Source organism: Cajanus cajan, chromosome 3, assembly GCF_000230855.2.
Source record: "Cajanus cajan strain Asha chromosome 3, NIPB_CcT2T_4, whole genome shotgun sequence".
Taxonomy (NCBI): Eukaryota; Viridiplantae; Streptophyta; class Magnoliopsida; order Fabales; family Fabaceae; genus Cajanus; species Cajanus cajan.
In genome coordinates, this window is record NC_138519.1 from 75,733,018 (window position 1) to 75,805,106 (window position 72,089).

A 72,089-nucleotide genomic window follows, 5' to 3' on the forward strand; every position below is an offset into this window, starting at 1 on the left:
TGTGATTGTGATGTCTCACATCGATGGCTAGTATGGCACGGCTCTGTATAAGTGGTGTTACAGGGAAGGCGTGACCCTAGCATGGTGTGAGATGAGAAAAACAGTTAACACCACCACTTATGTCAGTTATGGCAGCCCTGACATAGGGTTAATTGCAAGAGATTGTATTGATTGTAATGTGATTGTTGTTACTCACACTAAAGGATTAAGGATGATACGAACCCTGTGTGGTGGATACTTCAGGGACGAGCGTACTCCTCGTAAATCAGGGATGATACGAACCTTGGGTAGGTGATGCTTCAGGGACGAGCGTACCCCTGGTATGGTGTGAGTAAGGGAGGCAATTAACCTGTATCACTTGTGTCAGATGTGGCGAGGTCTTGGCATAGTGTTAATTGTGATATTGATGGACATGAAAAATGATTTTATGATTGTGAAAGTGACATGTATAATGGTTTGTGAAATGGTTGAATATTTGATAATTAAATCTATATACGTTTATATGAAATAAACAAGTTGTTATAATAAATTATACTGTGATGTGTTTGTATGTGTTTTGCATATAGATAATTTTTCTTTTCTCACCGTATAAATTGTGGATATTTTTAGGTGGAGAGGATCCAGCTGCAATTTGTATATAGTATGTCAGCAGTTTTATTTGGGAAAATGCTCTGATAGTGTGACATCGGGGCAGAAGATTTCTAGTTTAAGATATTTATGAAAATTCTGTAATATTATTTTGAAAACAATTTTAGAAACTCTTGTATTTTAGGTTTGATATTTCTATTAATGTGGTGTATTGAATTTTTGTTATGTGAACCCTTTTACCAATTTCAAAAGTTTATTTTCTTTAATTTTGTTACATTATTTCGATATATGTTTTGGGGTAGTAAGGGTGTCACAATTTCTCTCGAATAACCACCTTCATCATCTCTAAACACCGGCCAGAAACCACCGTTAACCGGACAAAATATCATCGTCTCCACCATTTCATAACTGAGAGTGACTACAGAAATTTTATTTCTTTCCTTCCTTCCATCACCATTTCATTACTCTCTTTTGAGTAACTAAGCTTGAAAATAGTAAAATGGGAGCAAAAAGACGTCAAAAGAGATATAGGAGTGGTGGTGATGAGTCTCAGTTAAGCATTGCGCCATCAACAAGTCTCGTAGCCCTAAAAAAGAGTATAAGTGAGGGAGATGAAGTTGAAACTCCTATCTTTCCAAAACCGCCTTTACCGCCTTCAAAAAGACATGCTAGCACCAAAATAGTACATGTCGGAGGTAGTGAACACATTATTCGGTGCAATGAAGTCGCGGATAAAATTTGTTTGTCAATCGAGAACATTTTTGATCGTGTAGCTCCTATGAAGTTGACAAAAGAGGTGTTTATAAGAAGAATATTATTAAGTTTCTTCGTATCTATGATACTCATATTTGTCATCATCAATATTAGCATAACCACAAGAACTGTCCACCCCATCAACACTTATGTGGGAATAGTAACATTTCTATTCATGGACATATAGATGAAAGTGTTAAGTAGAATGAGTTTAAGTAAAATAGCTTTTACTCGGGAGGAGCATACACTTATTAACACATGTGTTGTGACAGCTAGTACGGTTGCCTTCCTTCATATTTCATAGCGCTGAGTTTATAATTTATAATTTATAATCTTTTTTTATTTTTCATTTTACATATATACATATTGTACACAAATTAAAAAAATGTTATTTTTAAAACTTAATAAATTGACGTAGTCAGTCTATGCTCCTTTTCTTCCTCTCCTCCTTCATTTCTCTCGAATCACCACCTCCATCATCTCTAAACACCGGCCAGAAACCACCATTAACCGGACAAAATATCACCGTCTCCACCATTTCGTAACTGAGAGTGACTACAAAAATTTTATTTCTTTCCTTCCTTCCATCACCATTTCATTACTCTCTTTTGAGTAATTAAGTTTGAAAATAGTAAAATGGGAGCCAAAAGACGTCAAAAGAGATATAGGAGTGGTGGTGATGAGTCTCAGTTAAGCATTGAACAGATTCCGTCAACAAGTTTGAGAGCCCTAAAAAAGAGTAGAAGTGAGGGAGATAAAGGTGAAACTACTATCTTTCCAAAACCATCGTTATTGCCTTTACCGCCTTCGAAAAAACATGCTAGCACCGAAATAGTACAAGTACAAGTCAGAGGTAGTCAACACATTATTCAGTGCAATGAAGTCGCAGTAGATAAAAGTTCGTTGACAATGGAGAACATTTTTGATCGTTTAGCTGCTATGAAGTTGACAAAAAGGGTGATTATAAAAGGAATATTAAGAAGTTTCTTCGTGTCTATGATACTCATATTTGTCGTGTCTATGATACTCATATTTGTCATCATCAATATTAGCATAACCACAGGAACTGTCTACCCCATCAACACTTATGTGGGAATAGTAACATTTCTATTCATGGACATATGGTTGAACGAGTTAACTAGAAGGCACTCATTACTATTTAGAAGCAGAATAGTAATGAGTGCCTTCTAGATAAAGCATCTGCCACCACATTATTCTTTCCCTTCTTATGTTTGATAATATATAGAAGTTGTTTGAGGATGATCAATATTTCCAATCCATCTTCAACAAATGCCTCCAAAAGCCTTTTGATGAGTTTTATCTTCTTGAGGGGTACCTTTTTAAAATGGAAAAACTTTGTATACCCCGCTTTTGGTCAAGAAAAATCATGAGGGAGGATTTATGATACATACATAATATAAAGTATAATATGCAAAAAAATGATGATTTTATTATATATTTTAACCATAATACATATTTATATTCAAATATTAATTTCTCATAAATTCAAGTATAATCACAACCTAAAATAATAGTTAAAAATAAATAAGTATATTTATAATTTAATGGGTATTATTTATGTACCGATCGGATTTAGGGTTTAGGATTTTTTTTTTCAATACATTTATTTTTTCACTTTTTCCTCATACTAATCATCTTATGACACACCAAAACCATCATTCCTTGTGACCAATCATCTCAAGCCTAGTTGAGGTATATAAAATGGACTGATTTTAGCGTGGAAAAGTTGGTAATATCTCCCACGGTGGGAAAATAATTTCGACCGCACGATTTTCATTTATAAAATTAGATGAACCGAATACACAGTTTATTATTGAAAAATGATATATCCTCCAAAAAGTTCATGATAGTAAAAAGAAAATATATTTTTAAATGTTTTAATTGGATCTAACAAAAGAAAATAATTAAAAATAAATATTAAATGGCACAAATTGTTTTTCACGTAAATGAAGTGTGAATGATTAAAGTGGATATCTCACTAAATAAAATGACAAATATTTAATAAAGTAAAAAAAAATCTAGTTTAAGTATGTAGTATATTAGATAGGAATACCGAGATATTGTCGGTCTCAAGAGTAGTGTTTTAATAAGTCAAAAAGTGTTTTTTTATGATAACATTTATGTAGTTATAAATACATGTGCAACTCGTTTTCATAAGGAAAGTAACTTTTAGTAAAATATAAAAATAATTTGAATACTTACTATTTTTGACATCAGAATCACTTTGACAGATATAATTCATATCTAAAACTTTGAGGCCAAAAACCAAATAATCAAAGATGAAAGGCTTTCAACAAGAGATTTTATACATTTACTTTTCAGCATGTACATATAGCACTTCACATATAGAATCCGTCATTATTGATTTAATTTTATATTTTCTTTGTCAATTAAAATTATAATAACAACGTTAAAATTTAAATAGAAAAATTTTATTTATAATATGCTAACTATCTCCTACAACTATGTGCGTGTTTGTTTTCCTATATTTCTGAATTTCTAAGCATTCAACGTAATTTTTCTCTCCCGTTCAACTGATTATTTGTGTATATTCATATGTATTATTTTAATTTCATTTAAATAAAAAGCATAACTTTATTTTAGACAAATATATTAAATTTGCTACAAAAGTAACAAATTAAATATATTTAAGTATTAACAATAAATGATAAAATTATGATAAAAATTGTACAGAATCTTGTATGTGAAGCATGCAACATGAGCATGAGATTTTATCGTCTAACCATGGGCAAATCATCTTTGGGCCATGAATATGCCTTCAATTGCCTTTGGGCCATGAATATGCCTTGAAACCGTAAGTAATTGCCCTTCAAATCATGATAATTAGCTTTTGGACCAGTGTTTTAAAACCCGGACCGAACCGGCCAGTCGAACCGGTTGGACCGGGAACCGGTGGTCCAGCCGGTCCGAATCTGAAGTTGGATCGGTTAGGCAGTCGACCCGTTTCAAACCGGATTGAACCGATCAATTTTCCGGTTCAACCGGTGAACCGGTGGGTCAAACCGGTTCAACCACTTTTTTTTTATATTTTTTTAAATTTTTTTTAAGGGACCATAAATCATAAAAATAATAATGAAAATTGAATCTCTTAATGAAAAAGCAAGGAGTCTTATTAAATATAACAATGACTACTTGTTCTAATATATTTGTTTGCAATATATACAACTTAAATAACTTTTATAGTATATTATTAATTTTAAATTATATATTTAATAATGCAATATCTATATAAATACTACATATATTATTTTGTGATATTAATTGCAAGCATATTATATATGTACATATTGTTTATATTTTTAATTTGTATTAATATACCGTTTAACATGTAATTTTTTTATGTATTTTTTTAAAAAAAAAAAATTAAATAAGATAGAAAAATTAAAATTTAAAATAAGATATGAATTTATTAAAATTTATAAGTATAAAATATATTTAATATGAATATTTTTTAATAAAAATAAATAAAAATCGAGTCATGCGGTTCAATTAGTGACCTACCGGTTCAACCTTTGACCCACTGACCCAGTACCTTAACCGGTTCGATGACCGGTCCAGTTTTTAAAACTATGTTTTGGACTATGAATATTAGTCTTTGGGTTTTGAGACTATGTTAATGTTCATTGTATTGATTCTAAGTTATAATTGTGATGAATATTAAAGTGTTACATGTACATGTTATATAATTTGTGTGTAATTAGCTTACTCTATCTCACATCATGATAAGATATGACATCGAAAGTTCTTAAATTAAGATTGAGCTATCTAATTTCAGATTAACCATAATATTATTTTGTTAAATTATGTATTTCTTTTGTTAAAGTCCTTGTCTAAAAGTTTGAACAAACACATCTTTACATTTCTTTACATTTAGAGATGATTTGTAAACGATTTTCATTTCATGTTAAGTCTCTTCATATTCATCAAAGATTTATTATTACTTATTTACAATTGGTCCATGGAATAGAAGATGTCGCATTTTTAGTTTTCAACTAATAAAAAATATTATTTCAGTCTCCCAAATTTAAAATCTATATTTTAATATTTGTAACTTCAAAAAATATATTATCTAACATAACTGTTAGTTATTCAGAGAGACTAAAATAATCAATTTTGATATTTTGAGAGATTAAAAACACAAATCTTATATTTAAAAAACTAAAATATTTTTTAAATTATAAAATTTAAAAATACAAATTTTAAATTTAAAAGGCAAAAATCACATATCCCAAATTTAAGAGACCACAAACATAAAAAGCCGATATATGTCCCTTACTGTCATGCACTTTACACCTTGTTTTTAAGTCACATTTTTTTTAGATAAATAAGGTTGAATAATATATTTTATAAATAATTAAAGATTATACTGTGAATGAAATGAGAAACTGCAACTTTTGTACACAGCGCTGCCGTTATGTGATGACTGACGCAAAGAAAATTACAACATTCATATATATATATATATATATATATCACTGTTTTTATAAATTCTGTAAAAATACAAACGACACAATTACACAGCAAACATTGAAAAGAAAGAAACGATTCATGTAACAGAAGAGCCAAACTTGCAATCCACATGTGAAGCAGCACAAGCATTAAACTCCTGTTCTTTGTTATCTGGAGAATTCTAAAAAGCAATATAGAATATCTGAATGTCATTTAAATGTCAGATACCCCTTTGCTCATCTCTCCAACTTTACTACGAAAAAATGTGACTATGTTATCGATTCTAGTAGTTGCCAGATCTTCATTTAGAGTTTCCAATGACATAAATGTGATTAAAATTTGTAACGACTAATGTCTAGGATAATCCTAGAAGTTCATGCATTTAGAAGATTATTCCCACGAACCTTAATAAAATCATATAATATCCAACAAAAATATTAAATAATTGACTAGATAACTGACAACTACTACCCTTCCAAAAATACTGCTATATACCCTAAACTACTTGGACAAACTTAAATGTGCATAGATGGACCAGACTTATTTGGCTTGATTTCTCTAAAGAAACAAAATCGCACATTATGTTCAGCGTCGATCATCTGGGGAAATAATCATCACAATCTAGGAATACAACCCATTATGCATTGTTTGGAATTTCCAATGACACTAAAACGTGATTAAAACAACCAACAACTTGCATTAACAATTGTATTCCCTTACATTGCATCAAAATTCAGCAATAATCCTCAATTTAAATAAAATAATTGGCTATAAAACAGAGAAATGCTACTATTTCAAAAGCATATACCAACCCTACAAGGTGATAAATTAAACGTGCAAAGATGGATCAGATTTATTTGGCTTGATTTCTCTTAAGAGAAAAAAATCGCACATTATGTTCAGCGTCGATCATCTGGGGAAATAATCATCACATCCATCTAGCAATACAATTTTTAACTAGAAATAGAACAGCCTATTATACCACGACGAGATTAAAACATCAAATAATTCACCATTCAAAGAATAAACATTCATAATTCTACTCCCATACAATGCAATGAAATTCCACAATAATCCACCACTCAAATAAAATAATCGGGCTTAAAAAGAGAGTAATGCTACAATTACAAAAGCATGAAACCTACAAGGTGCAAAATAAAAAGTACAAAGATGGATCAGATTTATTGGCTTGATTTCTCTAGAGAGAAAAAAATCGCACATTATGTTCAGCGTCGATCATCTGGGGAAATAATCATCACATCCATCTAGCAATACAATTTTTAACTAGAAATAGAACAGCCTATTATACCACGACGAGATTAAAACATCAAATAATTCACCATTCAAAGAATAAACATTCATAATTCTACTCCCATACAATGCAATGAAATTCCACAATAATCCACCACTCAAATAAAATAATCGGGCTTAAAAAGAGAGTAATGCTACAATTACAAAAGCATGAAACCTACAAGGTGCAAAATAAAAAGTACAAAGATGGATCAGATTTATTGGCTTGATTTCTCTAGAGAGAAAAAAATCGCACATTATGTTCAGCGTCGATCATCTGGGGAAATTATCATCACATCCATCTTGATTCTCTCAATACACCACATTACTAGACACTAATGTCATATCTAAACACCATAAAATCAAAGTTCACATGCTCCTATTAATCCTATTAACAATTAAAACCACTAAAATTATAATCTCAAACATTAAATTGAGATGGTAGGAAGATCAGAATTTTTGCATGGAAATCCAATATTCCAAAAAGGAGACTGAATTATGTGAATAGCAAAGATAGAATCAACTTCTATCATTGGGGAAAGTGTCATCACATCTTTCTCAGCTCTACCAATATCTACATCTAAATTAAAATTTCAACCAAACGAACAAAATATGCATCATAAGCCTATTTCTTAGCACAATACACAAAAATAATAAGATAGTAGAAACAAAAAAGTAAACTTGAGGAGTTTTTGAAACAAACAAGAGGATTTTCCTACTCTGCAATGGTAACTGAATTTAAAACAGCACAAAAGAGATTGCAGAAAGGAATTGTTGTAGCGTCATCTCATACACAGTACCCACTTGAATAAGAGCACCGGTAATCAGTAATCGACGCATGATTCGACACAAATGAGGTATACCCAAAACGCATAAACAAACCCTAAAGCGAAAACCTTATGAAATATTGAGACTTGCAGAAAAAAGAATGGCGAATGTATGGAGAAACGGTGAAGGGTGTTTATAAAGGGATGAGAGAAGAGAAGAGTGCGCCGTAGAAACCCTAATTTAGGGTTTCTTAGATTTTGAAAGAGGTTAACTGAGGCGACCCAGTGGGCCTTTTTTCAGTGTGTAATGAATCAACCCACATGTCATACCGGCCCGAATAAATAATTAAAATTAAAGAAAATGAATATTATTATAAAATAAAGGGTTTATATATACTTTTATATCAAAGATATTCCGTCTCTTCATGAATTATTTTTAAAAAATAATAAATTATAAAAAAAATTATATAATAATATATGATTATTAAAAATACCGTGAGTTATGGAATGAAATATACATAAAAGAATTAAAAAATTATAATTTATAAAATAATAATTATAAAAATAAAATTGTCCAAAAATATATATTAAATAAGAGAATTTATTTTAGTAATAACATATATATATATATATATATATATAATAAGGGTATGTTTGTTTTGATTATTATATTGCATTCTTGGAAATCGTATACCCAAAAATATTTAATTAAAATGTTATCATCAAGTATGTTTAAAAAAAAGTGTTTGATTATATTTTCATGTTCTCAAAATATTTTTAAATTTTTGAAATAATTTAAATAAAAAATAAATGAAAAAAAATTACAAGTGAGTTCAAATATAACTTTTAATATTTTTATGTAAGATTGTTTGTGGATTAAGTTTTTGAAAAATTCAAATCCAACTGATCTACTTTATAAAAGTATATTAATTAATTTGTTTATAAAGTGAATTGATTCATTTTTTTAAAATATGAATTAAATTTTTAAAAATTATATTAGTTTAATATGGTGTAATTTCTATTTTATAAGTATATATGAATCATTTTTATAAAGGTCTCCACGCCTAGCACACCTATCCTGCGCTCGACGCCAAATTAGACAGAGACCTCCAAGGATTTCCATGCCCAACGCACTCACCCTGTGCCTGGCGCCATATCAATAACATGACATATAGGCCACTATCTGATATCGCGCCCAGCGTGGTTCTCCTCACGCCCGGCGTGACTCATCCAGAGACTCTCATCTCAATTCGCGCCCGACGTGAATTTGAAATGGTTGTCTATGATGAATGCACGTCTGATGCCAAGAACATGCGCCCGACGCAAATTCAAATAGTAACCTCCAAAACTTCTTAAAAATCAGGAGATCCAACCACATGCAATCCAAGAAACATAATACATAGACTTCATATAATTTGAAAACGATTTCAAATTCAACATGCACCCACCCAATGCATCAAAATCATCAAAATCTCATTTTGCCCAAAAACCCCGAAATAAGCAAATCCTTTAATTCAACCCTTGATTTTTGAAATTCATGCACCAATTGAGTTCCTAAACTCACATGCAACCAAACAACCTACATTCTAGCTCCCTTCACCTAAAAATTGGCTCAGAACAACCAAAACTGAGAAGAAGAAGAAGAAGAAGAAGAAGAAGAAGAAGAAGAAGAAGAAGAAGAATTCCCTCCAGAGCTCAACCTGCTGACTTTAAGCCTCCAAAACCAAGTTTCCTAACCTAAATTCCAAGAAAAGATAGAAGGAACTAGTGATATTGAAAAGAAGAAGAATCAAATAGAGAAATTTGGGAGAGAAAGGAGCTCACGGACCCAGAGTCCTTCTCTCTAAAGCCTCTCTCTAAATTTCTTTGAAAATGAGCTTATGAGACTCCCTTCTCAGAGAAAACCTTAAATACTCTTCTCTCTCTAGCATCTACTAAAATCTGAATCAACTTATTACGTTACACTAATTTATTTATTTTTTAAACGAAAGACTTGTGAAGCATTCAAACCCTAAAATAATGTTTTGGTGATAATAAAACTCGTTCAAATATTAAAATAAAAGTTTTGTGAAATATGCTTATGGGAATAATGATTTGTTTATGAACCGTAAAAAACTTATTTTGTTTTTCAGAAAGCAATTTTTGAAAAAAGGTCGGAAGTATATTTTTTGTTTGAGAAGTTTTCAGAAATATATTTTTTTATTCTTTTGAAAAGTAATTGAAGGTATACTTTTTTTTCTTTTATAAAATATTTTTTGGAAAAGGTTTTTAAGAAAATAAAATAAAAAAGATAAGTCTAACGACCCGCCATGACCGTCACACTACGAACAACCTTACACTACTGAAATATATATATTAAAAGAGTATAATAAAATATTTTTACAACACAAGTTGCTAATTAAGCAACCAATAACAACCAATTATATACAACAAAATATGCTACCATAAAGTAGCCTACAAAAAAAATCTATCTCCAGGCACCTCCTGTGGCCTCTAGCAGTTATCTCCAGTCTATCCCTGCCCTGCTCCCATACGACGTATGATCATCGCAATCCAAACCACATGGAAACATGCAAGGGTAAGCTAGAGATAATAAACAACTCATAATAATTTAATATGTAACATAACAACTATAAAATCATCTTCGCATTTGACACAGGAGATAAACAACATATATACTATATATCTTAACATCATTTCAACTTACAACACAATCATAGCTTAACAACACAACAACGAATATACAACTCATATCAACAACATATCAACTCATCAACAACTTATGCGTCGTCACGCATTTCGATTCAGAGATCTCCTACAACATGATAAGTAGTTTAAGTGGCTAGGTCCTACCAAACCGACAACACAACAAATTTGGATATCAATCCACAATATAATAATGGTTTCTCAGACTTGGCCACTTAAACAAGGAAGTATAGTACTCGGTTAGGAACTAAGTTCCCGATTTTGTACTTTACTCAAATTGGTCACTTGTAATCGATATAGGTCGACCTGACCCTTATACCGTGGTCGCTTTGTAATCGGTATAGCTCGACTTTGCCCCTATACCGTGGTCGCTTTATAATCAGTATAGCTCGACCTTGTCCCTATACCGTGGTCACTTTATACACGTGTGCCTCGACCTTGCCCACACACGGGATCAACTAAGTCCGAGAGGAGAACAACACAACGACCACTCCAAGGGACAACTTCCCAAGGAGGGTTTTATAATAAAATGGGCTCTCAGTGTTAGAAAAATAATTTAATAGAGCACAATAAAAATAAATATTTAGATTTATCAATAAAACCAATATCAACAACACAATGAATATTATAAAATTAGAACAGAGCAATCAGTAACAACTAATTAAACACAAAGAGCAAATTAAATAATAGGTTTAGAGTAGCCTGGGTTGAAGCACGCAGAGCGCTATCCTTAGAGAGAAAATGCTCTCACTGCACTGGTAATTTTGAGTCTTATAATGCGCTCCTCTCCCAAGATACGTCAACCCGTTAGATCGTTCGAATGTAGTGAAAGATCCCCGAACCAAAGAACATCGCTCTAAAATTATAATTTTGTAGTAGAAATAATATTGAGGGAAAGATAAGAATAAACTTGCTGTGTATTTTTTCTCTGCTCCGTTTCACGTACCAGAGTCACTCTATATAAGCACAATATATTTTTAGATAAAGGATGTGCCCACGTTTTGCAAATTTTTCCGGTAACCAAAAAGTGTACGTTGTGTGTGGAAGTGCATTATCTATTAGCTAGCTTTTCAGTAACAGTGAGTGTACGTGGTACACTTTGGCTAACTAATCAAAACTGTTGGTCAAAGTAGAAAAGGCAAAAACAGTTTTTTGGTTTTTTAATTTGCAAATTACAAATATTGAATAAAACAAAGATTAATTATAATCTAAATATTTAAATTAAATTTTAAATTATAAGATAATTTTTCAACACTCAGAGCACCACAACTATCTCAATCCACACAATGGGATGAACAACTTCGAAAACATCTTCCCTAGTCCTAGTGATCAACAACTTATCATCACAGCAGCTTACAACTCAACAACACAGCTTTACAGCAATAGGCATCACAACAACTTTACAATAATAAGTAACTTAACAACTTTACAACAATAGACAACTTAACAACTTTACAACAATAAACAACTTAACAACTTTACAACAATAGACAACTTAACAACTTTACAACAATAAGCAACTTAACAACTTTACAGCAATAGACAACTTAACAACTTCACAACAATAAGCAACTTAACAACTTTACAACAATAGACAACTATAGTCATCAATCTCAACTTTTAACAACTTTAAACAACATAGCAACTTTCAATTCTATACTCAACATGCATCTCTATGTAATTATGCAACTATACAACCTTAATAATTCTAACAACATGCAAACAACTTAATTAAACAACTATAGTCATTAAAATATCAAATTAATGCAATTTAACAACTTTAAACAACTTCAACAATATCATAAATCAACACAACTTGTAAACAACTTCACAACTTAACTACAACATGCATTTTGCAACAACATCATTAATAAATATTTAATCAAATATTAGCAACCAATAATATTTTCATCACATAACACACCTCATACTAATCAACCTAAGTATCCAAAAGAGTTCACAACTCGCATACAACCAACAACTTTACAATATAGCTTCCCTTACCTGAAGATTGGCTCAGAATAGCCAAGAAGCGGAATTCCCTTTTTCCAAAGTTCAACCCGGAACTTCAATCCACCCAAAGCAAGCTTCCTTGTCCAGAGTCATTCTCTCTAAAACCTCTCTCTAAAAACCTTCATTCCTCTTCCACCCTCCAACTCTATTTATAGACATTCAGGAGTGGCCAGAACGGCCTGTACCGAAACCGGAACGGCCCGTTCTGCACTCCCTCAACACGTACAAAAACTACATGCAGAACGGCCCGTCCTGAAATCATAACGGCCCGTTCTGGAACTCATCCAGAACGGCCCGTGCTCCATCCAGAACGGCCCATACTCCCTCCGGAACGGCCCGTTCTCCATCTAGAATGGCCCGTTCTCCCACCAGAACGACCCGTTCTCCCCCCAGAACGGCCCGTTCTAACTACGATTTTTAGTTCAATTTAATAGCTTAGAACGGCCCGTTCCAGATTGGGAACGACCCGTTCTGGTCTACTAAATCAGCTACATTTTTTTTTCTTTCTACGTTACAATAAGAGAGGTGTATTATTAATTAACAATGGTATAATTCATAAAAAGATTAAATTAATTGAACGAAGAATTAAGAAAATCAAAATGCCTAAATCAAATGATGTGAGAGACTCATGCAGTACATTGATTTGAATTAAAAGTATGCAAAGTGATTGAAACGGAATAACTTCTCTATAGTTATCCACATTTGGCATTTATTATAGGTTAAATTGTCTTTTGATTCTTTTATTTTTTAAAAAATTCCTAATTATTATTTTTTTTATTTTAAAAGAGATATATATAATTATTCTAATTTTAAAAATATAGAATTTTAATCCTTCCATTAAATTGATATGTAAGTTTTAACATTTCTCATATTTAAGTGATGTAACATTTAATAACATGATATTTAAAAATATAAAAAAAAATTAAAAAATATGTAAATAAAATTTATTAAAAAGATACAAACAAAAAATTTTGTATGCTATTTTTTAATTTTTATTTATATATATCATATCATTAAATATTACATTACTTAAGTGATGATAAATTATTAAATAATATAAAAAATATCAAATTGATAGTAGGACCAAAATTTCTATTTTTTAAAATAAAAGACTAAATTTTTTATTTTAAAATAAAAATATTAAAAAGATATTGTATATGAATCACTTATATATTATGCTAAATTATTTATGGAATTAATTTGGAAAAGTAGTAAGAAAATATAAGAAAAAACTATTTTTTGTTAAAATCATTCCTCTAATGAATTCTGAAAACATTCAAAAAAATAGAAGTGTTAAAATGTAATTTAACATTTATTTTATATATGAGACTAATTTAGTGTCCAATCTTTGACGAAACTCAACAACTAGGTATCACACGTACATCAAATGTCTTGAAGATGGCAGCTTTTGCATATTCTTTTTCTCACGCTCACACACAAACATATAGCACAACAACGAGACACAAATAAGAAAAGAATAATTCCAGTTAGAATACCATTCCGTTGGCCATTGCAAATGTTATTCCTCCAATTCTTGCAACTCCTATGGTGGGCCCAGTTTCACCCAAAAAGCTGTCTCATGAATCATAATAATAATGCACACGTAAATAGCTAAGCAGCATATAAATTGAGAATGACAAACATCTCCATAGAGAACCAACCGCATACCATCTTCCTTTAGGAGTTTCCAATCCTTAATTTGGCTCCTGCATCATTATCTCTTTCTTGAAATGGCTTCTTCACCTGTTTTGAAAGGCAAAGAATTGGTCACGGATGACATGGCTGATGATGCATTGAGGCCAAGTAGGTACCATGTAAAGAGGTGCTTTGCTAAGTACCTTGAGAAGGGGAGAAGGATTATAAAACTTCATGACTTGATGGAAGAATTGGAGCATGCCATAAATGACAACAATGAGAGGAATCAAGTATTGGAGGGCAATCTTGGTTTCTTGTTGAGTTGTACACAGGTTTTTTCTTTGATTTGCTTAGTTCACCTTGTGTATGTTTTTTTATCCATAGAAATCGAAATCGGTGCCAAAATTTACAACAACTCATGCACAATGCTCAACTAATTGAGATAAACCCTCATACCCTCTGTATGTTACAATGTGGCATTGTTAGCCTTTGGATTTTAATGTTGGTCACTTGATATTTGTAGGAAGCTGCTGTTGATCCACCTTATGTTGCCTTTGCAGTAAGGCCAAATCCTGGAGTTTGGGAATTTATAAGAGTGAGCTCTGAGGATCTTTCAGTTGAACCTATCACCTCCACGGATTACCTCAGATTCAAGGAAAGTATATATGACGAAGAATGGTATGTCATTTCTCTTAATTTTTTCAACTTTCAACCATTGTTGCCTTCTTTTCTCAAACGATCCTTCTAAACAACTTTTCTCAGTATCCCCTTATTTGCATTATTTTCTTAACAATGCTTACTCACCCCTATTCAGATGAAGTCTTGTCTTCAATAAATTAAAATATTTAATGTAAAGATATTCACTTGTTATACAAGTTAATCTAGTTTGTTTTCACTGTAGCACTAACATGCAATAGCCTAATACAACAAATATATCAACTTAAGTGTTCAATCTCTGTACCTAGCCACATGAAATTAGTTTCTAACAGCAAGATATATTTTGGAAACTATGATTTTGATTATTATCTGGGGTCTATGCTGCAGGGCGAACGATGAAAACGCATTTGAAGCAGATTTTGGAGCATTTGATTTCCCTATTCCAAACTTAACCCTGCCTTCTTCAATTGGAAATGGAATCCATTTCGTTTCAAAGTTCTTAACTTCAAGGTTTAGCGGGAAACTGACCAAAGCACAACCTATAGTGGATTACTTATTATCACTAAATCATCAAGGAGAAGTAAGTGGAATAACATAAGGTCAAAGTTCATAAATCATTAACAACAACTTTTTTTTTCTTTAAACATACCTATGAACGTTAATATTCCTTTTTGTCATCTACAATGGCAGAGCCTGATGATAAATGACACCCTCAGCTCTGTTGCAAAGCTTCAGCTGGCACTGGTAGTGGCTGATGGATATCTCTCACCACTTCCCAAGGATGCCCCTTATCAAGATTTTGAGCCAAAGTAAACCCCTATACACTTTTAAAATGGACCATATTTGCAATACTCCAAACCAACTGGTTTACTAACTTAATAATCAATGCCCTTTTCATTCATAGGTTCAAGGAGTGGGGTTTTGAGAGAGGATGGGGAGATACTGCAGGAAGAGTGAAGGAGACAATGGGAATTCTGTCAGAAATACTCCAAGCTCCAGATTCAGTGAATCTGGAGAAGTTTTTTAGCAGGGTTCCTACAATTTTCAATGTTGTGATATTCTCTATCCATGGTTATTTTGGACAAGCAGACGTTCTTGGCTTGCCAGACACTGGTGGACAAGTAACTTATCTAACCGAGAGTTATTAAGTGAAAATGTTGTGAATGCTTTTCATCTTTTACAAATTACTACAACTCTTTCCAACTTCAACATTGTCCAATTTTGAGCAGGTAGTTTACATATTGGATCAAGTTAGAGCTCTTGAAGCAGAGTTGTTGCTTAGAATTAAGCAACAAGGCCTAAATGTAAAGCCTCAGATTCTTGTGGTAAGCTATCATGCAAAAAAGTGAGTCCATTCTATGCATAACCTGTTTTTTAATAGAATAATGCAAGTACATTATTGGCCATGACAGGTCACAAGGCTCATCCCTGATGCTCAAGGAACCAAATGCAATCAGGAGTTAGAGCCAATTATTGATACCAAATACTCCAACATTCTACGTGTTCCTTTTCGCACAGATAAAGGAATCTTGCGTCAATGGGTTTCTCGCTTTGACATTTATCCTTATCTTGAGAGGTTTACTCAGGTATGTATATGTGTTACAAACTATAAAGTAATTGGTAGCTAAGCTTTTACGTGTAATAAACTTTCCATTTGATCAGTATATAGTTCTTGTTAACAGGATGCGACAGCCAAGATTCTCAACCTTATGGAAGGAAAACCAGATCTTATTATTGGAAACTACACTGATGGAAATTTGGTGGCATCTCTTATGGCTAACAAGCTTAAGATGACTCAGGTTACTACCCAATTTTAAAAATATCCTCTATTCACCAACTTTTGTGACCGTAAGGATGTCTGTTTTGCTGTATAAATTAATTGGTCAAATCGCTTGGAAAACCAGGGAACTATCGCACATGCTTTAGAGAAGACCAAGTATGAAGATTCAGATATCAAGTGGAAAGAATTAGATCCCAAGTATCACTTCTCATGTCAATTCATGGCCGATACAATTGCAATGAATGCATCGGATTTCATCATAACTAGTACCTATCAGGAAATTGCTGGAAGGTAGATGTCATATTAAAAGAAAAAAATATTTTTAACTTCCTTTCTCTTATTATTCGGAAATTGGAATTTCGTCCAGCACACTCAAGAAATTCACTTGCATATTATCAAACAGTACCACATCCGAATCGAGAGAAACAAGAAAATTAATATAAATAAAGAAAGATCAATAGAAGTTTTATGGTATTAACTTCAGAAAGTTCTTGTTTGCAGCAAAGATAGACCAGGACAATACGAAAGTCATGCTGCATTTACACTCCCAGGACTGTGTAGAGTTATTTCAGGGATAAATGTATTTGATCCCAAGTTCAACATAGCTGCACCTGGAGCTGATCAGTCAGTCTATTTTCCTTATAAAGACAAAGAAAAAAGACTCACTCAATTTCATCCTGCCATTGAAGACCTATTGTATGGTCAAGTGGATACCAATGAGCATATGTAAGTGAAATAGTTGCTACTTTTTTGAGGTTAATGTTCAGATAAGAATTACTATATTTATCCGAATAGTTAAATTTCTCTCTTGAATATACCATTGAAACAGTGGATATCTAGAAAACAGAAGAAAACCCATCATCTTCTCAATGGCAAGGCTTGATGTTGTGAAGAACTTAACCGGATTAGTTGAGTGGTATGGGAAGAACCAAAGATTGAGAAACATGGTGAACCTTGTCATAGTTGGAGGCTTCTTTGACCCTTTGAAATCCAAGGACAGAGAGGAAATGGCAGAGATAAGGAAGATGCATGATTTGATAGAAAAGTACCAACTCAAGGGACAATTCAGATGGATTGCAGCACAAACTGATAGACATCGCAATGGAGAGCTCTACCGCTTTATTGCTGACACAAAGGGAGCTTTTGTGCAGCCTGCTTTATATGAAGCATTTGGTCTCACTGTCATTGAAGCTATGAACTGTGGCTTGCCTACTTTTGCTACCAATCAAGGAGGACCAGCAGAAATCATTGTTGATGGGATCTCTGGCTTTCACATTGATCCCCACAATGGAGAAGAATCAAGCAATAAAATTGCTGATTTCTTTGAGAAATGCTTAGAAGATTCGACACATTGGAATGGAATTTCAGCAGCTGGATTGCAGCGCATAAATGAATGGTTCAAATGCAACTTCAATTTCATAGCTTCAGACTAGGACCATTGTTTTTTAACATTTAGATCTATTACAGAACTTATAATACATTGCTAGAACACACAATTGATATTCCCTTTTCATGGCTTTGTTTTGTAGCTATACATGGGAGATCTATGCCAATAAGATGTTGAATATGGGGAGCATTTATACCTTTTGGAGGCGGGTGAATAATGAACAAAAAGAGGCAAAGCAAAGATACATTAAAATGTTCTACAATCTTATGTTCAAGAATTTGGTAAGTCAACATATTTAGTCTTTAGAAACATAAACAGAACAATTAATGTCATGCAATGCGAATGACTCCCACCTTTGATATGTCAATATCACAGGTGAAGACTATAACTGTTCCAAGTCATGAACCTCAACAACAACCGGTGTCCAAGAAGCAACAGAGTGTCAAAAGACAAGGCACAAGGTATGCAACATAATAAAGAATATTTGACCAACAAAATTGAAGTTACTAAAATGTTGAACTTACTCTTAACTTCAATTTTATCTTTTTCTCTTTTTTGTTTTTTGTTGCAGCAAACGTTCGCAGTCTGGATTGCAAAGGTAAGATTTAACCATTTATCTTAGATTAACTCACAATTTCCAGATATGTATAAACTTACAAAATTCTTGCTTTCTTTTAGCTTATTTAGACCTTAATGGTCTTATGTCTTAATCGCAAAGCAAGTCCAATTGCCAGGGTATATATTGTCACGCTGCTTGATGGTGGTCTATCCCTCTGATCTCTTTCTATCTGTAAAAAGTTATGTATTGTTGCAAAATGACAACTATTTCTATGTGATCAATAAGATTTGTGAGAAAATCTGAAATATATAGAAAGCTAAAGAACTGTCTTCTTAACCACTGCTATTTCTATTTACAACTTTTTTTTTTCAACCCCTGACTATAACTCTTATGGTAAATTTGTTTGCATCATTTTTTCTTTTACCAGGTGTACATCATTAGTCACAATTAAATGGAAAAGAGAATATTATATTACTTTTAAAATTTAAGAGATGAAATTAAACTTTTTAATAACAAAAGAACAAAATTAAACTAATTAAATAAAAAATACCAGCATATGAATTTAGCGATAATTTAAAGCTAAATATTGTTTTTTATTGATAAAATTATAGGACATATAAAATAAAAGATACTAGTTACAAAATTAAAATCATGTGTATCCAAAGTATTAGATTGTTGTCTCTTCTCATCTAACAAAGGACATGAATCTAAAATGGAGAAGTGACTTCTGGAAAAATAATTGAGGATATGACCTCTTCTCCATGTTAGACCTGCGATATAAGAAGAGAATCGATAGAATGCAGAGTGTGTCTTATTCATACATAATAAGAAACACTGTTGCTAATTCTTGTACGTACTGTAAATTCGACGTTGCTAGCTATCAACTTATCATATCATACATTCAATAAACATAAACAATAATACACATCTTATTATTTTAAAAAAGACAATAAAACAAATGGTTGAAGAAACATAAACAATAATGATCATATTTAAGGCAATTGTCTTAATTGAGACAATACACATCGTCTATTCCATAAACATTTTCTTTATATATAGTTTCTTATGAAAACTTTCATCTTTAAGTATATGATCTTTCATATTTAAAAAATATTTATTTATTATTATTAAAACATAACCTTTGAAAATATAATGCATCTTATGTTCTAATAATACTTATCTCTCATTAACTTTTGATAAAGAAAATTAATTTTATTTAATATGGAATATCACAATTATATGATTGTCAATTATCACAGTTAATTTTGTCAAATTATTACCGTGTATCCTGTTAAAAGCGTATTCATATATTCTTTAATTAATAATTATTAAAAAAAACATCTTTTTTATAAATTAAAATAATTATATTGAACAAAAGGATTTTTAGAGAATATTTTTTAACAAGAGCGCTTTTAGTTAGTTTTCTTTAATTACAATGTTTTTAGAAATTTTCTCAACCTCTCATATTTTAATTTATCTCTTTTATTTTTAATATTAAATTTAATTAATATTAATATTTTTATAAATATCATTAATTCAAAATAACTTTGTATTATTACATAAATTATTTTAATAAATATAAAACATGATGTATTTGTTAAAAAATTATTTATTATAATTTTTAATAATATAATTTAAATATTCAAAAGTATTTACTTTTGAGAACCATATTATAAACATTATCTCATGTATTGTACAAGTTAAAATACTAGTTATATATATTGATGTATAGATTTAGATATTTTGTTCATTTGTTATTTTGTGATATATATATATATATATATATATATATATATATATATATATATATATAATTATTTTTTTTCTCCCTATCAAGAGCATGAATGAAAAATATGAATGTTAATTTTATATTTCTTGTAACTCTAAGATATGTGTGTGTAAAATCAACTAAATATGCATTTAATAGGTAAATTGACATAATCTAAGTCTTTAACATAGAAGTAATGTATTGGTATGTGAATGTGACGTTTGATCCTTCATTGAATTACATTTTCTTTTATTTACCGTAGGTATGTACTAACTCCATAAATACGTGGAAAGATATCCATATTAACATTTATGTAATGTTTTGGTAAAAGAATTTTTCATTTTTAATAAACCATTTTCTCTTAAAATCAAAATTTTCGAAACAAATTATTAAACGTGCATTTGATTATCACTTAATTTTTATAAAAACAAATATATTTACGAAATGAAGGTGGTGGTGACAATTAAAGGTAGATGGAAGTATATATGGTCGTGAGCACAACTCTAGTGTGATATCGTCATGAAATGATTAAGAATTTCAATTCTACAACTTTGAAGCCATCTATTTCTGAATTTCAATTTTAGTTTCTGCTAAACATGTAAAGCCCAGCCTTATGCAAGGTGGTGATTTTTCGTAAGTGATAAGAAACTATAAACTAATGCACGGATAAAGATTTTTTCTGACTCTTTTTAACATAGATTTTTACACAATGGAAACGCACTTCCTTTTCTACAATATTGTTTCATCATTTTAGTGAATATCAAATCTTCAAATATAAACAGACACACCAGAAGAATATTTATTCTATTCAACAACCCTTTTTGAAAGTAAACATTCTTAAAAAGATATATACAAAGTGATGAAACAAAAACAAACACGCAACTCCAAAACCATGAATCCGTGGTCACTTATTTTTCACGTCCAAATAAACATCAAACCAAACACGTGACAATTTTCAATGGAAAAAGGGATTAGGCCAAAAGCCATTTTGGTGATTATTAACATCACCAAAAGGCATTGCCTCGTTCCCACCACCTCCACCACTATTCATCAAATTCATAAACCAGTTTTGCTTGTGCATGAGATCCATGTTGATATCAAACCCTTGTCCATGATGAATACTACTCCCTTGTGCCTTGTCTTCAATCTTGGCAACAACATCAGTCACCACTGGTGGTGCAACTTGTGTTTGACTTTGACCATTATTCTTGGTCAACACTTCAATCCTTCTGTTGATGTCCTTCAAGTTCTGGTCAATCAACCATGCAAGATCATTCAAGTCAACCATGCTTATGTTGTGCATGATTTTACCTGCACTAAGGTACTGAAACATGAGCTGAGTCATCTCCTTTTCCCTATTGTCCTTCCTTTGTTTCTTCAACTGGTCTTTGGCCTTTAGGATCCTCTGCCTCAGAAAACTCTCTTGGTTCACCATCTTCTTGCTTTGCTCCAATTCAGGCATTCTCCTGAACTTGGAAAGCACCCTTTGAACTCCCATTGGGGATGGCCAAACCTCGGGTTGAGGGTCATAGGGACTATAAACTATAGCACATGCATCAATGCCACAAAGGGTGCTAAGTTCACTCACCTTCTTCATTAGACCCTTCTTCCTTTTCTTGAATGTTGCCTTCCTAGCTGAGTCGTTGGCTATGAATGCCAACTTCACCTTCTTTCTTGTCATGCTGCTAAAGAAAACACTATGCCAAATATGAAAAATTGGAAATGTTGTTTGTTGTGCTTTTCTTGTTCAAGCAATGAACTCTTTTATATATATATAGAAAAGTTATTGAGACCACCAAAGTTATTTTACATTAAGTCACTCTTCTCAACATTGACACGAGCCATTCAATATCAAATATATGTTTAATGACAATGATATGTTAAGTTTAAGTGCTCTTCCATCAATGGAAGATACAAAATATATTTCTTACTAAGATATTCAAACGGTATAATAAGTAATATAAGTGTGAATTATGAATAGAATTGGAGTGCATTGTGAAAACGTATTCTCATTTATAAAATGGTAGGTTATAATTTTATGGCTAAATTACATTTTTATCTCTCTATTTTTATTAATTTATAATTTTTTTTCTTATTTTAAAATATAAATATTTAATCTCTCTAATTTTATAAATACAAAATTTTAATTTTTGTCAAATTGACAATTACTAATTATTAATTCATACTTAGGTGATGTTTCATTTATTAAAATGACATTTAGGAATAAAAAATGCAAATAATTTTTTTATTAATGAAATAAATATTAATTACTCATAAAAATAAATATAAATATAAATCTTTTATATGTTATTTTTTGATTTTTATATCACTAAATTTTATATTTTTTTAATAGTAATAAATCAGTAGATAACGTTAAAAATTAATGATTATCGAATATTAAATTGATAATAAAATCATAATTTTGTATTTATAAAAATAATCTTTATTTTAAAATAAAGGAATTAAAATTATAAATTAAAAAAATAAAGAACAAAAATAGAAGTTAACCTAATTCTATTATTATTTGATGTTACTATATGGTAATAAACGACACATTTTACTTCCTTTTATGATAATATGATATGATTATATAAAGGTACAAGATTCTTGATAAGATGTATTAAATGCATTGTATGTTCCTCAAATATGACGAATCCTCCAACTTATAAAATGGAATATAATTAGTAAATGGGAAGGAAAAAAAAAAGTAATGTAAACCTGACTTTAAAGAGAATCAAGATTAATATTCTTATAAAGGATTCTTCTGATATGAAAAAAAATGCACTTATTATTAAATTGCAATAATAATTATCAAATAAAAAATTAATAATTAATATTATAATAAAATTTAAATTTTTATTTTATAATAATTTAATTTTATGACAGATCTTAATTATTTATAAATATAAATACAGTAGACTTTCACTTTATAACAGAATCCTCGTATAAATTACTATCAAAGGAATGGAAATGTTATGTGACAGTTGTGTGTGATTCATTGCGTATATCCTGACTTCACGAAAGATCTTTCTTGATACAATAGTAATGTAACTAGTAATTGAAATTTTCTATAATGATCTTTATTGAGATATTTGTTGATATGGCAATATAATTTAGATACCCACGCTTCTAATTTATAGAATTAAAATTATTAAATCATTAAATCACTGTATCTTTATGATATTTCTTTTACAAAAAAAAAACTTTAATTAATTAACTAATGTGTACATAAGAATGAAAAATTATAAGTTTATGATTTAATTTTTTTAAAATTTGATTTCATATCATGTATTTAATAAAAAAAAGTCAAATTTAAATTTTTAATAAAGTTTATTTATTTAAAAAAGTTAAATTTAAACTTATAAAAAAAAAATATGTTAAATTTAATAGACTAACTTATTTATATATATAATATAATAAAAAAATTAATATATATATATATATATATATATATTATCAACAATATAAATAAATTTATAAAAAAATTATCAATATTTTTTATTACTCCACTTAAACATTGTACATATCATATTCATACAAAATTAAGAAATCGCAAATAGAAATCTTAACAGTTGTATCTATTGTACTATTGATTTTCAATAATTAATTAACAATCATTATATCTACAAAATTAATGTTTCATATCATGATACTTTATTGTATATGGTTCTTCGTGCTCTTAATCACATTGTTGCTTCTCCCCGTCAAGGCTACAAAGTTGTGGAATCGTTGTTTAGTTGGCCCATAAATAAGTCCTATCTCCATGTCAATGTCAACATGCTTCTTTTTGCCTTTGTTTCGGCTATCAATCAATTTTTTCAACGTGGTAGGTTGCCTAACCTTTTTCTTAATAGGCTAACTTTACTTTGCATCTCCTAAATGAACAATCAGTCAATCACAATCATATAAGCTTAGGTAGTTACAGGTGTTCATACATCAGAAGTCAATCATATTCTATATGTAATAGCAGTTAACACATTCATTAGTTTTTCATGTTCAGATAAATATACTTTATTACGATCAACTGTTAACTTGTTTTTACAATTGGATTTCAAATCAAAATTTAAAATTTTATTCACTACCCAAACTCCTTAAAAGTTAGCATAATTACATCGAAGATCATGCTTGATAATACACTTAACAAGTGCGTCACTATAAGTCTTAGGATCAAATTTTCACTGCTTAAGTATACTAACTTTGTTATCCAATATGACCCAATATTTTAGTACGTAGGAGATCCAATACATTTAATAATATGATGTCTTAAATGATTAGTACTAAAACAGGAGTGAAGAAACTCTCACAATAGTTAACCATAATTGTAAGATTATAACCACAATTTTGTAAGCGAACACAAAAAAGTGAAAGACTATTACTACTATTATTATATTATTTTATAATACATTATAAATTTACTGATTGACAATGACGATAATTTATATTATTTTCTTTATTAGTTTAACGAGTTAGTCTCTAAGCTTTTGGGTAGCCCAAAATAAGGTTATTTAGCCTATTGGACTTAATAAACTCGGCTAAAATTGTTTGATTCTATTTAAGTTATCATTTTTAAGGTTTAGATAGATCATATTTGCAGGTTGGTCAAGTCAGCTCATTGAGTTAAGTCCAAATTGACAATTCTATATATAAATATAAGAGTAATAAGTAATTTTATTTTCTATCAAGATTCAACATAAGTAAGATCGCTGACAAATTTTAGGCCTAAAACAAAAATCTTATTTAAGTTTTAATTTTGTATAAATAATCAATTTTTATTATATTTTTTAATTTAAAATAAATAAAATTGTTAATTAAGAAATTTTAACATCTCACTCAATCATTATTTTACAACTTAATCTTAAATTAAATATAAAATATTTTAAAAAACAATAATGGCAATAATTACAAATATTATTTATAATATTCAATAAATATTAATTTTTAATATAGTTAAATACTTTTAATGAAACACTCATTTGTTTTATAAATGGTTTTTTTTATTTAATTTTAATCTAGAAAAAAGTCACAAATATTAATATAAAATTAATAAAATAATTATTTATGAAAATCAATTCTTATATAATAAACATGAGTTTCTATCTTATGCAAGAGTAACTTTAGGAATTTTTCTTTGACAAAAGAATTTTAAGAGATTTTTCTAATTTTTTTAATTTGATTTTTAATTATATAATTATTTATGAATTAAAATTTTAATATTTTAAAAATAAATTATCAATAAATTAGAAAGATATCGTGTTACAATATAAGTTATTTATCATAAATATAAAATATAATTTAATGTTTAACAATATCTATTTATATAAATATTAATTATGATTTATATATTTAAACATAATATTTATTTTTATATATAATTTATTATAAATTTTAGTTATATATAATAAATATTTAGTCTATGTATTGTATTGACTAAAATATAAATTTTAAATAAAAAAATTTAAAGTAACTTTATATTTTAAAATAAGTAACGAGTAGAATAAAATAAAATAATTTGATATTTATACAAAATAATCAAAACCAAATAAATATTTTTTTTAGGAGAACAGAAAGAATTAATTTTTAACAGAGTGTTTTTATGAAATTATCATCTTATTTTCTCATTTTTTGTATATATTTTTTTGTATAAGTTATACTATTTTTATGAAACTTCTTTATTTTATTTTTATTGATATTCAAAGTAGTTGTAATATATATTTTTAAATCATAATAAAACTTTTCAAATTAATAATATTTATATAAATATAATAATAAATTAACTATAAATACTATAATAAAATATATTAATAATTATTTAAATTAAATTAATAATTTAAAAATATAAAAGAAGTGTTGGTTTGGGCCTTGGACAATGGTCTTATAACTTATTGGCTTGTTTTAGCCATGACTCAACACAAATGTTATATAGATGATTAAATAGTTAAATTTTTTATAGTTTATGATTATTAAATCCTAAAAAAAATCGCCTTTCCATGTTAATAGAAAATATGTTTGATAAAAAAAATTTGCAATGTAGTATGACTGTATGAGCGTCACTCACCTACCAGTAATTTAAAACAAAAAAAAGAAAAAGTTAAAACTTAAATTTCTTGAGAAATTTATTCTTCGAAATGCAAAAGTAGTTGAATGTGAGAGATATTTTTAAGTTGAACACAACGCTGAAAAGTTTATTATGATATTCAAGTGCCGAAGCCACACTAAAATAATCAAATTAATCGGATTGATTGTCATGATCTGGAGAAAAAGAATAATGAAAATTAAAATGGTCGAACGATATGTGTAAATTAAACTAATACATTGATATTAATTAGGAATTCTAATAATCTATAATATAATATATAAAAAAAGTTCGGAGTCATTCATTGAAGAAAAAAAAATTCTACTCAAACAAAAGAAGAAGATTTATAACTAAAGCTTGAATCTTATAACATATTTTTTTTGGATGTAGTTATTTAAATTAAAAAAAATTAATACCAAGATATAATATAATTTAGATATAAATTTATCACGATATTAATAGTTTTACACTGTATAATATAATTTATATACGAATTTATCACTATATTAACATACGTTAATTAAATTTTTTATGAATTACAATTTAGTGAACTATTTTTATGACATCATCCATCTCTTAAGTAATTAGTTTATTTTCCTTCGAGATTAACTACATGTCTATAGGAGACTCAACAAATGACTAAGAAATAATGCCAAAATGTTATATTTTGATTAAGAAAAAACATGTTTAAGCGAACAAATTAATTTTTAGTGCAAGTATTTTCCCTTACCAATTTATAACAAAAATGATCCAATAATTATTAAATTTTCGGTTGAATTTTGATCAATCAGGGCAGTGGACCCAACTAAAGCCAAAGCAGTCCTCATTTGGAAGCTGAATCAAAACCGTACGATGCTTTTGATCTTTATGAAATCTCATAATCCTACCAATTCAGAATCAGAGAGGAACGAAGCTGGGAAGAAGGAGTAGAAGAAAACCCACACTCTCTGCACATGCGCCATTCTCGCTAGGGTTTATTCATCCATGGCGCTAAACGTTCTCTCTCTCTTCTTCCTCCTATTCACCTTTCACCTTCCCTCCTGCTTCTCTGGTACCTTGTTGACTTCAACTTTTGATTCGCGATTTCCTGCTAAATCTTTTTCAACTGTCATTTCTCACTGATCGCCTTTTCTTCTTACAGGACAATCCAGCTCCATGGAATCAGTTCCCGATCTTCAGAACACCATGTACGCTGCCGTCGATGGTTATCCTTGTGTGCGGCTGCTGAATCTCTCTGGAAGCATCGGTTGTTCAAGTGAGCCTCACTCTCATTCTCATTCTCACATTTTCTCTCGCGCACCTTTTCGTTTAATTGCGATTTTATGGATTAATTGCAACTTAATTGATGAGGATTATTTTTAAGCTGGTGAATTTTTTCTCTGATTTTATTGTTTTCGAATTCTTAGATCCTGGACGAGATAAGGTTGTGGCTCCAATTGTAAGGTTTGAAAATGTTGACAAACTAGCAGAGCCATCTGCTATATTGGTGTCACTCGATGAATTTCCAACTCTCTTTACTAGGTATCATATTTCAACGATTATGTTTTAAGAGATGCTAAGATTTATTGCATTTAAGTTTAACTGAAAGTTATGGAATCTTTGTAACTTTGCTTCCGGGAACTACTGTTGTCCTTGCTTAGTTATTTTTAAGTGATGTTGGTTGTTAATACCGTGTATTCATTTGTGGTTCGTCAAACTGTGTTTGTTTTCTGAATTTGTATTTTCCCTTCAGAATATCAGATGACTCTAGCTTTGCTAGTAAAGTTGGCGGTGTACTCGTTGAACCAAGAATTGATTTGCAGAATAACTTAAAGGGTAAACGTCATTGATTTTTCTCACTGTCTATTTGAAATAAACATGTCTGTGATAACGTTTTATTTTGGTTACGTGTAGGATTCTCTCCGGATCAGAAGTTTCCGCAAGCTCAATTCGCTCCTTACTATAATACCAGCTATGAATGGAATCCAATTGTACGATATGAACTGTCCTTTTTCATCAAGTTTCTTGGCGTATTTATAGCTTATGATGGCATCAATTATTTGTCCTATTCTTTTTATCCTTTCTTGTTACAAATAAACACTTTCCAACTTTAATTTGATCATTTTTTACAGAATGTAGTTCAGATTACATCCTGTTTTTTTATGAAGTTCTTAATTTGATGGATGTACATTGTTAAAATCCAGTGAAATATAGAGCCATTATTAATTAAACAAATTAATAGATCAAGCATGTCTCGGATATTACTAATTATTTGTTGGATATTGGCTTATGCTATTTCAGTCTGAAAACAACACAATCAATTTTTAGAATGATTAATATATTTGTGTTATTTTTTGTCTCATGCAGGGTTCTGGTATTATGTGGAAATCCTACGGTTTTCCTGTATTTTTACTCACAGAAAGTGGCTCAAAGACTCTTCAAGAGGTATTGCTTGGTGTTTTCAACTTTTCATGCTCTTATACATGCAAAATACTGGTGTTGGTTCCTTGTACTTTGATATTGTAGTCAGTAAGTCAGTTAATGAATCCACATAGCCAACTGCACCTAGTAAATAAAGGCTTGGTTGTTTTATTTTTATGTTAATTCACACACACACACACATATTGAGAGAGAGAGAGAGAGCGAGAGAGATAGAGAGATAGATAGAGAGTAACCTACACAAATCTACATAATTTTTAGTGATAATGTTAATTTCATTGGCATTAATGTTGTAATGCTCTGATATGAATTTTATTATTCTGTATGTAAAGTAGATTAATTCTCTTTTCTGTTTGTACAGTTTGTAGCAAAGAATGAGGACAAAAAGAAAGCTTATACTTCTAAGGTGGCTGAGTTTGATCTGGTGATGCAGGTATGATTTCAGATTCTTGTAAAGAATTGTTATTATCTAGCTTATGAAGAAAAATCTTTCATTATTTGTTTTTATTTTTTATTTTTATCTTCAATTAGACAGTGAAATCTGGAACACATGATTCAGAGTCTTGTTTAAAAGAAGCAACTTGCCTTCCTTTAGGTGGATACAGGTGAAGTTTCTCGGACTCTACTCTATAAATGCTGCTAAACTAGAATATTGACATATATAAAATATGATCAGCTATGAGTTTATATTGCTATAAGAAAGGTGTGTTTATTTACTGGAAAAAAGCATGGAGCAAACTGCCTTTGTGAATATGGTATCCCTCATGAGATTAGATGGATTGGTACTATCATCAAAATGCAAAAGGTTAAGCTTCACATGGTTCCCACAGTGGAAATGGGCTGTCCTGGATCTATGTGAAAGATGTATCAATATCTTTCCCTTCTTATTTTGCAGGCAAAATATAATTTTACATTATATTTGATGTTAATTTTGTGCATGTTTCATATGGAAGGCAGTGTCTGGTCATCTCTTCCTCCGATCAACATTTCATCATTACAACAGCCTAAGCCCATTTTATTGACAGTGGCATCTATGGATTCTGCTTCATTTTTTCGGGACAAAAGCCTTGGTGCAGACTCCCCTATTTCTGTAAGTGCAAGTGCATCTACTAAAATTCTTTCTTTCTGGCCAAATTGTGTTTCTTTATGATATTTAGTTGTCCCTAAAGCAAATAACATCCTTATGTATTGACTATTTTACAGGGTTTAATTGCTTTACTGGCAGCTGTTGATGCGCTTTCTTATGTGGATGGTCTTGGTGACCTTAGTAAACAGGTGTGTTCAAAGATGGTCCATGGGTTTTTACCTTTATTTTTCATTTCAGTTTTTGGTCCACATAAGTGTAACTTGAATTTGTTCATTGTCATTTAGCTGTGAGTTTATTGAACTTTCCTTGTATGTCTTTGGCCTTTTCTTTACATGAAGATCTTTTTGTGGGAGAAATTATCCAGATGGGTCAATATCTTAATTACTGGTGATCTTTTTCATGCATACGAGATAATTAGCTACTATCCTTCCCATTTCTGACAAGATTGGGGTTATATTTTGTTGGTGGGAGCAAGGTTGTTAAAATCGCGATCAACCTTGTAGGATTGTATGATTTTACGAGTCAAGCACCCCTTACTGAGTTAGATCATACTCAAAATCGCGGGTCAGTGAGATCGTAGTGGGAATGCAATTTACCATGTTCAATCGAGCAATTGTTGATCCCAGCGAGGCAGACAAATCCCATTTTCTTTTTCCTTCGAGAGCAAGTTCACTACCACTAGTGACTCTTCTCAGACCTCTGAATCATGTGCCCCTGGACCTCTCCTTCACAACACATAGAGCTCCATCTCACACGTCTACCAACGGGTTGTTGTCATTGTCATCCTTGCATTTCAGTCGCTACTGTCATGTTTGGCTCGCGTTGCTGCTGTCAAAGATGGATCGCATGTCACTGTCACATTCAGGACTTGGGTCTCTCTCACTTGTGTTAGGGTTGCAGTTGTGCATTCTCAACAGAAGCCACTTATTCACTCGTTAGATACACTAATTGTCTTTGGGTTTTTGGAGGAATTGGGCCTAACATTTTTCTCTGATTTCTCTTTCTTGTTTTATTTGTTAGGCCTCAATTTGTGCCCAGATTAGCTTATATATATATATATAAATAATAAATTGAAGAATAACAACTATAAACAATATAACAATATTAAAAGTATAATAAACTATTTAAAACACAATATATAATATAATAATAAATTAAAGCATTATATGATATAATAAATTAATGAATAATAGTAATTAAGTTTAGACAAATATTTTAGATAGAGGAACGTAGGATCTTACAATCCAAGTTATGATTTTTTATCCCACTCCTGATCCTAGGTAGAGTCTTGATTTTAACAACATTGGGTGGGAGTGCACTAATTACACTAGTAGCTGGAAACTTATGGTGTTTATTCTTACCATCCCATAGGGTGGGGTAGAGGAGTAGTTGTATAGGATTTATCACATCTACACATTAAAGTTCCTATTGTTTGGTGCTGTATACTTTCAAACTTCCAGGGTTGCTTTTAAAAATCTGTTAATGCTCAAGAACCAAGTACTTTACTAAGTTATTTCTACTAGTCTTAACTTTTTGCTAATAGTTTCTTGATCTCAATGCAGCTTGTTTTTGCAGTTTTCACTGGAGAGGCATGGGGTTACCTTGGAAGTAGGAGATTCTTGGAAGAACTTGACATGCACTCAGATGCTGTTCGTGGCCTTAATCATACATTAATAGAAACGGTATTTCTTTTCTTCCTAGTAAATGCGACTGCTGGGTAGTATTGGCTGGGAATCTAATGTGCATTATGTGCTGCATTTAAATTTATAAGCTAGACTGTTTAAAAATGCCTCTACTAGATTCTTTTTTTCTGCTAACAACCTAAATTATTCTTTCCTGGCTGGTGTTTCACAGGTCATTGAAATTGGTTCTGTTGGAAAGGGTCTCAGTCAAGGTGTTAAAAACTTTTTTGCTCATACAGAAGGGGTGAGATCTTGATTGATCTGTCAACTACGTGCACATTCATGGCTCTTATAGAAAATTTGGCAATATTAAACGGATACTGTGGATTATGTTTCATAATTTCTGTGTATGCAGTTATGCACTACCAGAATTAGAGGATCATGCCAAATCTGCTTATGACTAACACTTCATCAATGCAGGATTCTTCTGCCACAAATCAGACATTGGTTGCCTTGAAACGTGCACAGGAGTCGCTGCCATCTGAAAACATAAAGATAGCTTCTGCAAGTGCCTCAAATCCTGGGATACCTCCATCCTCTTTAATGACATTTTTGGAAAAGGTGCCGGATAGATAGTACACTTTTTTTTCTCTTCCCCCTAATAATGATGTTGTGAAAAGAGCTGGCTAGGAAGCACAGCAGTAGTTACCAGAATATTAGTCCTTTATAAATTGTAACTAGTGGTGTTTTCTTAAAAATGAACGTTTTAAATATTCAGATTTGTAAAGTACATTGGTGAAATTCTTCATAAGAAAAGGACATGGTAAGTTCAGCTAAATTTGTGAATATAGTGTTTCAGAAGTTCTAAGGAACCTTCTGGATCTCATGGTTCTTGTTATGCTTTCTTACATTAGATATCATTAAATGTCAATTGAGTCACCTTTTCTATTTATAATATACCAAGATTTCTGCACATTTTCTTGAAAATAATTAGATATAAGCTCACAGATTGTCCTTATTGGGATACATGAACATTCAGTATAATCATGTATATGACATGATGATATTAGACATGTGAACATTCAGTTGTATTCCTAAGTGTTAACCTTATATTTAAATGGTGGGCTGGTACTGTGGACAGATTCAATAACATGCTCTAATCAACAAGGTTATGAGAACTCTGCAAATACTTCAATAAATTAGGTGAAAGATGCAGTTGACCCTATTATTTATATGCCATGTATTACATCATTCATATTGGCATAAATTGGCTGCTTTTGCAAACATACTGTGTTGAATAACTTCATCTATATATTGACTTATAATTCAAAAAATTTCCATTGGCCATTAATATTTTCGTTTGTTCTTTCCCTCTTTTGATCAGAATCCTTCAATCTCTGGTCTTGTCCTTGAAGATTTTGACTCTGCCTTTGTCAACAAGTTCTACCATAGTCATCTTGATGATTTATGTGAGCTAGTCCATGCTGTTGGCATTATTTTCTTTTTCTTGCTTGACTTGTCCTAAATTTTGATGGCTGCTTTTTTTTCACATGCATTCTTATTTTTATATGATTAATGCAGCAAATGTAAATTCATCAGCTGTAGTTGCTGCTGCTTCTCTTATTGCCCGAACCCTTTACATGCTTGCTAGTGAAATTGAAGATGTACAAGATTCAACTTTGGCTTCTATAAATGTTAATGCCTCCCTTGTTAAACAACTTATGGGTTGCTTGTTGGACTGTGATCCTGGTCTTTCTTGCGAATTGGTGAAGAAATATATTTCACCCATGTCATCCTGTCCAAGCCATTATGTTGGTGTTATCTTGGACGAACCTTCTTCTACGCCATTTACAGGATACATCAATGATGTTCCCAGGTTCATCTGGAATTTTCTGTCTGACAGAACTTCTATCCCGAGGGAGAATAACATCTCAGGTTGTCAACAAGGTTGCAAAGGTAGGGATGAAGTTTGCATCAAAGCAGAGGCTGATGGCAAGGGAGTTTGTGTTCTCTCTACAACGAGGTATTTCCTTATTCAAAGGCTATGTTTGGTTCAACTTTTTTATGACTTAAGCTACTTTAAAGTTAGCTTAAAATAAGAGTTCAAAGGAAAAAAGTTGAATGTTATTTGGTAGTTTTAGCTTAAAAGCTCCTTTAAAATTTGTTTTTATGTTCTGCATCCATTAGAACGTGTGAAAATTATTTTTTAAGTTACTTCACTTAGCTTTTGACAGACCCACATCAGAGGTACTCCAACAGGTTTACATATTCACATACATCTTCACCACACTAGGTATCAATGTAGATTACCCTACTCAGTTTGGATACTCCAAAGAGGTGGTGTCATTCACTTGTCTCATTGTGTTCTAAATGTATACCATTTTTAAACTTTACATCACAATTGGCACCTTTTAAGTATGCTCATATGGGTAGACAGCACAAAGTATTTATTTATATGCCAGGTTCCACTGTCCATGTAACGCGCTTCTTGTTGGCTTGACATGAATGAATGACTAAATGAATGTGCTGTAATTTACGTTACAGGTATGTTCCAGCATATTCAACACGGCTAAAATTTGAATCGGGAGTGTGGAATGTTTTACCCCCTAATTCCTCTGACAAAATGGGGGTTGCGGACCCCATCTGGACAGAGAGCAACTGGAATTCAATAGGTATTCGGGTCTACACAGTCCAAAATGCTTCTTATGATCGTCTTGTTCTGCTTGGGGGAATCACTCTGACAATCTTCGCATACCTTGCAATAGCAACCGCGAGAGCCATTTTATCCAAAGCCATGAAGAGGGATTGACATTTACTTCCGGAATCTGACTAGTAAATTTTGTGAAACTAGGGTAAAACTACGTAGGGGGTTAGGGTCCTTTGAGGGAAATTATTAGTTTCTGAAGAATTTCCAAGGATGTGCATTATTTGGGGCCGCATTCTTGTGCTCATCTATTCTATTTCAGAAATTTCTCTATAACGATCATTTTTGTCACTTGTAGGTAAGTGTAAGAAAATATAATGAAAATAGTTAAAAATTAGCTTTCGCTGTAAATGCCTAGTCAGTGACTACACGTTTTTTATTGGTTAAATACTCGCTGCCGTTATCATTGACTGATGGTTTTATTTTAATCGTTGGCTTGGGAGTTGGCATCGAAAGTTATCATATATTTAATTGTTTATTGGCGGATAATGAAACAATCCTCCTTGTCCAATTTTACTATGGCCGACATAGCACAGGGTCTGGGTATCAAGCATTGAGATGACCTGCACAACTTCGAAGCAAGAATGTTTAAAACCTATGGTGTTTTTCGGTATTAAGTTATGGAAATTTTGGTTTTTCTTCAAAAAAGACTATTAAACGCGTCATGTTCCTCCACGAGTAATTTGTTTATGCAACATCCATGTACTTCCAATAAGCTTTGATGCTATGACACACCGGAGCAAATGAAATTTAAAATTTTTAGGTAATGTAGTGATGGAAATTAGACATAGATCTCATTAATGCTTTAAAGTTTATCTACCATGAGAAAGGAAATATTATCTATGAAATGAAGCTGAGTCTGGTAGGGGTTTTTAGGGTGAGCAACGGGTGGGTTTGGTCGGGTGAAAAATGTCCAATTCATTGTAAACCGACTTTGAAAAAATGTGACCCATATCCGACTGACTGAGCTTTTGATTTGAGGCGGTTCGGGTTGAAACGGATTCGGATTTAAGCGGGTGGGTATAATCGGGTTTGAATTTTTTTGAAAACTAATTTATCTTAAGGAAGATGAAGCTTAAAACGATAAAAAATATTTTTAAAATAGTGTATAAAAATAGAATGAAGGTGACAATAGATGGTGTAAGTAGATTCGTAGTTGAAACATTTACAAACTAAAGAAGCAAAAATAAAAGATAACAAAATTCATAGTTGTTACATGGAAAAAAAATATAAAGTTAGATTACAAAATCATAAGAAATCACAGTCACACAAAATGTATTCAAAATGGAGATAAGAAGATGGAAAAGAAAGACAAAGAAAGAAGCAAAAAGATAACACTAAAAATGGACTAGTGTGTTGAGAAGTTGGATGAGGAAGGAGAAGACAAAATAAATATCTAAGTTATCAGAAAAAGGAAAAAAATAAGTTACAAATTGATGGCTATATTATACTTGAAATAAAGACTTTTAAGTTTGGACCATTGTTATTTAGTTATACAAAAGTAATAAAAATTTAAACTTATCTCATTTTCGGTTGGGTTCGGTTTTTGGCGAGTTTAGAAATTCAAAACCGAACCCGCCCAATATAATCCGTATAAAATCAAAATTTTAACTCGATTTACCCATAAGACCTGCCCGAACCCACCCAAAAACAATTTTTTTATCGGGTTTTTCGGGTTCGATTTGGGTGTCGGTTTAATGCTCACCCCTAGTTTTGATCGTTATGAAATGAAGGTACAATATGTTACTCGAATATTCAGAAAAGTCGGATTCAATAAAAAAAAAAAAAAACACATTTCCATTAAAGCTACGAAAAGGGGCGGTGGACAGGAGAAATGGTAGTCTAGTCTAGTCTAGCACCAGTCTCTTGCTCTTAAATTAACCCCTCTCCTTTCATTAATCAAAGAAGAAACAAAATGCATTCGTTCGGCTATAGAGCCAACGCGTTGGTGACCTTTGCCGTAACGATTCTGGCCCTTATGTGCGGCATGGCCTCTCTATCCGACAACTTCAACTCCCCCTCTCCCTCTGCGCATGTCCAGGTCAGCTCCTTTTACGGATCTCCAATTCGCTAACCCCTTTTACTCACTTATCTTAATCCGAATTTGATGGATATGTAGGTGTTGAACATCAACTGGTTTCAAAAACAGCCCAACGCCAACGACGAGGTTTTTCCTCTTCCTTTCTTTTCCTACTCAAACAGTTCGCTGCTTGCAGGACTCGTTAATATTCCCTTTCTTCTCTCCAATCTCCTTCAGATTTAGGATCCTGTTTGCTTCAACGCCCGAGTTTTTGTTGGTTCATGGATTGCGATCAAATTGAATTACTTATGGTCATGTGTATTATCAACTTGTCTTTCAGCATTATGCATAACATGGAATTACTTATGAAACAATGGCAAGAACGAAACCTTGCACAAGTTTAATCAATTTGTTTTTGCTTTAAGATCATTTTTTCGTCTATGTAGTCCTCTCGCTCATAAATCTTATTAGGTCCGTACTGTTAGTTGGAGAGTTTTACCAAAGGATGTTATTACTGTTTGACTCTTTTCTCATTAAATCCTGGTAGTGGTAGGTTTTGTTCTCATTTGATTCAGCCAAATGTTATGGATTGCTAAAATGTGTACAAACTTAAGATAGTGACTTTTCTTTTTGTGATTACTGGGATAGTGAAATGATTAACATATGTGATCTTGATGACTGGCAGGGTCAAATGAAATTTCTAAATCTTAGCATACTTATATTCAAGAGTATAAATAATTAACAACTGCATCACTGCCTTGTTACCTACACCGAAATTGAGATTTTATGACTTAGACCTTGTTTAATGAATTCTTCTCAATTTATGTTTCTGTCCAAATGAATGTGTATTTGATGAAGAACTAGTTATTAAGTCACCAAATTTCTCCCGATTTTGTAGATTTTCCAATGAAATTGTTTCATATACTTGATGGGTTATTTATGAGTGCTTGAAACCATTCAAGAACATATAGTGTGTAGTAATTGGAAACATCATGATAGTTATAGTCAATAGAAAGCTATTTTAAACTGGCCGGCGAAAATTATAAATATATTGTACTATTTGCTTAGAAAAATATCTAGCTTTTACCATATTATGCACTACATACATGTTTGATGCTCTATTTCTCAGCACATGCTGTGAGAACTTATGAAGCACCAATAGGACACGGACACCTGGACACATATAATGTCCAAAAAGTAGGACACAGGACATATCATTTTTATACAAGTTTTACAATTTTTATATGATAATAACCCTTACAAGATGAATCATATCTCTTAAAAGTTGAAATGTTGAGTAATTCTTATAAAAATGAGCTTTACGACAAATAAGAAAAATGTTATGAATGTTATGAGCTTTGCAATATTTATAAATAAGTTGAGTTTAATTTTTTTATTTTATTTTTTATAATAGAAGTGTTTGATAAGTGTTTAACTAAGAACATAAACCGGCTCACTCTCTTAGTTCGAGTTTTAATTGTGTCAGAAAGATGTTAAAGTAGAATTGGAGAGGTGACCAAACAAAATAAAATTTGTGACACAATGGAGTGTCAAACACATGTAAAGTAAAGCCATGTCTAACAAGTGTCATGTCCGAAACATATCGGACACGTTGACATGACATTCTGTGGAGAGGTGGCTAAGAAAAATAAAAATTAATTGTGACACAATGGAGTGTTGGCCATAACATGTTGAACATTGTAACACGACATTCTGTAGATGTATCAGTGCTTTATACATAAGAACTGCATAATGCATGTGATATTATGATTTGGATGTCATTTTGTTTCATAAACCAGCCATGTTGTAATCTCGTTATCTGATATTCAAATGTCATCTTTATTCATTATTTAAACTGAAGTGAAAGACTTCCTATTCTTTCAGGTGAGCATGACATTGAATATTTCAGCAGATTTGCAGTCTCTTTTCACATGGAACACAAAACAGGTTCTTGACTTTAATTTGGAATTTTCATTAATTTTTTTTGTCTCTTCTCTCTTTACCTCTGAAAAGTAATGATGCTCATGATAGGAATCATAAAATGGGGAAGAATGACAGTTGATAAATTATGCATGTCTTGTCATATTATCGACCTAGTTGAATTTATTTTAATGTTTTGGAAAAGTAATCCCTCTGAGAGATAGCTTTTGGAGAAAAAAAAATATTTTATTTCTTTTGAAAATAATCCTAACCAAATGCATGTTTGTTTTCTTTTCTATGTCTCCCTCCATAATACGTGTCGTAGTGTTTAAATTGCCTTTTCTATTGTTATATCTTGTTTCATTTCATGAAATATATATTTCTATTCTTGATCTTTCATTTTTTTTTTTGTCTACAAAATTGTATTTCTGTGAAATGTTGGAGCTGCTTAATTTTACTTATCCATGAGATCCTTATTTCTGATAAATTATTATTCTAAACATTTTGTAAGCTAGAGTTTCAGGGCTGTCCAGGGACTTAGTTTTGTGTCATTTTGTATGGTTGCAGGTTTTTGTTTTTCTAGCTGCTGAGTATGAAACTCCTAAGAATTCCTTGAATCAGGTATGAGTTGATTAGTTTGTTTGCTTCTACATTTGAAATATAAATATTTAAATTGTAAGTTTGCCAGTTTCTTTTTATAAAGGAGAGAATAAAAGGAAGCCATAGTAATATGGATCTTGAATTTTCATCGGTGAGCCAGTGGTTTCGGAGTTTGTTTACACTATTCATGTCACTCAGATAGCTTTGCGTTTGGATAATATGCTGCATCTCTGCCTCTTTAGTTTATTATGTTGTATCAGTATGTTGCTTAGGTTCTTGAAACGCCATTTTACAGATATCTCTATGGGATGGCATCATTCCCAATAAAGAGCATGCAAAGTTTTGGATTCATACATCAAATAAGTACCGATTCATTGACCAGGTACACAACTCTCAAAGGATGTTTTATGGCTAATTTGATTTGCTTCATATTTCTTTAGGCCTTAATTTTTCTATTTTTTCTTGTCCAGGGTAGCAATTTGCGTGGCAAAGAATATAACCTAACCATGCATTGGCATGTTATGCCGAAGACGGGCAAAATGTTGGCAGATAAAATAGTCATGCCAGGTTACCGGTTGCCAGAGGAATATAGATGATGCCTTCTTGTCATGTTAATTATTTTGCTGTAACTTTAACCTTTTCTATAACTGATATAGAAGGTTAGTTCAAAGAACTAGAATCAAGGATTGTGTTTTCGTAAGTGAAATCAAATAGCGTTTAAATGAATACTTGGAAATTGGAAGTTTGACTGTTCAATTTTGATTGTGGTCTTCTTCAATTGTCCCTGCTTGATCTGAACTTTCTTAATTTCTCCAGAAAAAAAAATATATATATTTTTATGCTATAGTGAACCCTTAAGGCTTTAGCTGTTGAAACATTTTTACTCAGTTTTCTGGTAATTAAAATTTAAAAGGGTCGTGTCTAGTAGCAAAACACAGAAAAGACATGCCTCACTCAACCTTGAGGAAGAAAATAACAGCTTTATCATTATCATTTATCCTCCTGGAGTCCTGGTTGAAATGGAAACCCTTTTCATTATATCTCACTCATCCTCATCCTCACCCTCGATCTCATCTTCTCATAAACTCTCCCTCTGCTCTCCGTACACGTAGATCACTTCTCCTCACGCAGCTATACTCCAACAAATCCAATAACCTTTTAAACTTTGTTTGAAAAATCGTTTGGTATGATGTAAACGAAAATTTTCACTTTTCAAAACATAAAATTAAAAAGCAAGTAGTTGTTACTTTGAACGTAGGTTTGAAAGGATTTTAATGCCAATACTAACGTACTTTCGGTATTTGTTCCAAACATCCAAACAGGTATTTAGATTGGTGATGGATTTTCAAATCATTACGAAATGAAATGATAATAATCATAATTTTTATATCATTTACCAATGTATTTTAAAAATTAATATTATTCTGCTAACTAGAAACTTTGTTTGATATTGAACTTTTGACTCTATAGTATATAAATAAAATAAATTTGAATATATTAGTGTTTTAAATGGTTTAGACAAACTAGATAGTTAACTTGACATATTTTTGTTCGATTCTTGAACTATTAAATTAATTGAACCCAGTGGCGGATCTAGGATCATCGTTTAGTGGAAACAATTTGTATTAAAAAATAAATATTAATAATTAGCATGATCATATAAAGAAATAAAATGTGAATGAAATGTCTAGTTAAATAGAGCATAAAGTTAAAAAAAACTACTTCTAGAACAAAAGTAAGAAATATGCCAGACAAAATTTGACAAAAGAGTAGCAAAATAGAGTCACATTTTGACAAAAGAGTAGCAAAATAGAGTCACATTTTGACAAAATAGTGACAAATTAGAATAAAACTTTACATAAACATATATAAGAGGAGGTGCATTTGCATCCCTTCTTTAACACTTGGGACTTGGGTCTGCTAATGATTGAACTAATGGCACCAGATTCTTAATAATGTTATATTCATTTTAATCATACTTATCACACATTACTGTTAGTCACCATGGGAGTTAGATCTGTAATATTCTGAAATTTTTAATACAATATTATAAATTCTCTTATCATTGTCTTATTCTTAAAATTATATTTTTAAAATTTTTACTTACCACATTTAAAATAAAAAGATAAATACATATGTGTATTTTTGATATATTATAATTTCTTTTATTTCCAACAAATTAAAATAGAAATATTTAGTATTTAATTTTATTATAACTTTGTTTCTTTTAAAAATAATATTATGATATATATATATACATTATGAAAGGGTAAATAAAATAAAAATAAAAATAAAAAAAAAATATATATATATATATATATTTTTTTTTTAAAAAAAATATTTTTTTAAAAATATTATTATTTTATTATTAAAAAATATATTATTTTATTATTTAAAATAAAAAAAATAAAAAAAAAAACGAAATTTGTGCAGAAAAATCTGCTCCCAGAAAAAAAATCTGCTGCCCACCTTATCCTCTTATCCCTTAATTAATAAACCTTATCTTTAAGTAACTAAAATATAAAGAGACTTTGAAATCAAACTAAAATACACAAACTTTCCATTAAAAACTAACTATGTAATCATTAAAATTGACACTATAAGGGGGTGTATTGGTTTAGGATTTCGTAGGATTTTAAAAGACTTTTTTTGAGTAAAAAAGTCCATTGGTATTCAATCAGGATTTTATGTCACTTAAAAACAATCCAGTGGTATTCAATCTGGATTTTCAAGATTTTTTAAAGAGTCCATTAAAATCCACTGGTATTCATTTGAGATTTTTTACAACTTAAAAACAATCCATTGGTATTCAAAAATATAAGGATTTTAAAGGATTCTTGTGTGAGAGGGATTTTGAAGGACTTTTTCGTGTTATCTATAAATACCAGATTCATAAAACAATCCCATCCAAACCCAACGGATTTTGAAGGATTGTTTGAAGTGATTTTTCAAGTGTTTCAATAATTTTCAAGTGAGTTTTTCATTTTTTTTTCTATGCTCCTGTCTTCTCCATTTTTTCTCTACTAATAATACTACACTATTGTTCATTGCTCATATATAATATTATAGTACTGTTCTCATCTCATTCTCCTATTTTGTGAAAAGTGTCATTGACTTGCTCTATTTTTCTGTTCGTTCTCTTTAATTGAGTTGCTTTATTTTATTCTATGTAGTTGAATTTGTTCCTTTATATAACAAAAAAAATGCTTGAAATTTCAACTTTTAAGTGGTAATTTTTTTATAACACACGTCAAGAAAAGAAAAAGGTGAAAGATGAAATTGATATCATAATCTCTAAATATATATATATATATATATATATATATAAGATGAATTTGTTAGGGTTTCTGTGAGTAGAATGAGATGAAAATGGATCTTAGTTGGGGGAAGAACCCTCTCAGCATAAAAACTGCGAACTCTCTCATTCCCTTGAATTTGTTACTCTTATCCCTCCTTTTATGACTCAACAATTATTTTATTTTTTTTACTATGAATTTTTATTTTTATTTTTATATTGTGAAATTAAGATTTTTTTTATATTTTTTTAAAAAAGAAAATTAACATAAGGCATTGCAGTATCTAATTTTTTAGGGTTTAGGATTTATGCCTTCATTAGCTTATTTTTAAAAAATGAAATATTGTTAAAATATTTGTTAGAATAATTTACATTTATAAATATCGTTAAAAATTATCATATAATATATAACTAAAATAATATATATATATATATATATATATATATATATATATATATTTTTTTTTCTTTTCTTTTCTATATCTAAATACTTCCGTTTATATAAAAAGATTATATATCTAAATATTTTCTCAGTATTGAATATACTGATTTTTTTTATATAAAAAATTATCTTTTGTTTCTATATTTTCGTTTTTACATTTTTTTTATAATGATTGAGATAGTTGATCCATTTGGATAGCCAAGATATATTCGATCTTGTATAATTGGTGTGCTTCTAAAAATAATAATATAATTTTATTGATTTTGTCTCTTATCCATAATTATTTATATAACTAGTTTTCAACATATATTATTTTAGTAATTCAAATGGGAGATTCACATGGAAATAATAAAGAAAAAGGAAAAGAGAAAGAAAACTATGAAGCTTGAACCAAGGAGGATTCCGATGAATTGTTACAATTGATAGTGGATGCTATAAAAAGATGATAGAATATTATGGAGAATTATTATTATTATTTATCTAGACATTATTGTTTTTTTTATTATTTTTATCTTTGACTCTTTTTAAATTTGAATGCATGAATTTTTTTTTAAATCTTATCAAATTTTAAAACTTCACAAAATCCCACAGAATCCATTAAAATCCTGATTTAAAAGTCTTGTAGAATCCATTAAAATCCTGATTTTAAATCTTGTAGAATCCTGCAAAATCTTAAAAGTCATGAAAATCCTGCAAAGTCTTTTAAAATCCGCAGGATTTTTTTTCACTAAAAAAGTCCTTTAAAATCCTAATCCAATACACCCTCCTAAATAGGCTTGAACATGGAGTGAAAATATGAACACAAGTTTATGGAAAAAAAAATAGTGAGAAGGAAGAGAAAAGAGAGAGAAAGAGAGAGAGAAAAGTGAGTAGGAAGAGGATCGTGAAAATTTTTTCAGTTAACTCATGATAAGTCTACATTCTAAGGTAAGGGGGAGGAGAACTTTATCTCTTTAAAATTTTATATACTACTATGTTTATTTATTTATGTTATATTTTATGTATATTTATTTAGTGAGGTGTCCCTAACCTCATTTATTTGCTTATCCTATGATTATTTTTATCCATACTAATTGTTAAGGTGTTCATATTTTATGTTGTTTAATTATTTTATAATAATTGTCATTTTTATTTAAATGACTGATATTTTTAATATATTCTTTTTACGTAAATATATTTATTGTAAATATATTTTATCATCAACTATAATATAGTTTTTATATCTTTGACTCGTCTTGTTAGTATTTATTCATGTATTTACGAAGATAAATATTATTCTATGGCCATAGAAGATAAAATTTGAATTATTTGTAGTTGGAGGTTTGACCTTGGGGATTTAAATGAGTAAGGAATAAAGGTGAAATATCCTCTTGTTGGTTAAGGTGAAATATCCTTTTGTTGGTTGTTATTATGATGATACTTATTTATCCTGACTAGTCACTACAAGTATAATTCAAATTTTATTGTAACATGAAAATCTAATATATGATATATATATATATATATATATATATATATATATATGTTGAATATTGATTATAAATAATTCTGTACATTCTTTTAAATTATTGTCTTTATTGGATATTGTTCTTACCCCTCATTTTTTTTTAAATTAAATATATTACAAAATATATGGATCTACTTGGGATTCCAGATCATTTTGCAGTTGTTATTGCTGCTGTCTTTCTTAGAAGGAATTGGAATGTGAAGGTTGTTTGATGGATCTACTATAATTTTATCTGTTATTGTAAATTTAATTCCACTATCAATTTAAATATTGTAATAGAAGTGAAAGAAATAAATAATGTGTAAAATAGTACATTATTGTAAATATTATCTGTAAAAATATTTCATTGTTATCACGTATAATATTATTAATAATACATTTTTATTTTCAATATATTTATATATATACATATAATATTGGGAATTATAAATCAAGCGTTTCATTAAGTGGTATCAGAGCAACGTTCCATGTGTAACTTGGGGAAATGTGCTAACCATGTTTCTAGTATGATAAACTAATCTATAAAATTTCAGATGGCAGGAAGAAGAAATATCGAACTGACAGAGGCTGTACAAGCTATTAAGGACATGGCTGCAACCTTATTAAGAAATCAACGACCGGAAAGAATGGGGAGTCACAGGGATTGGTAGAATTTAGGAGAAATAAACCTTCCCATTTTGACGGAGGATAAAATCCTGAAAAAGCTGAATTATGGATTAAAGAAATAGAAAAGATATTTCGAGCCATAATCTGTCCTAATAACCAAAAAGTAAACTATGCAGTGTTTATGTTAGTAGGAGAAGCGGAATATTGGTGGGATAGTACTAGAAGGTTATTAGAAGGAGGAGGAATAATTATTACATGGGAAGTGTTTAGAGCAAAATTTTTTGAAAAATATTTTCCTAATGATGTTAGGAGGGCTAAAGAAATAGAATTTATGCAATTAAAACAGGGTAATATGTCAGTAGGAGAGTATGCTTCTAAGTTTGAGGAATTGAGAAAATATTCTGCTTTCTTTTATCACCCTGATGAGAGGATGAAGTGTATTAAATTTGAGGATGGACTTAAACCAGAATTAAGAAAGGCAGTAGGGATATTAGACCAAAATCTTTTGGCCCTCGGTTTAATAAGAAAAGGAATAATGAAGGAAAACCTTATGATCGACCACAATGGAAACCCCAATCTTCTCAATTTGCAGGAAATTCCAGTAGACCCATGAATAATCAAGCTAAGTGTCTTAAGTGTGGACAGGATCATTATACTAAAGACTGTCATCTCAAAGAACCTGTTTGTTTCAAGTGTGGAAAGCATAGTCATGTGTTTTCTGAGTGTGGACAACCAAAGGCGCACATGAATACTTCTGGACCCAAACCAAGACCTCCTACAACTGGGAGAGTTTATACCATGACCGGAACTGAAGCTGCTCAAAATAACGATCTAATACAAGGTAAATGTTTCATTAAAGGCAAAACTTTAAATGTACTGTTTGATTTATGCGCAACTCATTCTTTTATCTCCAATGATTGTGTTCAACACCTCCAATTACCAATTTCTTCTTTAGAGAATAATCTAATTGTTTCAACCCCTACAAACAAATCTGTAATTGCCAATAAAGTTTGTTTAGATTGTCCTATTTTTATTGGTGATAGAAAATTTCTTGTAAATTTGATCTGCTTACCTTTATCACAATTAGATGTGATTTTAGGTATGGACTGGTTATCTTCCAACCATGTTCTTCTCAATTGTGCAGAAAAGTCTATAATATTTTCTGATTCTAAGGACCTATCAATTTCATTATCCAAACCAATAAGCAAATTTTCATGGGGTAAAGTTCAAGGATATTTAATCTTATCTTCTATGGAAGCTAAAGAGGAAGTCGACTTGAAAAACATAGCTGTTGTTCAAAATTTTCCTAAAATTTTTCCTAATGATATTCCTGGTTTGCCACCTGACAGAGAGATTGAATTTTCGATTGATTTAATACCTGGAACTGGACCAATTTCAATGGCACCTTATAGGATGTCACCTTCTGAATTAGCTTAGTTGAAGAAATAATTAGAAGAGTTACTTGAAAAACAATTCATACGCCCTAGTGTATCACCTTGGGGGGCTCCTGTTTTGTTAGTTAAAAAGAAAGATGGAAGCTTTAGGCTGTGTATAGACTATCAGAAATTAAATAAGTTTACCATAAATAATAAATACCCTCTTCCTAGGATAGATGATTTGATGGATCAATTGAGAGGAGTCATTGTGTTTTCTAAGATAGATTTAAGATCAGGATACCATCAAATCAAAGTGAAAGCAGAAGACATACAGAAAACTGCATTTAGAACAAGGTATGGTCATTATGAATATCAAGTGATGTCTTTTGGAGTAACCAATGCACCTGCAATGTTCATGGATTATATGAATAGGATTTTTCGTCCATATTTAGACCATTTTTTGGTGGTCTTTATAGATGATATCCTTATATATTCTCGAACTCATGAAGAGCATGAAGAACACCTTCAAACTGTTTTTCAAATCCTGAAAGGTAAACAATTGTATGCCAAACTTTCTAAGTGTGAATTTTGGTTAGAGGAGGTTAAGTTTTTAGGACATGTGATTTCCAAGGACGAAGTGTCTGTGGATCCGTCTAAAGTAGAAGCAGTTCTGCTATGGGAACCTCTAAAGACGGTGACAGAAATCCGTAGTTTTTTGGGTTTGGCAGGATATTATAGAAGATTCATCGAAGGATTTTCTAAAATAACCATGCCTTTAACTCAACTCACTAAGAAATGACAACCCTTTGAGTGGATAGAAAAATGTGAGAATAGTTTTCAAGAGCTTAAGAAAAGATTAACCACTGCACCAGTCTTAGCCTTACCCAATCCTAATGGACAATTTGTCATATTTTGTGATGCCTCAAAAATGGGATTTGGGTGTGTTCTTATGCAAAATAGAAGGGTAATAGCATATGCTTCTAGATAACTGAGAGCTCATGAAAAGAATTACCCAACCCATGATCTAAAACTAGTTGCCATTGTTTTTGCACTCAATATATGGAGACATTATGTGTATGGTGGTAAGTTTGATGTTTTTAGTGATCATAAGAGTTTAAAATATTTGTTTGATCAAAAGGAACTGAATATGAGACAAAGAAGGTGGATGAAATTTTTGAAAGATTATGATTTTGAATTACATTACCATTCAGGAAAAGTCAATGTTGTGATTGATGCACTGAGTAGAAAATCTTTACATATCTCTTCATTAATGATTCATGAGATGAATTTGATAGAAAAATTTAGAGTATGATTTTATCAACTATAGTAAGTCAGGATAGAATACAATTGTATGCAGTTCAGATTACTAGTGACTTACATGGACAAATCGGTGAGGCTCAAGTAGTTGATAAATTCATTCAAAAGAAAAAAAGATTGTTGGGACAAAATGGTGGTGAAAAGTTTAATATAGATCAAAAGGGAGTTTTGAGATTTAATGATTGTAGACAACCAATTTCGTCCGGGGGCATACAAACAAGGAAATTATGAAGGGAAGGAGCTCTCGAAGCATGCCAATAACAGGACAGGACATTAGAAGACCCAAAAGCCAAAAAATCTGATTTTAGTAGCTTGGAACGGCCTATTGCAAAACTAGAATGGGTCGTTCTCAATTTGGAACGGGTCGTTCCAAGTTCCTAAAAGGGCCTAAAACCCTAAGTTGGAACGGGGCGTTCCAAGTTTGGAACGGGCCGTTCCAAACTCCTCAAAAAAGGGTGTAAAAAATATATATATATATATATATATTTTAAAAAAATATTTTTTAAAAAATATTATTATTTTATTATTTTAAAAATATTATTTTATTATTAAAAAAATGAAATTTGTGCAGAAAAATCTGCTCCCAGAAAAAATCTGCTGCCCATCTTATCCTCTTATCCCTTAATTAATAAACCTTATCTCTAAGTAACTAAAATTTAAAGAGACTTTGAAATCAAACTAAAATACACAAACTTTCCATTAAAAACTAACTATGTAATCATTAAAATTGACACTATAAATAGGCTTGAACATGGAGTGAAAATGTGAGCACAAGTTTACAGAGAAAAAAAAATAGTGAGAAGGAAGAGAAAAGAGAGAGAAAGACAGAGAGAAAAGTGAGTAGGAATAGGATCGTGAAAATTTTTTCAGTTAACTCGTGATAAGTCTACATTCTAAGGTAAGGGAGAGGAGAACTTTATCTCTTTAAAATTTTATATACTACTATGTTTATTTATTTATGTTATATTTTATGTATATTTATTTAGTGAGGTGTTCCTAACCTCATTTATTTGCATATCCTATGATTATTTTTATCCATAATAATTGTTAAGGTGTTCATATTTTATGTTGTTTAATTATTTTATAATGATTGTCATTTTTATTTAAATGACTGATATTTTTAATATATTCTTTTTACGTAAATATATTTATTGTAAATATATTTTATCATCAACTATAATATAGTTTTCATATCTTTGACTCGTCTTGTTAGTATTTTTTCATGTATTTATGAAGATAAATATTATTCTATGGCCATAGAAGATAAAGTTTGAATTATTTGTAGCTGGAGGTTTGACCTTGGGGATTTAAATGAGTAAGGAATAAAGGTAAAATATCCTCTTGTTGGTTAAGGTAAAATACCTTTTTGTTGGTTGTTATTATGATGATGCTCATTTATTGTAACTAGTCACTACAAGTATAATTCAAATTTTATTGTAACATGAAAATCTAATACATGATCTATATATATATATATATATATATATATATGTTGAATATTGATTATAAATAATTCTGTACATTCTTTTAAATTATTGTCTTTATTGGATATTGTTCTTACCCCTCATTTTTTTTAAATTAAATATATTACAAAATATATGGATCTACTTGGGATTCCAGATCATTTTGCAGTTGTTATTGCTGCTGTCTTTCTTGGAAGGAATTGGAATGTGAAGGCTGTTTGATGGATCTACTATAATTTTATCTGTTATTGTAAATTTAATTCCACTATCAATTTAAATATTGTAATAGAAGTGAAAGAAAGAAATAATGTGTAAAATAGTACATTAATAATATATTTTTATTTTCAATGTATATATATATATATATATATATATATATATATATTATATATATAATATTGAGAATTATAAATCGGGCATTTCAAGATCTAGTAAAAAGGACTATTTTTCATAAGTAATGAATGAATGTTTGCATTCTCATTAAGAGAGTTGTCTATATTTAATATTTGATTGTGTTTTAAATAGAGTTGTCATTAAATGAGAATATTCTTAGAAGAAAAAAATGTTACTACAATTTTGATTTCTAATTTATTTAAAAATTATAATTTTGATTTAGTGGTCAAATTTGTGTTTATTGTCTATTTAAATTCAGAAAAAATGCTCATACAAAAAGTGAGACTTCAATTGTATTTCACATTGTCCAACTATTGCATGCGTATGCATATTCGACGATCGGATTAAAATAGAGATTTTTTAAAATTAGAAGATTAAAATTATGTAATTAAAAAATACATTAAAATTGTGAATTAAGATTTAAGTGGATAGGAAAACAGTAATTTAACCTAATAAAAAATGTCCAAAAATGTTGTTGGTAGATATTTTTCCTCCTTTCTCAAATCTGCTCTTTCAGCTCGTGTAACACACAAGCCAGACATCAATGTTTTGAAAATTTTGTTGAAAGATTTTTAACGTTATTATTTAATCACAAACTATTATAAACAGTGAATTTGTTAATTTTAAATAATTATTTTGAAAATTATACCAACAATATTTTATAATTGGTTAAAAGTATAAAAATAATTATACTGGGTGTAAGCAAATCAAATTCTACAAAGTTGAGCTGCGGTGGTCATGAAATATATAGAATCTATTAAGTATATACAACATGTGTAAAAGTTTTAAAACAAGTCATTAAATTAAATTTGGTAAGTCGGTTGTTAATGGGCCTTCCCGAATAAATCGGAAGGCCTCAAAGCAATTATCATTCATTTTCAACCACTTATTAAAGAACCGGGTCGGGTAAAACCCAAATCGAGTACCGGGGCCAGAAGACCCAGCGACCCATATCCGAAAAACCATTTCCTTCTTCGTGCAAGCATCGCATCACACGATTCACACACTCACATCGCAGCTTCAATAATCGAAGGTTGCTCCAACGATCTGGGTCTCTCGCGTGTGGCAGCCCCAAACAACGTCACAATCGATCCAAAGAGAGAGCGAATCAGCAGAAGAAGAGAATGGGGTTCGGTTTGTTAGCTTCGAAGGCCGTGAGACCAACCTCGAGGCTCCTCGGTTCGCAAAACCCTAGCGCCTTCCTCCTCCGAACCATTGTCTCCAAGACCGAGCTTCGGAATCCCGAGGCCTCCGCCGCGCAGACGGAACAGCCTCCGCCGGCGGATCTCCCGCCGCGGACGCCGCTCGCCGGCGCGCGCGTCCATTTCACCAACCCCGAAGATGCCATCGAGGTGTTCGTCGACGGTTATCCCGTGAAAATCCCCAAGGGAATGACCGTTCTCCAGGCCTGCGAGGTCGCCGGCGTCGACATTCCTCGGTTCTGCTACCACAGCAGACTCTCCATCGCCGGCAATTGCCGCATGTGCCTCGTCGAGGTCGAGAAATCTCCCAAGCCTGTTGCCTCTTGCGCCATGCCCGCTCTTCCTGGTTAGCGTCTTTCATTTCCGTTTTATTCTTACCTTTCTGTGATTTCGGTGTCGGTTTTGTGATTGATTATCCCATAGTTTGACGTAGTTCGTTAGGGTTTGATGTTGCTGGTGATTGGTAATTTAATTTAATTTGATTTGATTTGATTAGTTGTACTCTGTCTGGTTTCCGGAGCATCGAATTTTAGATGGACGTTGTCGAACTTAGTTGATGACAGTATGGTTTGTTGCTGTTATGTTCAGATTTCTAATTCGTTAGAATAGTCATGAAACTGGATTGGTTTACGTTATTTGCACGTTGTTGTTTGTGGATAATGGTTATGCTAGTGAAATTTACCCGAGTTACATTTAATTCATTGTTTAGTCGCCTAGCTGACACTTATGTGCTTTGTAATAGAGTCTAATTTCTGTGCACCGTCAATGTAATTAAATAAAATTACATTGGCAAGGATCAGCAATCATGTTATAAAGTAGTTAATGTAAAAGTCAACAAAACTATCAAATATGACAATTTGTGATTGGATGATAGAGTAATCTATTGGTGCATAAACTATTTCCTTTTTGTAATAATCAATGTTTGGTTTAATTTTGCAAAATTTTTTTTATGTAAAATACTTTGTGATTATTCTCATTATTTTCATATTGTTTTTTAAGTTATGAAGACATTTTGAGATAAAACGATAATGTCTCAATTGGTTTTGCTGATGATACCTTTGTTTTTCTATCAGATGATTCAGATCTTGATTTTATACTCGTTTAGTTTTCATATACACATGCATGTAAAAACAGAGAAACATCCTTGAATTATTTTGTTATAATGAGGTTTTAATCAGTTGCTGCTATGATTCTTGTTAAAGATGTAATCTAATGAGATGTTCATCTTTAGGGATGAAAATTAAGACTGACACACCTGTGGCAAAGAAGGCTCGAGAAGGGGTGATGGAATTTTTATTGATGAATCATCCATTAGATTGCCCAATTTGTGATCAGGGTGGGGAATGTGATCTTCAGGATCAGTCAATGGCATTTGGCTCTGATCGTGGGCGGTTCACTGAAATGAAGAGATCTGTTGTGGATAAAAATCTTGGACCTTTGGTGAAGACTGTGATGACTCGGTGCATTCAATGTACAAGGTCAATATTGGACGGAACTTTCCCCATTTCCCCCCTGCAAATCTGATTGTTGTGAATGCAGATTTTAATAAACATGCTACACGTTGGAAGTCATTTTACGGCTAATTTCTTCTCAAAAATCAAATTCTTTTATTTACACTATATTTATTTGTATAATTAATATTTTTGTAAAAATTAAGAACCCCTTTTGTTGCATAATTTTGTTTAAAAATGTAGTGGTTATGACATTATGATAGTTGTCGAGGAAATTTACAGGTGAAATTAATTTGCATATGAGGAAAGTGATCTTTCCGAGTGGTAATTTAATCTGATTGTTTTGTTACTTGTTGCAATGTCAGCTAAGCACTACCTCTGGTTTATTTTATTTCTGCCTTTGACATTTGGTAGTAATAGGTGTTGGCATTTTTTGAAACCCAACATTTGACATTTGAGAAACATGCCCTCTTTGCTGTCATTTAATGCAATTTTTCTTGTTAAACAATGTTATCTGAGTCCCAGGCTCTCGTGGGATATTTCTTTTTTCCAACAGGTGTGTTAGATTTGCAACAGAGGTTGCTGGGGTTCAGGATCTTGGCATGTTAGGTCGTGGCAGTGGAGAGGAGATTGGAACATATGTTGAAAAACTTTTGACAAGTGAGCTTTCTGGAAATGTCATTGATATCTGTCCGGTGGGAGCTCTCACTTCAAAACCTTTTGCATTTAAAGCCCGAAATTGGGAGTTGAAGGGAACAGAGACCATTGATGTTACTGATGCTGTTGGATCCAATATTCGAATTGATAGTAGAGGACCTGAAGTGATGCGCATTGTTCCTCGTTTAAATGAGGTTAGATTCTCGTGGAAAAGTTTTGTTGAGCTGTTTGTGATTGCTGTGGCTTCAATTTTCTGTGGTTTTTAAAATTATTTAATTTCTGTAAGAAAAACCATTGTCCCATGTTTGCTGCTGCTTAAGAAGCACCTCTCTCTTGTTTTTATGGTATTTTATGTAGAAAAAGAATTGTTGTTCATTAAGTTGATCTAACACTTATTAGGACTTTATGCTTACCAAAACACGATACTGATGAATTTTGAACTTGGATCTATTTTTTCTTTTGGCATTATGGAAGTTACTACTTTTCTGACCTAGTGAGATAAGGCTGTTGCTATTGTTGTATAGCAGTTACTACTCGTGGCATAAGCTAGATGGTTTTCAAAATTTGCTGGCAGCCTCTGAAACACATTACACATGGTTAAATGAACTATATGCAGTACCCAAAAAACTGATGAGTTTTTTTCTCTTAATTTCAATTTGATTATTTTCTGTTAATAGAATTAATTATAAAAATGTGGGTTTGAATATTAAACAAGAAAAGGAAAACCTTCAACAGGGACCAGGTTGGCTCAATAATTATTATGACCTTGGGGGATCAAATAAACCACTCTGAGTAGTTATTCAGGTTATTTATTACTGATTAGTCATACTTTCAAAATAATACATTAGGTTTTTACTCATGATTTTAAGCCTCCCTTTATTGGCAGTTTGCTTTATGATGTCGTTTCATTTAACTAGTATAGTAGCACTATTTTTTTGAGAGGGGGTTGTTGGAAGGAAAGTGGTGTGGTTTTAAGTGTAATTGGGCCATTGACCATGAGTCATAGATTTATGAACTCTTCACTATATTGTTTTTAAAATGTGAGTACATTTTTACGGCAATTGAGATCTTCTCATTTTAATTTTTCATAAGATAGGGCCATGTGGAGAGAGAGAAAGCTGTACATAAAGTTCCACATCCACTGTACAGGGCCCCACAAATTGTGATATAAATACTTTTATGCCTTTCTCTATTAATATTTCATGTGAAAACCTCACTTAAGAGAATCCAAATTATTTTGAAGTGAATCCACATTGTATGAGCAACTAGTGAGGAGCCCCTTCAAGGAATGATCTTTTTGGACCAAGGGGTTTGATTTATCTTTTTCTGGATTGACTTTATAATGTTTAGTTTGAGCATATTGTTTTATATTTTTATGCTTATAGCATAACTTAGTGCTAGTACTAATAGGAAGGTCTCTCTCTCTCTTTTTGTTTAAAAAAAGAAGAAAGAAACCTTTTCTAGGGAGAGAAGAGGTTGGTTTCTGTCCATAGTTAGCTATTTTTAAAACTCTTTTCTGCTTGTCCATTTCAGGACATAAATGAAGAATGGATTTCGGACAAAACTCGCTTTTGTTATGATGGTTTGAAAAGGCAGAGGCTAAATGACCCCATGATCCGTGGTCCTGATGGACGCTTCAAGCCTGTTAACTGGCGTGATGCCCTTGCTGTGGTAGCAGAGATTGCCCATCAAGTTAAACCAGAAGAAATAGTTGGAATAGCTGGCAAACTTTCTGATGCCGAGTCCATGATTGCTCTAAAAGATTTCTTAAATAGGATGGGGTCAAATGATGTATGGGGAGAAGGCATCAGTGTAAATACTAATGCTGATTTCAGATCTGGATATATTATGAATACTAGCATTGCTGGTCTTGAAAAAGCGGATGTGTTCCTGTTGGTTGGTACCCAGGTATATTACATTATCTCTCATTTATTTTAATAATCTGTTTTTTAATGTTATAGATGGTCAAATGATTCATGTGTATAAACACTAGAATTTTTTAGTACTTCATCCATAATTATTTAGCAATCTACTAATGTAAATTTAAGCGTACAGTGTTTTCGTTGTTTTTTTAATGGTTTTGTTTTTTCAATTTTTTTTGGCTTGTCACCAAATTAAGATTCTACTTTTTGGCTTTCCCAGAATAGAGTATTTTATTCTGTTGTCACTACCCTAGGATACTTCCATTTCTCTTCATACTCTGACAGCAGCTGAGAGGTTGGTCTGAAGTGTTACAATGATATGCAGTAGTAGATAATGCGTTTTTCCTATCATTAATATTTTTTTTTTGGCAGTATCTTTAGAACTGTTGTTTTGAGACTTTTTGGCCATGGAGGAGGATGTGTAAACTTTTTTTGTTTTTGGTAGTATTTTGTGTTTTAGACTGAGCTCATCTAGTGGTTATCTATACTGCTGGGATCTTATATTCATGCATACTTTTTGTTGCTTGTGGTGTGTATTAAATTATCTTATGTTTTCATTCTCAAATTTGCAGCCACGTGTGGAAGCTGCTATGGTTAATGCCAGAATACGCAAGACTGTCAGAGCAAACCAAGCCAAAGTGGGGTACATTGGACCTGCTACTGATTTCAACTATGATCACAAACATCTTGGTACTGACCCTCAAACACTTCTTGAAATTGCTGAGGGTACCCACCCATTTTTCAAGACACTCTCAAATGCCAAAAATCCTGTTATCATTGTGGGTGCTGGGGTCTTTGAGAGGAAGGACCAGGATGCAATTTTTGCTGCCGTTGAAACCATTGCACAAAAAGCAAATGTTGTCCGTCCTGACTGGAATGGTCTTAATGTATTGCTTCTCCACGCTGCCCAGGCTGCTGCACTTGACCTTGGACTTGTTCCGCAATCTGAGAAAGCCCTCGAGTCCGCAAAATTTGTATATTTGATGGGTGCTGATGATGTAAACTTAGACAAGGTCCCAGATGATGCTTTTGTTGTTTATCAAGGTCACCATGGTGACAAGAGTGTCTATCGTGCCAATGTTATTTTGCCAGCAGCAGCATTCAGTGAGAAGGAAGGAACATACGAAAATACTGAAGGATGCGCGCAACAAACATTGCCTGCAGTTCCAACAGTTGGTGACTCCAGAGATGATTGGAAAATAATTCGAGCTCTGTCTGAGGTGGCAGGAGTGCGATTGCCCTATGACACAGTTGGAGCTGTTCGGGCCCGAATCAGGACTGTAGCTCCAAACCTTGTGAACATGGATGAGAGAGAGCCAGCCACATTGCCATCTTCACTGAGACCAACCTTCTCTGAGAAGGTAGACCCAACTCCATTCGGGACTGTCATTGAGAATTTCTATATGACTGACGCCATTACCAGGGCATCAAAGATAATGGCACAATGCAGTGCTATGCTGTTGAAGAAGTGAAAGATGGATTTTTTATTTTTTGGTTTCAATAATGAAGATTCACGTTTTTCACTTCCTGGCCATGCAAGACTTTGCTAGCCCAAAACTTATTGGATGTTGGAAGTATCCAATAAATTAATTAAAACTAGGCTTTATCTGTTCCATTTGTAATATGCGGTGTGAAAGCACCACTTTTTAGAACTGTTGCCGTGTACAATTTGGGTTATCCGACTGATTGTGAAGGTTTTACTCATTGTCTGATCAATTTTTCCATAGTCAGGAAAGTGCAGAGTTGAACTCTTATTGCAAAATATTTACAGTGCAGAGTTGAACTCTTATTGCAAATTATTTACTTTTCCTTTATACAAAGTTGAGAAGTTTAAGCCGAAGGTAAATTGAACGTGCTAAATCACCCAAGGGGGAAATTGTAACAGAAAGATTGAAATGGCAAATTGAAAAACGAGTTAAGTTTTTAAATCCAATAGTCCAAGGTTACATTTGAAATTTGGTAGAAATATTGACAGAGTTCTAACTAAATCAAAGTGAAGAGGCTGCAGCGAAATTGGGGAAAGATAAACTCGGATAAAAAAAAATGCCACTTTATGCTTGATTTATGGTTTTCATCTTATTTATCATGCGTAAAATCATTTTGAGGTCGTGTTGGAATACTACGTTCCACTAACATCATTAGGGATACTATTAGTGGCCGACAATAAAGTGTAGCTCTATATTCTCAATGTCTCGCGGTTTTATTCAACAGCAATTCTATGTTTCTTTTGTTCATGAATCCGTTTGTATTTGTATGACACAAAGGTGAATCGGGTGATTATGCTCGGTAAATATACCGGTCGTAAAACATCAATTTGAGGAATTGTCTCTCTTTTCAAGTTTCCTGACAGACCATGCGTTTTGAAAGCATCAACATTCCTAAAAAAAAGAGTACTTCAATCAAACAAATAACTCGGCCTTGAACATTTTTATTATTGTATCATGTCAGGTTTATTTTTCCAGAGCATTTGCAGTAGCAACACAATGTATCTAGGGAATGAAAACTTAATGCAGGACTGCTAGTGATCACTTTTTTTCTGCTCCCTGATGTTTGAGTTACTTTTGCACCTTCGAATATGAAGAGATGCCAGTCTGATTATAAGAACTTTCCCAATTCTTCCCATCAAAATTCCTGATTTCAACGTGTGTCAACGTTCCAGGGTCAACACACCTAAATGTAACTGCAACCCCATCTGGGTTTGAGCGTGGATAATAGAACGAGGTTATACCACAGATTTTACAGAATGTGTGCTTTGCAGTATGAGAGCCAAAAGTGTACGTACTAAGAAACTTCCCAGAATCTCCCAAAAGCTCGAAATTGTCAGCAGGCACAATGAAGTGGGTATTGGCTCTCATGGAGCAGTTTGAGCAGTTGCAGTCCCATGCCACAACACTAGAAGGAGCAACCGCTTTCCACCTTACACTCTTACAATGGCAACCTCCAGTATGCACCACTTTTTCAGCATCCATTTCAGGACCGGTAATCACAAACCAAATCTTGGCTTCTTCTGGAGTCACAAGCACCTGCCAACTATAGTTTGTCATGCACAAAGACTCGGTCAAAGGAGACTGAAATTGCTATCATAAATTAAAATTAAGCGGTGGCACTAAAACAGCCTTTTGATACAAATTCAGTAGCAAATAGATTCTGCTCGAACATAATTTTTTATAGATACTGAACATCGGCAAAGAGGTAATTATGAGTTCATGACAAATACTCCTAATCAAAGTGGCTCAATCAGGTTTCAACTTTCAAGATCAGGACCAAATGAAGGAAGAGACTATAGAGTATGCACAAAAAAAATCTACTTACAATCAGATAAATGTTCAACTTATTATTAGTAATCATCCTTATATGACCTAACAGCTGGGACTATGCACAGCAATATGACATGAATTCCTCCTGGCTTCATAAGTATCCTACTCAGAAAGCTTTAAGACACAATTGAAATACATAATCATAGCCATGGGATGCACTTTGAGTGTGTCCACTGAGACAACTATATTGCACTTAGTCAACAATAATTTTGCCTCAAACTACAATAACTCAGCAATCAACATTCTTCACCCTCTGCTCTTATCCGTTCCAAATTTAGATTCAGATAAACATCATCCATTTTAAAGGAAGAACTTCCCATAAACGCGGTCGCATCTTGAAATTGTTTACAAGAAACTTATGAAAATTTCAACACTACCCACTAACTCTAGGAAATAAATAAGCATTGAAAAAGCTTGGTTGCTTTAAACATCAAACAAAAAAGAAAACACTCATAGAAGTGGTACAACTAAGTTTGCTAAGTTATAGCTCAACAAAGAGACAATCATTAACAAGTAGACTAGAAACCTAATGAAGAAAGAGAATTAAATGAAAGATTCTTAACAAGTTTTTCATTTGATCGGGTCAGATGGGCAGTTTGATATGCTCACCTTGTTTGCAGCACCTTTGACAGCTTTAGATTAGAATAAGATGATGAGGACAAATTTGCATTTTCATTTTTATACTCACAAAAATGGACACTCACATTTATAACTCTAAAATATTTTTGTCTAATATGCTAAGTTAATACACCGACCTAATGAGGATTTTAGAGCGTCTTAGAGTCATAGTAATATGTTATATTTTGATTAATTCTTTGACTTATTTATTTTTCCTTTTGCTTATAAGTTGTTCATGATAATTTACTAAAAACAATAACGGGCTTTATTAAGGAATGAATTTGAACTTGCAAAACATTTATAAAATAGCTCACAATTCGTTAAAAATTAAAAAAGAAAACTCTAAAACTGAGAATATCATTTAAATGAAAATTATGAATAAACGTCGTTTAAAATTATGAAGTCATAAATATACGAGGATAAATACTATAAGAATAACATTTTTATATAATCTCAATTTTTAAAGTCTTATTTACTACCATCATCACTGCTGGCTCATGAGAAGTTGAAAACTAATTTTACCTAATTTATTTACTCCTGGCATTTTTAAATTTTTGGCTAAAAATTGTTGGTATGATAAAATGTATAAACGAATAGTAAGGTTTGCCCGTATGGGTCTAATTCTATGATAGCCCACGCTAGTAATTGGGCCTTCAACTCAAAATTTGATTCCTTTCTATCTGTAATTGGGCTGTTGTCAATGGATAAGAGAATAAAATCCATATTACAATATAAACTTCCTTTTTGGGGTGTCAGTTTTTAACAGTAAAAGGATGCTCAAAAGATTTTTTTTTCTTCCTTCTCTTCTGTAGAAGCCACCAAATAGATTTCTGTATCTAAAGTTTAAACTAAAAGCAGTTTTTGTTTTGAAATATGTTGATTATAATCATTTTTAAAAAAAATAAATAATAAATATGAAAGGTATTAGTTAAATTTGTTGATTCTTTCAAATATATTCATTGTGAGGGGTGTGCCTATAAGATCATTAATTTTATTTAGTTTTAAATATACATAAATAAAAAATAAAAAAAATAACTGGCTTTCTTTTAGTAAACTCAAGATATCTTCTGATTGAAAGCTACGAATTAATCCCTGAAGTACCGAGAAATGAAATATATTAAAACAAACTTATGTTATACATTTACTAAATTATTAAATTTTTAAAAACTCGTAGTTATTGATCACCATGAAATTTAATCAACAAAGCACGAGTAATTGGATAACTAACAAGTTTTATATTTTGAGCAATGCATGACATGAAGCTCCATTTATATAGTAAATACTAAATACCCACGTTCACATGATTGACCAACAAATCCACATTTATAAGATACCATACACTAATATCTACTTCTCTGGAGCGTACCCGATACGTTTCACCTGTTCTTGTTGTTCATGTCTCCCATGCAGGTGTCCATGCATTTAAAAATATAGATTCTCTATGTTTTAAGATTTGTTGACCTCATTCAATTAACCAACGTGTTAGACTCTCAAAGCTTTGGTTGCTTTTGTTCCAATTCTTTGCCACGACAAGAGAAAAGTAGATATTATGGCATTGCCATGCTTCATTGTTGTTTAATGTGAATTATTGCTCAACACCACCAATGCTATCATTAAAACTATCTTTAAACCCCCAAGGTTTCTAGCCACATTTGTATGTTCTTTCTTTCTTTCTAAACCAAAAGAAATAAAATTGAAAGATTTATAAGTCATGCAAGTGAATACACACCTTAGTGCAAATAGTATGCAGTTATTGATATTCAATAAATAATAGTTTTAAGAATAAAACTTATTCACAAATAGACTTTAATGATATTTATATATAGAATTATTTATATATGGTTAGGTAGATAAAATAAAATTATTTATAAGCCTTCATTTAAAAATTTAAAATTTAAATATAATTAATTAGTTCATTCCTCTCACTACATGCGATTAATTATTACTCACAGTTTTAAATATGTTTTAAAAAGACATATCATATCAATTACATATTTGTTTCACGATAAAAATATTACATAATTGTTTTTACTTTTTAGACAAACACAGTCTAGCCAACTTTTTTTTTCTTTTTATTTTGATTTCAATGGGTGGCAACACTTCAAGGCAGGGACAGATGCAGAACCTTATGAAAGGGGACTGAGAATTTTTTTTAATAAGTTTAAATAAGTATTAAATCATAATTGTTAAATACAAGTTGTTGTTTATATAATTTATGAACATCATTCTTTTAAATCACAAAATCATCAATAATATAAAATATAATATCATTTTTTTAATAAATCTTTCAATATTTAACACCACTTTAAGATGTAGAATCAAATATAACATATAAAAGAATAAAGATATGTCTCTTAAACGTATATGCATGAAAAAGGATAAAAAAGAGAGATTAGTTTCATAAATGAATCTTTATACTTTAAAGAATTGATCTTTAGTTATCAGTACAAAATATCTATAAAAAAATGTTATTCATTCTACTTTTTTTTCCTTTTATTTTAAGATAACAAAAAAATGAAAGGCAGAGGAGGTGGGGAAACAAGTCCATACCCGTTTGTCAAGTGGTAATGTGGTTTGAGGAGGTTATGAAGCAAAGCACATGGCAACCCTAACATCATCTTCTGATTCCTTTGGACCACACAGCCTTCGACTTAGGGCCCTATATGCTCTAATAGCCCACTCACAACTAGAAAATATTTTTATTTATGCTAGTATTCAAATGTCGCTGATATTTAAGTTTTAGTTAAATTCACATTTCTGAGTTAATTTATATTTTGTACCACTTTCTTCATTTTTTACCTCTTTCCTTCTTTGCAAATTGCAAACTACACTTTTTAACATGATCGTACCAAACTCAGACCATAAAAAGGTGATAGCTAATTAGTACAAACATTACAATTATTCAAACTTGAGTTAGATTCCATGCCGGAGTTAATTTTGCATCTTGTGTCATTTTCCTCATTTTTTCCCCTCTTTCCTTCTTTGCAAACCATTCTTCTTAACATAAATGAATCAAAGACTAATCATAAAAAGGATAACTAGTACAAACATCACAGCTATTCAAACTTGAATTAGATTTACACGTCTAAATTAATTTGCTTCTTGCATCATTTTTTCTTCTTTTTTTTTTTTCATTTCTTTCTTTACAAAATGCACTTCTTAATGCAAATGAATCAAAGAGCGATTATAAAAAGAAGATAACTAATACAAGAGTCATAATTATTTAAGTTTGAGTTGGATTCCCATACTCAAGTTAATTTGCATTCCGTATGATTTACTGTATTTTTCCCCTTCTTTTCTTCCTCATAAATTACATTTCTTACTTTGAATAAATCAAAGACTGACCTTCAAAAAAAATAGACAGATCATGTCATATTTCACATCAACTTATCAACTTGTACTCAAAAGTTTCTTTAATATTAAACTAGTAAAAAAAATATCAGTAAAAAGCTAATGACAGAAAAATATTATGCTAGAATCCTAGTTGACCCCGGTCCACACGATAGTGACTACATCAATTGAAAAATGGAGTACTTAGTCACACCGACTTATATGTCACGTTTTTAATTGCTATCGGATAAGCATGATGAGCAAGAATTGGTAAAAGGTAATGAGTGTTTTGCAATATATAAATGATTTCCATGTCCCACGACACGAGATACAACTTTCATAGTCTAAGTAGTTACAGAGGAAGAAGAAGGATTTATGTGAGGAAATGTGTAATTAAGTATGATGTCTTTTCAAAGCGTGATCCACCACATAACTACGTTCACTGACTTATGGAATACTTGCATATATAAATTCCAATTTAGCTTATATATATATATATATATATATGCTCTATCACTATTATCTTTGCTTTTTCTTGCCCACCCTTGCTTTATCAGGTGAATGATATAGAGGGGTCATATTTCACTGTAACCAAGAGTTTGGTTACATAGAAGTATTTAAAGAAAAAAAAATTAAAATAAAATAACTTGTAGAGATTTTTTATTTTATTTTATTTTTCTAAAAATACTTATAGAAAAGTTTACTCAAATAAATCTGAATCCAGTTATTTTTTTATGTTCTTCTCTGGCTGACATTGACAACATGAAATAGTGTGTTTCTACATCCACTATTGAATGGATTGATCATTCACTGTTTAAAAAAAATTACCTCAATTATATGTACCTAATCTCACTATTTCTTAGCAGGATGAGAACTGAACAAGAAATGACATATTTATGAATTTTGAAGTTATTTTATTGACCATAAGTTTTTAGGGGATAGTAGGAACTCTATTGCACGAAACCTCCCTCTTTTTTAATGGTGAAAAAAGAAATAGAGTAAAAAGAAAAATAGACGAGAGAAAAATACATAAAATGATAAAGTAAAATTTGAATTATTAAGAGAAAAAAGATAATATTGTAAACTTGCTGAATTTCATGCTCTTAACAAAAATGTATTAAAGTTTATCACATGTATTTAAAGCAACGTAAAACATTGAAACATAATTCAATTGATTATCTTTAAGTTTTAATCCATTAAAGTGGACTTTAGATAACTCAATTGCAATGACAACTTCAATAAATTATTTTTGAAGTTCAATCGATTAAAAATGTAATTTAGGGAGCATCAAACGGTTTGATGTGATTCAATTTATTATTTTCGAACTTCAATCAATTAAATGCTTTTAATTGCAATCGATTATTTTTATCAAAATATTATTTAGAGAGCATAAAATGTTTTTTTTTTTAATTGAAAGGGTTAACCACTCTAACAAAAATCAATTAAAACTACAACAATATAAAGTAGAAACTACATTAGTATTAACAAGTAAAGTAACAAAAGGAAAAACAACATTAAAAATCACTTATACATTGTCAATGTAAAATTTTAATATCTTTTAATAGTATCATATTACTTGCTTATTTAATGAAACACAAATGAAAAATAATAATTTAAAAGATATAATTAATTATCAGTGTAAAAAACTTTACACTGACAATGTATAAATGATTAACTCTTAAAAATAATTAGTAACATTTTAAAGGTGACTAACTTATCAACTACATACCTCAAAAAAAAAAAAAAAACTTATCAACTACATGGTTAGTTTTCCTTTTAGTTTCTACATAAGACAATTGAAAATCTCCAATAAAGATAGAGGAGATTATACAACAAAATTCATGTACCCTTTATTCCACGCAAGAATAACAATATAGATGGTCCACAATTTTATATGTAACACTGAGCAAAACTCAAGATTAGTTGTAAAAGTAAACAAGATAACCCATTTATATCATACAAAACACACCCATAATTGACTTCAAAGAGGTTAATAATAATTTGATCAAAGTTGAATTAATTTTTTTTTCAACTAAAAAAATTAATAAGAGAGCGCAAAAATCTATCACATCATAAATAAAATTAAGGTTAAATTAATTGATAGGTTTCTATAATTTTAAGTTACCATGATTAAAAACACTTTTAAAAAAATCCTTTTAGTTTATAAATCTTATAATTAGTTCATTATATACCAACACTATTATAATTATGTTATTTTCATAAGAAATAATTTTGCATTATATACCAACACTATTATTACTTGTACAAACAGTTTTATAAGAAATAATTTTGCATTATAATTGGTTTGTTCTATCTCTAATAATTTCATGTTACCTTAGTTGATTGTATAGAACTGATTTCTTTATTTCCTCACTAGTGCGGCGCAGTGTCGATTAACTTCTTGTTCTTTTTGCTTATACCACTTCTATAATGAAATGTGAGTAAGATTACCGACAACACAACGAGTCTGTTCTAATTTCTGATTCTTAGTCTAAATGTTTTTAAGTGACCCGTGAATTGTTTCTTTATACATTTAGATGTGTTTAGAATTTGATATCCAACATCACTTGTTTGATGTTCTGTCTTATTTTCTTAATTAACTCTTAGCAAAGATTCATTCATCCATTTTTTTATTATTGTTATTAAATGTCAATACTGCTGATTGCTGAATCTAGTTTATTCGCTAAAAAATTCAAGCAACTGAGAAAAAGACATGGATGAAGGGAAGAAATGGGGATGGGTGATATGTGAAGTCGACAGATAAGTATATTATTAATTATTATTAGTATTTTAACATTCTCAATACATAAATATTATGTAATATTGTTAACATTTGTAACAAATAAATATTTTAAATACATAAATTATATTATAATTAAAATTTATAATAAATAAAATATTTTTTCAGTGAATAAAATATGTTTTAAATTTATCATAAATAATTTATAAAATAATATAATGTAATTTTTAATTATTAATATTTTTATAAAAATAAATATTAAAATTTAATTTAAAAATAAAGATGAAAATAATAGATTAAAAAAGACAAGAGATTAAAAAAAATTAAAAATTCTCACATTGAAAAAAATGTTTATAAAAACACTCTCTTTAAACTCTAAAAAGTGAAATTGTTCTCAATTAAAATAATTATTTATATATATATATATATGAACATGGATGGCAAAAATAAAACGTAAGCGATATTCATGCATAAAACCTATAGATTGGATAAATAATTAAATGAGTATTTGTTTAATAATAGTAAGGGTAAATTGTAAATTACTAATATCTATAAATATTTGCACTTTAAAATATTAAAAATGTAATATTGTAAGTTTTAATTATTGACTTTTAGTAATAATTATGTAAATGGTGTTTAAGAAATGTGAGTTTTTGAAAGTTGAGAGACTCTCAAGAGTCTGGTTAGTTTTAAGAATTTTTTGTCAGAAGTTCAATTGACTTTATAGTGTGTTTGGATGAGGAATTTATATAGGGTAATTCATTTATTTGAAGAATTTCAAATTCCTTGAGGTGAAATGCTTAGTTTGGATGAGGAATTTATAAAGAATTTGAAATCCAAGCATTTGTAAATTTCCTTAAAATAGTGGAATTTCAAATTCTCTCAAAAATGGGAGAATTTGAAATTCCTCATATTTGTTTTTGTTATTTCACCTATATATTTTATCTTATCTCTTCATTCTTTTAATTATTGAATATTCAAAAATATTTTTAAAATTATTAAATATTATCTTATATTAATTTTTAAAATTATTAAATATTATCTAATATTAATTTTTAAAATTATTAAATATTTAAAAATGGATTAATATTTATTTTTATAAAATTTAATTTAAAAATCTCAACATATAAATATATTTTTAAAATCAATTTTACTATGATGGAATCAAATTATCATATTCAACCTAACAATTTAAAATTTAATAAATTTGAATTGACTCATCCAAACAAAATATTTTAAGAATGATAGAAATTGAAATCAAAGTAATTCAAATACCAAGAATTTAAAATTCCTTGAATTTGTAAAATTTCTCATCCAAACACACTATTAAGGAATTGTAGACATGCTTGTATAGTTGTTTTAATTATATCTACGTATATACTTGTTATAGTGCACATATCCTAATATTATAGGTATATAATCCTAAATAAAAATAATATTTTCACTGCTAAAAATAATTGATTCTTAAGCGTGATGAATATAACAAGTTGTTATAAAAAAATATTATAAATTATATATAAAATTGTTTGATTTAATCTTTTTTACTATAAATTTTTATGTTATAGTTATTTTTTTTAGGAAAAGTACCGTTAAAAAATATTGACATATATATATATATATTATAATTATTTTTTAAATTTTTTATTTCATTTCTTATTTTTAAATTTAAAATTTAAAATTTTAATAAATATTTATACTTATAAATAAAATTCATTAATACAAACTAAATAAAGCGATTGACAAGTACCACCTCTATCCCATTTTCGTGTCTATATATAAAGAATAGGGGATATTATTATTATTATTATTGTAAAAGAGATATTTTGTGTCTTTCTATATTTTAAAAAATAAAAAATATATAAATAACAAAGTAAGCAATTGAAAGAAAAATTTTGAAGTGTAAAAGTGATTATAACTAAAAAATAGTCCAAAAAATTATGTACACAAAAATAACGAATTATTTTTATATATAGATAAAGATTATTATTATTATGATCATATTAATTTTAAGTAATTAAAATTCTAGAGAGTGATGTTTGGTCTATACCAAAATTAGAAGACTGATGCCAATATTGTTTTTTAATATCATGTGATTGTCCTCCCTTTAATATGACCCCACCACCATATTCAGTGATTATTCGGTGCATTTTTGTCCTCCCCTGAACACGACCCGCCACATTCAGTGAATATCAAGTTCATTCCATAAAAAATTAAATAAAGCAGTTTGTTTATTATTTTAATTCACTCACTCTGTTAGATTATTTTGCACCTGATTCTTTAATTGTGTACCTGTTTTATTTTGTTTCTTTATCTACATACATGGCCCTTTATGCAATCTCTACAGTACTGGAATCATATGGCGTGTATTTGGGTTAATATCTGTAAACTTAGTTTTAAATAAAGATTTTTTAAAGTCAAGTTTCACTAAAAAATGACTTCAAAGAAAAGTGATTTACATTTGAAAATTTTTATATAGAAGTAATTTTGTATTAAAATTTAATGTGAAATTATTAATTTTATGCAAAAGTTATCGTTGTTGTTTATTTTTGGGTTTTAACTTTTAGTTTTAGTGCCTGTTTGATTTTACTATAGTTATAAACGGGAATCACACTGTAAAGTACTAAATACCAAACTAATATTTTCATTGAACATAACTAATAAAAAAAATTAAAGTTATTTTTTGGTGTATTTTTATATTGATATATTTTATTTTATTTTTAAAAATATTTGCTACCATTTAATGATAATGTGAGATCAATTTAAATATGTTATATTTATATATATATAAATTTTGTATATTTTTTATATAAAAAAATCATATTCAAATTAAATAAAATTAATATAAACAACAAAAAAATTTCCTAGAAATATTTAACATACTACACACTCTAAGTACGTAGTGACAAAAATTGGTGGCTTAAAAAAATTGGTGGTGGTTTTACACGCCATTGATCTTTCAAAAGAAGAAGAGTATGTAGTGACAAAATATTAGATAAATTTACAAGTATTTGTTGGACAAATTTTCAAACTCGTGCATTGAAGTTAGGAGACATAGTGTGTGAGCTGTTAGTGTGATTGCAAGTAAGCAAATTTTATTTTATAATGTAACAAAATGTGCAAACATTTTATGCAAAAGATATGGAATTTTAAAGTCAGAAAATATAACAAAATAATGTAAATAGTTTAGTTTTAGAATTATAAAAATTTTGAGGTGGGGTTAACACTTAACACTTAACACTTAACACTGTAATGTTCTTTGTTTTTATTTGGAGTTGACCACCTATACATCAGTCACTGTCCTACTTACTTCATATTGTAGGTGATGCATTGACACCAGCTGTAATTGACCAACATCAATGTCTCATTTTCTTATCCACTTTAAACACTACTAGCTTATACTTCTTAACTAATTAAACTTATAGGGTTTAAATTTGGATATAAAAGTGGATAATACTCATCTCATGTATATTCATAATAATTCATAAATATTAGTTACTCATTATTCCAACAGTTAAAAAAAAACAAAAAACAAAATAAAACATAGTTGCCCTAAATCAAATGACACTCTTCTTCCAACTAAATTTTGCTATCTCATTGTGCTACGCTTAAATATTTCAGAGGTTTGATTTACTTTTTTTTCTTATAAATTTCAATTAAAATTATTTTATTTTAATTTTGTAAGATTTTTTAATCTCTATAATTGTATAATTTTTTTTCTTTAATTTGTATAAAAATAGACATTAAAGATTAAAAACAAAAATAATATGTATAAAGATTAAAATAAAACATATTTTAATTATAAAGATTAAAATATAAAATTTATAAAAAAAAATAATTAAACTAGTATTTCGTCATCCACGTTCTTTTTATTTTTTTATTGAGAAAATTGACATCGTAAAATAATTTTTAAAAAGCCTAATTATACTCACCCTCCTTTTATTTATATGTATATATTGAAATTTTATATAATATTTCTCTCTTTTTAACATACTAACCCTAGATGCATAAATAATAAGGATATATGGAATAATATACTTCAAACAACTCACTAAATGCGGCATAATAATAAAATATTTACATTTTTCTTAATTTCTAATATTATTTGACAATTTACAATTGTGTCCTTAATGTTTTACAATTTTTTAATAAAGTTTCCCTAAATGTCACTCTCACGTGCATCTTTTTCTTTTTTGTTTTCATTTTTAGTGAATCTTCACGTAAGGGAAAAAACAACTATCCTACATTAATTCCTACTAAGTGGATGAAGTACATAATTTAGGTATTGGGTGGTTAATATGATTTTTTTCCCCTATATTTTACAGGTTGTAAAAATGGGATAAAGAGGGAGAAGGGAAAGTTATATGCAGAAATCGAACTATGAAGATGAGAGAATATACATATACATAAAACTTGTATTTTATTTAAGAATAACCACTGATTTTCTTTGAATTTAATCCAAATTATATTTAATTATTCTTAATTAAAATTTTATACTTATCTCTTTTAATTTGTATATTATTTTATATTTTTGGCATATATCTCTTTTAATATATTTTTATGTTAAACTAAATACATGATATCTTTAAGTAATCTCTGAGAGGAATTTTTAAATGGGTTATTATACATAAGAGCCAGTTTTTGTAAATTTTAGCAATTTGAGCATTATAACGTTAATAAAATGATGTATGAATCATTTTTACTATACGAACCTTAATTAAAAATGGGTTCTTAATTAATAAAAATAATAATTTATAATAAAGTAATTCAAAATAAAAATATAAGATTGTAGATGGTTCACAAAAATTGAACTAAGAACTCAAATTAGATTTTTAAATTTAACTAAAAAAAATCTTAAATTTTCCATGAAATTGAGAAATTCACAAAAAATACATTAAAAATTTAAAATATGGTTAATTTGATAAGAAATAGGTAGAAAATAGAGTGAAATAAAATGTAGTTTATAGAACTAAGAACTCAAATTAGATTTTTTTAAATTTAACTAAATCTTAAATTTCCCATGAAATTGAGAAATTCACAAAAAGTACATTAAAAATCTAAAATATGAGTAATTTGATAAGAAATAAGTAGAAAATAGAGTGAAATAAATTATAATTTATAGTTGATTGGTAGTGAAATTAAGTGAAAAATAAGAGTGAATTAATATTTTAAAATTATATTTTATTAAGTTAAATTTTTATGTAAAAATAATAATAAATAAAATTACCATTTTAACCTTTCATGCATTAATGTTTGTTGTATATTTTTTATCCACATAATGCATTAGGGTGATAGCCTATTGGAATATGATGAATGTGTTGATCCGTTTTTTATACACATAATTTAATACAATTATAACACATTGCAATATGGTGAAATATCATAGACAACATATTTAGATATAGTTGAACATAATGGAATATTCGTAATCATATTCAAATATCCTACATAACATATTTGAATATTACACATAAGTATCCATGCACAACATATTTAAATATCTTACACAATAAAAATACTTATAATGAAATATAATTCAACATAATTGAATACGGTTTATTTCATTTGGAACCATAACTAATTATACTTGTACTAGATCACATCTTTTACCCACAAATTACATAGAATGAGTATAGAAAAATAACAAATATCTTCAAATAAACAAAGATCTATACTAAAAATGAAGGAAGGAATGGACAATTTAAAGAAACAAGAGGAGATTAAAGTTTTAAAACTAAAATCCACTTAAATCTTCCTATTTTTGAAGATAAGTATTATACATGTGAGACTCACCATAAATTCAATCAAATTCACTTTTTTTTTTTACCAATTTTATAAATTCACTTTATTCTATCTTATTCTTCCTTATTTTCTCAAAGACATCTCTATCGAGCAAGAAAGATATAGTAAAATAAAAGGTAGTACAAATTTTCAATTAAGAAGTTGAAAGTATAATTAATAAAAATATATGAAAAAATAGTATAATTTTTTTTGCAAGATAATATATTTTTTAATCTGGAATTTTTTTTTTATTATTTTACATCTAATAACTTACTATTAAATTTTTTTAGAAATATACTATAATATGGTTTTTTTTCTTAAAAATTTGATCCAAAAATAATTGACTAACTCCAGCTCTAATATTAACTAAGCTTTCTCACATGAAGTCACTCACCACAAAAAGAAAAGTGAATTTAACAATAGGATAATACTGGTTTAAAATAAGATTTACCTAAAAAGAAAAGAAATATGGGTTTGATAAGATGAAGACAAAAGCAAAAGCATTAGCAGTAGAAGGAGAAAGTGAAGAAACAAGATTTTACGATTACAAATAAAAAAGGTGAGCTGGATTGCGAAGGAACGGAACAGGTGCTTTGGACTGGTTCGCCGCCCAAGACACTAACTGCTTCTTCTAATTCCCGACAATATCTTTCTTATCATTAAAGTTGTTAATAAAATACTACTCCCCATGTATATATATATAAAAGGGATGTTATAATTATATCTAAAGATGGTAACGGACGGATTGAGTACGAGTTTTATGATATATGATTCCGTGAGTCAAATTTATTATCGTTTCCGTACCTGTACTTGCTGGGTATATAATTTTCATTCTCATCCCGTTCCCATTGGATATCAAGTATATTCGTATATGTATCTGTTAAATTTTTTGTTTTTTATTTTTTGTAAAAAAATGATATTTTTAAATCATTTTTTATTATATTATAATTATAATTTATTTATTTCTCTATCTCATATTATAATAAATAATCACACATAAAAAATATTAATTTTTTTTTATATAATTAAATTAAAAGTGGGTATTAAATTAAAAATGAGAACATGGATGGGTACGGGTACGGGGCAGGTAAGTACATACCCGTACCCGTACTCGGTTAAACTGGGTATTCCCCGTCAAAGTCGGGACGGGTTCAGGTATTACCGGGTACAAGTATATTTGTCATGCCTAATTATACCGGTGTAATTTTTATTAAGTATTACACCGCTCAATAAATTTATATTAATTATGAATTTTGTAAATTCAACCGTTAGATTGAAAGTTCATATCACTTTATACGTGTATATCAAATTTTAGGATTTAGGATTTAGGGTTTACAAATTCATAATATTTTATTTAAATGTGAATTTTGTATAATAAAAAATACTAAATAATTTTAAATTTTTTAAAATTTATAAACTTAATCTATACATTAAGAATTTTTAATTCAATAGATGAAATATAAGCAAATTTTTAGCTCTCTATATATATAGTCTTAATTTTTTAACCGAAATATAATTTTTTTAAATTAAATGTTCTTTGAAAATACCCTTATAATAATAAAGAAGAACATTATTTATCATGAATGTGATTAAGAATATTTTAAAAAATGTAGTGTATATTTTATGTAAAATTGTTAAAATTAAATACATTTAATGAACTTTCGTAATTTATATGAGATTAGTTATTTTTGCTTAAATATGATTTTAATGAAACTAATATTTTAGTTTGTAATGTCTCCCCTACATGGTGATTAAATAACTGTTAGTGAAATGTTCATACAATTGCTACCACCATTGTTGTCATTGTTATTGTTGTCAACATCAAGTGGTGGTGACG

The 72,089-nt window shown here is 30.1% G+C and overlaps 6 protein-coding genes and 4 non-coding genes across 14 annotated transcripts; 4 read left to right on the plus strand and 6 right to left on the minus strand.

The window, feature by feature from the left end:
- Positions 1-6,367: 6,367 nt before the first annotated feature.
- Positions 6,368-6,456, minus strand: LOC114916223 (small nucleolar RNA Z103). The gene has a single exon (XR_003804609.2). It is a non-coding gene; the product is annotated as a small nucleolar RNA Z103 (small nucleolar RNA).
- A 218-nt stretch (positions 6,457-6,674) lies between these two features.
- Positions 6,675-6,770, minus strand: LOC114916220 (small nucleolar RNA Z103). Its single transcript, XR_003804605.1, has one exon. It is a non-coding gene; the product is annotated as a small nucleolar RNA Z103 (small nucleolar RNA).
- Positions 6,771-7,002: 232 nt separating this feature from the next.
- LOC114916222 (small nucleolar RNA Z103) lies at positions 7,003-7,097 on the minus strand. The gene has a single exon (XR_003804607.2). It is a non-coding gene; the product is annotated as a small nucleolar RNA Z103 (small nucleolar RNA).
- A 232-nt stretch (positions 7,098-7,329) lies between these two features.
- Positions 7,330-7,424, minus strand: LOC114916221 (small nucleolar RNA Z103). Its single transcript, XR_003804606.1, has one exon. It is a non-coding gene; the product is annotated as a small nucleolar RNA Z103 (small nucleolar RNA).
- A 6,720-nt stretch (positions 7,425-14,144) lies between these two features.
- On the plus strand, positions 14,145-18,998 carry LOC109800571 (sucrose synthase 6). Of its 2 annotated transcripts, none has more exons than XM_020361357.3 (15): positions 14,145-14,575; positions 14,767-14,921; positions 15,288-15,480; positions 15,591-15,709; positions 15,805-16,021; positions 16,130-16,225; positions 16,313-16,486; positions 16,583-16,699; positions 16,805-16,971; positions 17,182-17,406; positions 17,510-18,076; positions 18,210-18,348; positions 18,443-18,528; positions 18,639-18,665; positions 18,755-18,998. In XM_020361357.3, exons 1-15 carry the CDS (start codon positions 14,339-14,341, stop codon positions 18,759-18,761), a joined length of 2,526 nt encoding a protein of 841 aa, XP_020216946.2. In that variant the 5' UTR covers positions 14,145-14,338; the 3' UTR covers positions 18,762-18,998. The 2 variants fall into 2 exon arrangements, with proteins under 2 accessions (XP_020216946.2, XP_020216941.2); XM_020361352.3 differs by having other exon boundaries at positions 14,149-14,575; positions 18,746-18,998.
- Positions 18,999-20,528: 1,530 nt separating this feature from the next.
- On the minus strand, positions 20,529-22,470 carry LOC109796239 (agamous-like MADS-box protein AGL80). The gene has a single exon (XM_020355949.3). The coding sequence runs from the start codon at positions 22,073-22,075 to the stop codon at positions 21,350-21,352; it is 726 nt and encodes a 241-aa protein (XP_020211538.1). The 5' UTR covers positions 22,076-22,470; the 3' UTR covers positions 20,529-21,349.
- Positions 22,471-27,319: 4,849 nt separating this feature from the next.
- LOC109816817 (Zn-dependent exopeptidases superfamily protein) lies at positions 27,320-34,649 on the plus strand. The gene is made up of 16 exons (XM_020381986.3): positions 27,320-27,518; positions 27,609-27,722; positions 27,874-27,988; positions 28,200-28,282; positions 28,361-28,437; positions 28,814-28,891; positions 29,247-29,318; positions 29,417-29,490; positions 29,843-29,975; positions 30,089-30,160; positions 31,535-31,654; positions 31,827-31,898; positions 32,075-32,215; positions 32,979-33,063; positions 33,176-33,617; positions 34,139-34,649. Exons 1-16 carry the CDS (start codon positions 27,452-27,454, stop codon positions 34,401-34,403), a joined length of 2,010 nt encoding a protein of 669 aa, XP_020237575.2. The 5' UTR covers positions 27,320-27,451; the 3' UTR covers positions 34,404-34,649.
- Positions 34,650-36,083: 1,434 nt separating this feature from the next.
- Positions 36,084-39,594, plus strand: LOC109796230 (signal peptidase complex subunit 3B). 2 transcript variants are annotated; one of them, XM_083071338.1, is made up of 6 exons: positions 36,084-36,339; positions 36,448-36,465; positions 38,203-38,265; positions 38,806-38,859; positions 39,134-39,220; positions 39,309-39,594. In XM_083071338.1, exons 1-6 carry the CDS (start codon positions 36,214-36,216, stop codon positions 39,432-39,434), a joined length of 474 nt encoding a protein of 157 aa, XP_082927464.1. In that variant the 5' UTR covers positions 36,084-36,213; the 3' UTR covers positions 39,435-39,594. The 2 variants fall into 2 exon arrangements, with proteins under 2 accessions (XP_082927464.1, XP_020211505.2); XM_020355916.3 differs by having other exon boundaries at positions 36,086-36,339; positions 36,418-36,465.
- A 10,617-nt stretch (positions 39,595-50,211) lies between these two features.
- On the plus strand, positions 50,212-56,231 carry EMB1467 (NADH-ubiquinone dehydrogenase). The gene is made up of 5 exons (XM_083071339.1): positions 50,212-50,785; positions 51,671-51,917; positions 52,447-52,741; positions 54,081-54,455; positions 55,042-56,231. The coding sequence occupies exons 1-5, from the start codon at positions 50,362-50,364 to the stop codon at positions 55,939-55,941; spliced, it is 2,241 nt and encodes a 746-aa protein (XP_082927465.1). The 5' UTR covers positions 50,212-50,361; the 3' UTR covers positions 55,942-56,231.
- A 632-nt stretch (positions 56,232-56,863) lies between these two features.
- On the minus strand, positions 56,864-58,549 carry LOC109798579 (carbon-sulfur lyase). Of its 3 annotated transcripts, none has more exons than XM_020358904.3 (2): positions 58,396-58,549; positions 56,864-57,492 (listed from the first exon to the last, which is right to left on the minus strand). In XM_020358904.3, exon 2 carries the CDS (start codon positions 57,436-57,438, stop codon positions 57,025-57,027), a length of 414 nt encoding a protein of 137 aa, XP_020214493.2. In that variant the 5' UTR covers positions 57,439-57,492; positions 58,396-58,549; the 3' UTR covers positions 56,864-57,024. The 3 variants fall into 3 exon arrangements, with proteins under 3 accessions (XP_020214493.2, XP_020214497.2, XP_020214506.2); XM_020358908.3 differs by having other exon boundaries at positions 56,864-57,499; positions 58,396-58,547; XM_020358917.3 differs by having other exon boundaries at positions 58,350-58,411.
- Between the last annotated feature and the right edge of the window lie 13,540 nt (positions 58,550-72,089).

Bases quoted from the DNA above. Each gene is read 5' to 3' on its own strand.
- LOC109800571 (XM_020361352.3), top strand. From the start codon at position 14,339: ATGGCTTCTTCACCTGTTTTGAAAGGCAAAGAATTGGTCACGGATGAC. The intron at 16,487-16,582 runs GTATGTATATGT...TCTTGTTAACAG, and splicing joins ATCTTGAGAGGTTTACTCAG to GATGCGACAGCCAAGATTCT. The intron at 18,529-18,638 runs GTATGCAACATA...TTTTTGTTGCAG, and splicing joins GTCAAAAGACAAGGCACAAG to CAAACGTTCGCAGTCTGGAT.
- LOC109796239 (XM_020355949.3), bottom strand. From the start codon at position 22,075: ATGACAAGAAAGAAGGTGAAGTTGGCATTCATAGCCAACGACTCAGCT.
- LOC109816817 (XM_020381986.3), top strand. From the start codon at position 27,452: ATGGCGCTAAACGTTCTCTCTCTCTTCTTCCTCCTATTCACCTTTCAC. The intron at 28,892-29,246 runs GTATTGCTTGGT...CTGTTTGTACAG, and splicing joins GCTCAAAGACTCTTCAAGAG to TTTGTAGCAAAGAATGAGGA. The intron at 33,064-33,175 runs GTGAGCTAGTCC...TGATTAATGCAG, and splicing joins TAGTCATCTTGATGATTTAT to CAAATGTAAATTCATCAGCT.
- LOC109796230 (XM_020355916.3), top strand. From the start codon at position 36,214: ATGCATTCGTTCGGCTATAGAGCCAACGCGTTGGTGACCTTTGCCGTA. The intron at 38,860-39,133 runs GTATGAGTTGAT...GCCATTTTACAG, and splicing joins CTAAGAATTCCTTGAATCAG to ATATCTCTATGGGATGGCAT. The intron at 39,221-39,308 runs GTACACAACTCT...TTTCTTGTCCAG, and splicing joins AGTACCGATTCATTGACCAG to GGTAGCAATTTGCGTGGCAA.
- EMB1467 (XM_083071339.1), top strand. From the start codon at position 50,362: ATGGGGTTCGGTTTGTTAGCTTCGAAGGCCGTGAGACCAACCTCGAGG. The intron at 51,918-52,446 runs GTCAATATTGGA...TTTTTCCAACAG, and splicing joins CGGTGCATTCAATGTACAAG to GTGTGTTAGATTTGCAACAG. The intron at 54,456-55,041 runs GTATATTACATT...TCAAATTTGCAG, and splicing joins TCCTGTTGGTTGGTACCCAG to CCACGTGTGGAAGCTGCTAT.
- LOC109798579 (XM_020358904.3), bottom strand. From the start codon at position 57,438: ATGGATGCTGAAAAAGTGGTGCATACTGGAGGTTGCCATTGTAAGAGT.